The sequence below is a fragment of the Salvelinus fontinalis genome, chromosome 37 (assembly GCF_029448725.1).
Source record: "Salvelinus fontinalis isolate EN_2023a chromosome 37, ASM2944872v1, whole genome shotgun sequence".
Classification (NCBI taxonomy): Eukaryota; Metazoa; Chordata; class Actinopteri; order Salmoniformes; family Salmonidae; genus Salvelinus; species Salvelinus fontinalis.
The window spans coordinates 31,652,372-31,724,460 of record NC_074701.1 but is presented as its reverse complement, the minus strand read 5'-3'; the positions used below and the strand labels follow the sequence as shown (position 1 = coordinate 31,724,460).

The following is a 72,089-nucleotide window of genomic DNA, read 5'->3' as shown; positions in this document are numbered from 1 at the left end:
CAGAACCAGCTTGCTCTTCTCTAGGTTTATCTCTCTGTAGGTGATGGCTTTGTTATGGAAGGTTTGGGAAACGCTTCCTTTTAGGTGGTTGTAGAATTGAATGTCTCTTTTCTGGGTTTTGATAATTAGTGGGTATCAATTCTGCTCTGCATTCATTATTTGGTGTTTTTTACATTGTACAGTCGTGGCCAAAAGTTTTGAGATTGACACAATATTAATTTCCACAAAGTTTGCTGCTTCAGTGTCTTTAGACATTTTTGTCAGATGCTACTATGGAATACTGAAATACAATTACAAGCATTTCAAGTGTCAAAGGATTTTATTGACAATTACATGAAGTTGATGCAAAGAGTCAATATTTGAAGTGTTGACCCTTTATCAAGACCTCTGCAATCCGCCCTGGCATGCTGTCAAGTAACTTCTGGGCCACATACCGACTGTTGGCAGCCCATTCTTGCATAATCAATGCTTGGAGTTTGTCAGAATTTGTGGGTTTTTGTTTGTCCACCTGCCTCTTGAGGATTGACCACAAGTTCTCAATGGGATTAAGGTCTAGGGAGTTTCCTGGCCATGGACCCAAAATATCTATGTTTTGTTCCTCGAGTCACTTAGTTATCAATTTTGCCTTATGGCAAGGTGCCCCATCATGCTGGAAAAGGCATTGTTCGTCACCAAACTGTTCCTGGATGGTTGGGAGACGTTGCTCTCGGAGGATGTGTTGGTACCATTCTTTATTCATGGCTGTGTTCTTAGGCAAAATTGTGAGTGAGCCCACTACCTTGGCTGAGAAGCAACCCCACACATGAATGGTCTCAGGATGCTTTACTGTTGGCATGAAACAGGACTGATGGTAGCACTCACCTTGTCTTCTCCGGGCAAGCTTTTTTCCAGATGCCCCAAACAATCGGAAAGGGGATTCATCAGAGAAAATGACTTTACCCCAGTCTTCAGCAGTCCAATCCCTGTACCTTTTTCAGAATATCAGTCTGTCCCTGATGTTTTTCCTGGAGAGAAGTGCTGCCCTTCTTGACACCAGGCCATCCTCCAAAAGTCTTCGCCTCACTGTGCGTGCAGATGCACTCACACCTGCCTGCTGCCATTCCTGAGCAAGCTCTGTACTGGTGGTGCCCCGATCCCGCAGCTGAATCAACTTTAGGAGACGGTCCTGGCGCTTGCTGGACTTTCTTGGGCGCCCTGAAGTCTTCTTCACAACAATTGAACCGCTCTCCTTGAAGTTCTTGATGATCCGATAAATGGTTGATTTAGGTGCAATCTTACTAGCAGCAATATCCTTGCCTGTGAAGCCCTTTTTGTGCAAAGCAATGATGATGGCACATGTTTCCTTGCCGGTTAACCATGGTTGACAGAGGAAGAACAATGATTCCAAGCACCAGCCTCCTTTTGAAGCTTCCAGTCTGTTATTCGAACTCAATCAGCATGACATAGTGATCTCCAGCCTTGTCCTCGTCAACACTCACACCTGTGTTAACAAGAGAATCACTGACATGATGTCAGCTGGTCCTTTTGTGGCAGGGCTGAAAATGCAGTGGAAATGTTTTTGGGGGATTCAGTTCATTTCCATGGCAAAGAGTTTGAAATTAACTTTGAAATTAATTGCAATTCATCTGATCACTCTTCATAACATTCTGGAATATATGCAAATTTCCATCATACAAACTGAGTTAGGAGACTTGGTGGAAATTAATATTTGTGTCATTCTCATAACTTTTGGCCACGACTGTACACTGAGGATATTTTTGCAGAATTCTGCATGGAGTCTCAATTTGGTATTTGTCCCATTTTGTGAATTCTAAGTTTGTGAGCGGACCCCAGACCGCACAACCACAAAGTGCAATGGGTTCTTTAACTGATTCAAGTATTTTTAGTCAGATCTTAATTGGGATGTAAAATTTGATGTTCCTTTTGATGGCGTAGAAGGCACTTCTTGCCTTGTCTCTCTGATCGTTACCTGTGGCGCTGATGTTTAGGCCGAGGTTGGTATAGTTTTTTGTGTGCTCTAGGCCAACGATGTCTAGATGGAATTTGTGGTCCTGGCAACTGAACTTTTTTTGGAACACCATTATTTTTGTCTTTACTGTCTTTACTTTACAGGGCCCAGGTCTTCCAGAATCTGTGTAGAAGATCTGAGTGCTGCTGTAGGCATTCATTGTTCTCCCTTGGTTGGAGACAGAAGCAGCAGATTATCAGCAAACAGTAGACATTTGACTTCAGATTCTAGTAGGGTGAGGCCAAGTGCTGCAGATTGTTCTAGTGCCCTCACCAATTTGTTGATATATACAGTGCATTCGGAAAGTATTCAGACCCCTTCACTTTTTTCACATTTTGTTACGTTACAGTTTTATTCTAAAATGGATTAAATCGTTTTTCCCCCCTCATCAATCTACACACAATACCTCATAATGACAAAGCAAACAGGTATTTAGAATTTAGATTTTTTGGTACTTTTTACCCCCTTTTTCTCCCCAATTTTGTGATATACGTTTGGTAGTTAGTCTTGTCCCATCGCTGCAACTCCCATATGGACTCGGGAGATGCGAATGTTGAGAGCCATGCATCCATCCGAAACACAAACCTACCAAGCCGCACTGCTTCTTGACACACTGCTCGCTTAACCCGTACATCTGTCAACCGAAGTCAGCATGCATGCGCCCGGCACGCCACAAGGAGTCGCTAGAGTGCGATGGGACAAGGACATCCCGGCCTGCCAAACCCTCCCCTAACCCGGACGACGCTGTGCCAATTGTGCGCCGCCTCATGCGTCTCCCGGTTGTGGCGGGCTGCGACACAGCCCGGGATCAAACCTGTAGTGACGCCTCTACACTGCGATGAAGTGCTGTAGACCGCTGCGCCACTCGGGAGGAGGTTTTTAGAAATTATAGCACATTTCTTAAAAAAAAAAAATGGAAGTATCACATTAACATATTTATTCAATATTTTGTTATTGCACCTTTGGCAGCGATTACACACTCAAGTCTTCTTGGGTATAACGCTACAAGCTTAGCACACCTGTATTTGGGGAGTTTCTCCAATTCTTCTCTGCAGATCCTCTCAAGTTCTGTTAGGTTGGATGGGGAGTGTTGCTGCACAGCTATTTTCAGGCCTCTCCAGAGATGTTCGATTGGGTTCAAGTCTGGGCTCTGGCTGGGCCACTCAAGAACATTCAGAGAATTGTCCCGATGCCACCCCTGCATTGTCTTGGCTGTGTGCTTAGGGTCATTGTCCTGTTGGAAGGTGAACCTTCTGCCCAGTCTGAGGTCCTGAGCTCTTTGGAGCAGGTTTTAAATCAAGGATCTCTGTACTTTGCGACATTCATCTTGCCCTCAATCCTGACTAGTCTTCCTGTCCCTGATACTGAAAAACATCCCCATCACTTTGATGCTGTCACCACCATCCTTCACCGTAGGGATGGTGCCAGGTTTACTCCAGATGTGATGCTTGGCATTCAGGCCAAAGAGTTCAATCTTGGTTTCATCAGACCAGAGAATCTTGTTTCTTTGAGTCTTTGTGCCTTTTGGCAAACTCCAAGCGGGCTGTCATGTGCCTTTTACTGAGGAGTAGCTTCCATCTGGCCACTCTACCATAAAGGCCTGTGTGTTGGAGTGCTGCAGAGATGGTTGTCCTTCTGGAAGGTTCTCCCATCTGCAGAGAAAGTCTGGAACTCTGTCAGAGTGAACATCTTGTCACGTCCTGACCATAGTGCTTATGTGTTTTGCTTGTTTTAGTGTTGGTCAGGTCACGTGAACTGGGTGGGCATTCTATGTTGTGTGTCTAGTTTGTCTGTTTCTGTGTTCAGCCTAATATGGTTCTCAATCAGAGGCAGCTGTCAATCGTTGTCCCTGATTGAGAATCATATATTGTTTTGTGTTGGGGATTGTGGGTGGTTGTCTTCTGTCTGTGTTCTGCACCAGATAGGACTGTTTCGGTTTTCACATTTCTTGTTTTGTTGTTTGTAGTGTTCTAATATATTCTTTATTAAATCATGTTGAACACTAGCCGCGCTGCATTTTGGTCCTCTCCTTCACCCCAGGAAGAAAGCCGTTACACATCGGGTTTTTGGGCACCTTCCTGACCATGGCCCTTCTCCCAGGAAGTGTCTTGGTGGTTCCAAAACTATTTCCATTTAAGAATGATGGAGGCCACTGTGTTTTTTGGGACCTTCAATGCTGCAGACATTTGTTGGTATCCTTCCCCAGATCTGTGCCTCGACACAATCCTGTCTCGGAGCTCTACGGACAATTCCTTCTACTTCATGGCTTGGTTTTTGCCAAGCACTGTCAACTGTGTGATCTTAAATAGACAGGTGTGTGCCTTTCCAAAAAATGTCCAATCAATCAAATTTACCACAGGTGGACTCCATTCAAGTTGTAGAAACATCTCAAGGATGATCAATGGAAACAGGATGCATTTGAGACCAATTTTGATTCTGATAGCAAAGGGTCTGAATAGTTAAGTAAATAAGGTATTTCTGTTTTTAAATTATTCATAAATTAGCAACATTTTCTAAAAACCTGTTTTCACTTTGTCATTATGGGGTATTGTGTGTAGATTGATGAGGTTAATTTTTTAAAATCCAATTTAGAATAAGGCTGTAACATAACAAAATGTGGAAAAAGTCAAGGGATCTGAATACTTTCTGAAGGCACTGTACATAACACATAATGGATATGCAGGAGTTAATTGTATTTAATACTTTTATTGTTCAACAGCTGCAGAATCCAGCATATAACTTATGATGCCTACCACAATGTGAGGAATGTAACATTCCTTTGATTGATTCTTACTGGAAACCCCATTGGAAACAATGCCCTAAACTCACTGCATCTCCTTCAAAAGCTTGTTCTTGTCAATACTGGTCTTCTCTCTATTGAGGACCTGCATACAAACCATTTAACCAAGCTGCAGGAGTTGAATGTCGGGATTAACAATCTCCTCTCCATGTCTATCCCATCCTAAGTCATCAACTTCACAGACTTTAGGATACTGGACCTGCAGGCTAATAACATATCCGTTATACAAGTCCGTCACATAGCTGTCTTAAGGCAAATTAGGAACAACATCACAATTCTACTCAACAGAAATCCTGTATTACATATAGAGCCAGGAGCATTTCAGAACATTAACCTACACGAGCTGCATCTACGAGATGCATTTCCTTCAGGTAATGTGAGCACAGCTGGCCTCAAAGCACTTGCTGGTCTCTCTGTGGGGAAGCTGGTCATTGGCGACTACAGGGATTCTCATGTTATTGGAATTCATTCTTTGTATGGGCTCTGCTTGATAAACTGAGGAAATATACTACTATCGATAAGAGAGGACAATTGGATCCAACCCAGTATTTCGCTGCATGACAAACGCTACAAAAATCACCCATTCGTGAATGATGTTAAATTCAGACGAATCAAAGAGCTTGTTCTTACACAGCAAATCTAGTCTGCAGCTTTCCCATACAAAATCCTTAGAGAGACTGACAATAAAAGAAAACTCATACCCTATACTCTTTAATGATGCGTTTGAAGACATGCCTCTCCTCCAATATGTGGATCTGAGCAACAACCAAATCGTCATGGAAGGCTACTGCAAACGGAGTTCCGGGGACTTCCACGCCTACGCCACCTCAATATGAGCACCAGCACCAACATCCAGATAGAAACAATGGAATTCCAGGGATTGGAGAGTCTTGAGGTGTTGGATTTCCATCACACAAAGCTGACTGGTTTGGAATTTGGAACCATGAAATACCTCTCATGTCTTCAGTACCTGGATATCTCCAATACAAGCACCATCTTCTCAAACCCCATGTCCTTACTGGGACTTTACAACCTTAAAGTCCTCAAAATATCTGGCAATAGTTTCCATGGGGATTTGTAAGACGTGCGTGACTGGCTGCGGGGAAGTCAGGCGCAGGAGAGCAGAACTGGGTAATAACCGGAGCAGTTTAATATGCAAAACCAACGGCAGCCAGAAAAAAATAACCCGTCGCGAACCAGTCAGAGTGCACAAGCACTTTACAACAAACAATTTCACACACAGATATGGGGGGAACAGAGGGTTAAATACACGACAAGTAATGAGGGAATGTAAACCAGATGTGGGAAAACAAGACAAAACAAATGGAAAAAGAAAGGTGGATCGGCGATGGCTAGAAGACCGGTGACGTCGACCGCCGAATGCCGCCCGAACAAGGAGAGGAACCGACTTCAGTGGAAGTTGTGACAGTACCCCCCCTTGACGAGCGGCTCCAGCAGCGCACCGACACCGGCATCGGGAACGACCCGGACGGCGAGGTGCAGGGCGATCCGGACGGAGACGGTGGAACTATGTAGACAGCTACGAAAATACAGAGGAAACTCTTTCGGTAGATAGTGTGGTCTACAGCTTATCACGAGATATTCTACCTCATGCGAGCAAAACTTTGAGAAATGCATAGGCCCCCACCCCGTGTCTTACCAGAGGCTGCTTTGTCTTGCCGATAAAGTGTATAACCCGCCAGCTGTATGTTCTTAATGTCATCGTTCATCCACGACTCGGTGAAACATAAGATATTACAGTTTTTAATTTTACATTTACATTTAAGTCATTTAGCAGACGCTCTTATCCAGAGCGACTTACAAATTGGTGCATTCACCTTATGACATCCACGTTGGTTAATGTCACGTTGGTAGGATATGCGTGCTTTCAGTTCGTCCCATTTATTTATTTATATTTATTTTCCAGCGATTGAACGTTAGCTAGCAGAATGGAAGGCAAGGGCAAATTAGTCACATCCCAGTTCTGATGTCCAGAAGCTCTTTTCGGTCATAAGAGACGGTATCAGCAACATTATGTACAAAACAAGTTACGAACAACGTAAGAAAAATAATAATAATAATATGATTGGTTTAGAGCCGATAAGACGGCAGCCCTACCCTCCGGTGCCATCATCATGCATGTGCGTTACTGCTGCGTTTTGCTGAGGGGCTACAAGATCTCCCACCAGCAGGATTGCCTTTACGATGTCTTTGTGATCTACTCCAGCAAGGAAGAGGCCTGGGTGATGGAGGAACTGGTGGAGAACCTTGAGAAAGGAGGCCCTCCCATTCAGCTGTGCCTCCATGAGCGGGACTTTGAAGTGGGCAAGTCCACCTCCTCCAACATCACAGACAAGGGCATCACTGGCAAGGTAATCTCTGTGGTTTTGCTCCACTTCATTGACAGTGCGTGGTGTCGCTTTGAGTTTGAAGTGGCTCAGTCCTGGTTTGTGCTAGAGGGAAAACCCAACATCATTATACTGGAGGACGTGGAGGAGGAGAGGACCAAAAGTGTTTGTGCTCCACAAATACCTGAAGAAGAACACTTACCCGAAATGGAGGGACATCTCAAAAACACAACCATAAACTGGTTCCTGTTGATGAGCTGACATTATTCTCAGAATTAGCATCTCTGTTGTCAGCTTTTTAGCATAACTATACGGCATTTAGGCATTCAAGTGGTTTTAATGAATGTAATAGTAGCCTTGAGTCATCTGAGAACTAAGTGGTAGAATATACATGTGAAATGCTGTGGAAACAAATACTGCATTGGTTTAAAAATAAATCTAGAAAAAAATCTAGAAAATAGATGGTGTTATAAAAACAGAAACTGAAGAAATTATACCCAAGCACATTCGACAAATTCATAAGATAATGTCACCTTAAAAATTGAAGTTTTCAGTTTCAGGCTGTTTGTACAGTTTAACATGTTTAGAGGAGTTTCCACCAACAGTTTGAGATGTATTTCCCAAGGGCATTTTTGTTGGCATTTGGGATGTCTGTGGGGTTTACCCAAAGCGGATGTTTGTGTATGGGTGGCTGTGTCCGAAGACCCACACATGCATTCTAAATAGCAGGCAATTTGGGCATGCAAAAAAATAGTCTAGCCGGGATACAGCTTTTCTCAAAATTGACTTTTCGTAGCAGGGTTAGAAGAACTCACGCAGTGGATTTTGAGAATGAACATAGCAGGTTAAGATAATTAGGTTAAGGCTAAAAGGGTTAGGGTTAGCTAAAACGCACAAAAAAACAACAGCTTTCAGTGTCAAATTTGACAAAAGCTGTATTCCATCTAGACATGACCTTGTTTGACATTAGCTGATAATCAGCTGAGGGGACAAGCTGTACCAAAATGAACGAATGGTGGGCCGTGAATCAATGTAGGCTAATTGAGCATTAGATTATGCATTTTCATTAGCATGAGACTGTTATGCTGATATTTGTTGCATTCGTTTTTACTGAACATTATGTTCTAAATAGTAATAGAAGTACGACGAGTGCACAGTAGGTAAGTAGCAAGGCATATTTAGGACGCAAACAATGTCTTTTGTTATCACGTTACACAGTCATGTCCTTTTGATTTAGGCACAAACTGTCACGCTTCTACTAAAGTTGAACCCAGAAGCAGACCAGGACAAGGAGAGTAAGACAAAGGTGAGTATTTATTTACAAGTTTGAATGTAGTGATAGAAAAATCCAAGTGACGGAGCGGGCAGCGGAGGTGAGTTAATGGGATTGAATAGGCAAATCCAATGAAGTAACTGAAGTCTCCGACGACCAGGTAGGGATGAGATGAGTGTTCCGGGTGAATGACTGTAGACAGAAAAAACAGAGGTGAGGTCAATACAAGCAAGACGAACAAAACAAACTCTATCAAACTGGAGGCTGATACACTGGCACAACAGACTGTTCATGGCTAACGATCAGGCAGGGAATGAATGTCAGGTCAGAGCTTATGAAGTGGAGGGATGATGATCAGGACCAGGTGTGCAGATAGCTGATGGGATACAGGTGCAGGTACTCAGAGATACAGGGTGCGTTCCAGAACACCGGAAAAAACACTCCAGGACAGAACACAGGCAAAAACAAACTCAGGAAGCGGGATTCGTGACACAAACACTCGGACAGCAGTGAACAGATGAACAATTTCAGAATAAAGGGATGTTTTGATCTCAAATTGTGTTTGCAAGAATGAAAGCATGCATCTGAATACAAGTTGAACACGAAACTTCACTCTTATAAAAACAGGTGCAATCTAGAACCTAAAAGGGTTCTTTGGCTGTCCCTATAGGAGAACCCGTTGAAGAACCCTTTTTGGTTCCAGGTTCAACCCTATTGGTTCCAGGTAGAACTATTTTGGGTTCCATGTAGAACTCTTTCCACAGAGGGTTCTACGTGAAACCCAAAAGGGTTCTACCTGGAATCAAAATGGGTTATCCTATGGGGACAGCCGAAGAACCCTTTTTCTAAGAGAGTAGATCAGTTTCCTATCATTTGTAAATTGTAATTGGGCAATGAATAATTGCCAGATTATCTCAGTATATGGAACTTGGGCTTCTTAATTTGCAAACAGTCAAAGGAAGTTATTTCTAGGTGTTTATAAAAGTAAGCTGGCCAACTTCTTGATCCTGCTTTGTAAAATACCACCTTGCTTTAGTGTCTATCTTGTGGTTGAATCTGGTGTAAATTCCTCAGTGCTCATCTGTCTTTTTGTCAAAGACAGAACCTTTGCAGTGTGGTGTAGTGTAGTGCCAAACCTCCCTAGTCTTTAAACGTCCTAACAGGAGGACTGGTTTAACCCAGAGACCAGACTTCATTAGATGTTCTCTTGAACACATACACTCCAGTCACACAGTTTCACTGAAACCAACCGTCAACATCTCTGTCTGTAGATCTCACTTTTACCAATGGATCCCATCTCATACACACGTGAACATTCTTCACCTGCTGACCTCACCTAATTTACCAGTGGATCTTACCTCATTTACCTGTGGAAACTCAACTTTATATTTTTACATGTGGGTCTCACTTTTACCTGTTAACTTCATCTTTAGACCTCACTTTTAACCTCTGACACCACCTTTAAATTAGCACCATCTCATCTACCTGAGGACCTCACCTTTAGTCCTACCTGTGGCTCTGACTACTACTTGTCCCAGGAGAGATGTCGCATAATGCCAGCACCTTGGATCTGGACGTTACCACCAAGTACAGTATGTTGGAAGGGAAGGCCCAATGGCGCTCCACTACCCTGCGTTCCCAGGCTCAGCCCAAAGCCTCCAAGCCAGGCGATGCTCTGCAGTGGTGGAAAAGGTACCCAATTGTCATACTTGAGTAAAAGTAAAAATACCTTAATAGAAAATGAATCAAGTAAAAGTGAAAGTCACTCTGTTAAATACTACTTGAGTAAAAGTCTAAAAGTATTTGGTTTTAAATATACTTAAGTATCAAAAGTAAAATAATAAATAATTAAATATTTTTATAACAGATAGCCAGGCGCAAACTCCAACACTCATACATCATTTACAAATGCCAGATCATAGGCAGTAGGGATGACCATGGATGTTCTCTTGATAAGTGCATGAATTGGACCATTGTCCTGTCCTGCTAAGCATTCAAAATGTAACGAGTACCTTTGGGTGTCAGGATAAATGTATGGGGCAAAAAGTACATTATTTCCTTAAGGAATGTAGTGAAGTAAAAGTTGTAAAAATTGTAAAGTAGTACTTTAAAGTATTTTTACTTAAGTACTTTACACCGCTGACATTCTGTGTGACTTCTGCACCATGCAGAAACAGAAGGTTTGAAATTGTTTAATCTTAACATTGTTTGGTTAATTTTTGGGGGTTCTATATTGTAAAGTGTTTTGGGGTCCTGGAAGAGTATTATATAAAACCTGTGTTTTCTTTCTCTTCTGAAGGCTGTGAAGTCCTGTCTGCTGTGCCAGGTCTCCTACTGTGAGACATACGTCAGGCCTCCTACTGTGAGGCATACGTCAGGCCCCCACTGTGAGACATGTGCCTGGCCTCCCACTGTGAGACATGTGCCTGGCCTCCCACTGTGAGACATGTGCCTGGCCTCCCACTGTGAGACATACGTCAGGCCTCCTACTGTGAGGCATACGTCAGGCCCCCACTGTAAGACATGTGCCTGGCCTCCCACTGTGAGACATGTGCCTGGCCTCCCACTGTGAGACATGTGCCTGGCCTCCCACTGTGAGACATGTGCCTGGCCTCCCACTGTGAGACATGTGCCTGGCCTCCCACTGTGAGACATGTGCCTGGCCTCCCACTGTGAGACATGAGCCTGGCCTCCCACTGTGAGACATGAGCCTGGCCTCCCACTGTGAGACATGTGCCTGGCCTCCCACTGTGAGACATGTGCCTGGCCTCCCACTGTGAGACATGTGCCTGGCCTCCCACTGTGAGACATGTGCCTGGCCTCCCACTGTGAGACATGTGCCTGGCCTCCCACTGTGAGACATGAGCCTGGCCTCCCACTGTGAGACATGAGCCTGGCCTCCCACTGGCCTCCCACACATTTACATCATTTAGCAGATGCTCTTATCCAGAGCAACTTACATGAACAGTTAGGGTTAAGTGCTTTGCTCAAGGGCACATTGACAGATGAGGGAGAAGATATGTGCCCAGCACGAAAAGCTGCTGGAGGTGTTCTGCCCCACCGACTAGACCTCACAAGCACCACAACACTGTGCTGGCTGGCACCGAGAGGATTGAGAAACAACTAAATTAGTTTTGGTAACACCGTGTTCTAGTCTACCTGTATAAAAGGCTAGACAGATATTCTAGCACCGGGGCGTCCTCCGTTGGAACAGCTGTCTGAAGCTAGCCTTTTATACACTCCCTAATTATCCTTTCATATAGCCTTTATAACAGCTACATAAGACATTATGACATCCATCATAGGTCTGGTTCATATGTTGATGTTCCTAAAACATTGTGTAAACGTTGTCCCCTACGGAAACAGCTGGGGTCCACCCTAGTGAAGTCTCAGCAGAGGATTGATCAGTGAGTGAAGAAGTGGACAGACCTTTGCCAGGCTGTGGAGTCAGTCAAGGTGGGTTCTTAAAAATCCAAGACAAAAAAAAGACGAGACTTCCAGAAATATGAGTCGTTTTAACCCGTTTTCTATTCAAATAACAGTGTCCATTTACATTTGTGCCCTGTCTCCTGTAACAGCAAACACTCATGTTCATTTGGAGGAAATAATGCTCCCATTGGCAGGATGGGTGAAACTGGCATTGAAACCAGTGTGTCAGATATATTCTGTGTATCTGCAGAACAGGTTAGGTGAATACCATCTAATAGTTCAATCGAGCACAGGCTTAACTGAATGAACAACAAAGACGGAATGCAATATGACATTTTATTAAACCGTTTTGGGAATGACCTAGTCTGATGATGCCCAGATGTGATGGCAGGTAGCCCTGCTGGCATCAGGGCTGCTGGCATCAAAACCCCACATTGTTGGTCTCATTCAGTAGTTTTTACCTGATAAAGTAGAATCCTGTAGTAGAATTATTTTAAAAGTATCATTCATATTCCTAAAACATACATTGAGAATGATAACGTTACTGTTGCTGCTTCCTGTTGTCGTGGCTTTTTGCTTTATGGCCGAGTGTCAAAAGACTGGTTTTAGATGCCCAAATTCATGATCAATATGCTGAAATAAATTACGATATTTTGAAGACCAATAAATAAAAGATACTCCCTACACACACGTCACACTTATGTTCAGATTATTTGTATTTTGCTAAATTAGTACCTTCTAAACTGGACATGCACCAATATTTACAAAGCGGTCACTGTTCTACTGTAATCAATAGAATCACAATTGAATCACTCACATCAATATTGTATTGAAATCAATGGAAGTGGGACAATAAACGTGGCGACATGTACCGTTTGCGCTCTTCTAACAGACAACAAACCTACATGTCTGTCGATATATGATCACCTGTCGTTGCCATTTATCAATTTATATATCTGTGAGAAAATGATTTCGGTAGATGGCCAATACGGAAAAGGAAACAAAACACCGTTTGACTGGATAATTTAAACGAATCACCACCTCACATCGATTTGTAACTAGCCACAGGGGTTGGTTTTCATTTTAATTATAGTTTAACCCTCAAATCCATGAATTCATGTGAGTCCAGATGCTTTGATGGGCGGAGCGGCCGAATTTATTCAACCCACGGTGTTTTCAACATGATAGTTACGTTCTTCAGTCCCACTAACGACTGGCGCGTATGACAAAAACACTTGTACTAAACGAAAGATTATGATCTGTTTTAAACAATAGATTTTGGGAGATCGGGATGACTATTGTAAGAAATTGTATTAGATATTGGTAACTTGTTTTAACAACTTCTCAACATTACCTATAAGTTGACACAACATACACACCCCCTCTTTCTCTTGGACATATGCTGGACACATAGGACATATACACGGCACCCACAATTCCCCTCCCCCATGACAATCACACAGACACACCCAACCCATGGTTGGACCTCAGGACAAAGAACTCTCAGGAACCAATGGAACGTGGACACCAGGCCTGATCAGGACTACCCAAGACCCAGATCGACCAATCGGAAGGCCGGACTCGCAGATCTACCTACTTTGCTTGTTGTCTATATAGTACTGAACAATTCTGGAAACTCCCTCTTTTCCGGACGATTCACTAGGAGTCAAACTGAAAGAGCCTTGCTGCAAGATTTTACTAAGATATCTTTACATGTAATTAAACGGCCTTATTATAAAATTATCCACCTCGTCCTATTGTCTCCTCTTGTTCTCCTGTCAACAGTAAACGTTTTATTAACACTATAAGCGTTAATGCTAAAATCACCAATCGGAGGTAAAAACGATGTGTATTTCCTGTAATTCACGTGTGGTGAAAACGTTAATCTGTGTAATGTAGTAACACGTTCTGTCCACGATAGGGAAATTACCGTAATATAACGTAGTAATTCAATATTTTCTATATGATAATAAATGTAACACACACATTTTCACAACAATGACATATATTTCTTCAGGTTTGTGGCTTCGATTCCCATAGAAAAAAAGTATGAAGACGTATGCACTCACTACTGTAAATTGCGCTGGTTTAAAGCGTCTGCTAAAAATCTAACATGTAGATCGTCCATTGGATCTGTGCAGCAGGCAAAAAATGTTACTTCCCTATGTAGAGGGTAAATAGGTGAATGACATTCTGCATATGGCTAATAAAAGGAGAATATGATGATATTGTAACGACCCTGGGTTTATAACCGCGGAAATCGACTGCCGCACGAGCATGCTTTTGCGGCAGTCGATAGCGCGCCGGACCTCGTGCTCGAAGGTCGAGGGTTCGAGACCTGCTCCCTGCTGTTTCATCACAATACGTTTGTATTCATTCCCACTATTTCCGTAGAATAGGAATCAAAGTAAATTATGTTATGCTTACTGGATGAAGTAATGTAAACTACTACTAGATAATCTGCCTCTTTAGCTAATCCGGTTTGGTACCTGGATGGGAGACCAGATGCTGCTGGAAGTGGTGTTGGAGGGACAGTAGGAGGAAAAAATATCCCAATGCTCCATTGGGGACATTGCCCTGTGTAGGGTGCCGTCTTTCGGATGGGACGTTAAACAGGGGGACTGAATCTCTGTGGTCACTAAAGATCCCATGGCACTTATCGTAAGAGTAGGAGTATTAACCCTGGTGTCCTGGTTAAATTCCCAATCTGACCCTCATGGCCACCTGATCCTCCACAGCTTTCAATTGGCTCATTCATCCCCCCTCTTCTCCCCTGTAACTATTCCCCAGGTCGTTGCTGTAAATGAGAATGTGTTCTCAGTCAAGTTACCTGGTAAAATAAAAAAAATATGAACACATGAAGGTGTTGCTACTCCCAGTGGTGGAAAAACACAGAACATTTATGATTAAACAAACATTGACAACTAATCATGTGTCAAAATAAGAGAACTGGAACTTGTATTACAGTCATTATTCCTATAGGCAACTAAAAGGAAGCAACAGCATAATTACACTGCATATTACACTGGTAGTTCCTCTGATGTAGGGCCTTGTTTGGTCTATCTGGTTGAAACCTCCTGGCGTAAAGGTTAAGTGTTGGATTGACAGTCTCAGGGTCCTGTGTTCATGTCCTGTTCGGGGCTACTTCCCCCTGAATATGCAACGACCCTCCCACTCTGTTTGCCAAATTCTTTCTCTCTGCTCTTGTTTTCCTGGGCTCTGTTGCGTGCATAGATGGTGATAATGAAGGGTGTTGAATGGTGCCAAAGCAAACAAACAAGCCACAAAATGCCACAGACAAAATCCAACAGTGTGTCTGCGTGGAGTCTCCTCAATATATGGGGGAACGGTGTATTTATCCCCAGGACACACCTGGGCTCGGGTGTGTCCCGGGGATAAATACACCTTTCCCCCATTCATCGAGGAGACTCTCCACACAGACACACTTGAATTTTGGCTGTGGCATTTTGTGGCTTGTTTGTTTGGCACCTATATGTGACGGGCTGACCTTGACCAAACTACTCTGAGTGCTCAGGTGTGATGAGGTCACATGCCAGACTAGGAAAGGACAGGGGTTTCAGATAATATTTTTCAAAGCACTCATACTGCTTTATGATATATGGTGGTTGGATTGGTGGATGGTCAGACTCGTATTCAATTAACGCAACTAATTCAATTCTCTTCAATCCCAGCCCCTGTGTGAGGAGGGTTTGTCAAGGAGTCACTGCTACTGGGAGGTAGACTGGAGGGGAACAGATACAGACATCACCATCACCTACCAAAGCATCAACCGCAAGGGCAACAGCATGCAGCCTGGGGTGGAATGACAAGTCTTGGAGCCTGTACTGCTCTGAGGACAAATACTCCTTTGTGCACAAGAACCAAAGCACAGATATAGCCAAGCCCAGGATGTCAAGGGGAGGAGTGTATGTGGACCAGAAAAATGGGTCTCTGGCATTTTACAGTGTATCTGATCGCTTGAACTCCCTCACAAAGTACAGACCACTTTCATAGAGCATCTCTACCCTGCCTTCAGTCAGTGGTGTAAATATAATTGAAAGTACTACTTAAGTCGTTTTTGGGGGTATCTGTACTTTACTATTTATATTTTGGACAACTTTTACTTCACTACATTCCTAAATAAATAATGTACTTTTTACTCCATACATTTTCCCTGACACGCAAAAGTACTTGTTACATTTTGAATGCTTAGGACAGGAAAATGGTCAAATTCACACACGTATCAAAAGAATATCCCTGGTCATCCCTACTGCCTCAGATCTGGCATTTGTAAATTATGTCTGAGTGTTGGATACATAAGTATATTTTAGCAATTACATTTACTTTTGATACTTAACTTTATTTAAAACCAAATACTTTGCTTTTTCTCAAGTAGTATTTTACTGAGTAACTTTCACTTTTACTTGAGTCATTTTCTATTATGGTATCTTTACGTGGATACTTTTTCCACCTCTGCCTTCAGTGTGTGGGGCTTTAGTGGGAACAGCTGAAGGGAGGTGTTGAACCAGTGATCCTACGGTTTCAGAGAAATCTCACTAAATCTGTGCCATAAAGGTCCAAACTTCTTGTAGTTGTATGCTTACATACAGGGAGGTTAAACAAGCATATTGTATGAATTTTAAAATTATTGATGCTCATTATTATTTATTGCCTTACCTCCTTACGCCATTTGCACACACTGTAAATATACATTTTCTATTGTGTTATTGACTGCACGTTTGTTTATTCCATGTGTAACTCTGTTGTTTGTGTTGCACTGCTTTGCTTTATCTTGGCCAGGTGACAGTTGTTAATGAGAACTTGTTATCAACTGGCCTACCTGGTTAAATAAAGGTGAAATAAAAAAATAATAAAGTGTGGATATTTGGTTAATGCTGTCACTACAATATATGAATTACATTGTAATAATTACAGAGAGATATAATGTTGTTTTATTATGAAAAAACATGTTTTTGATTAGAGGAAAATACTAATAAAATGTTGCGAAAGCTTTGAGATGAGTGATGGGTCGGAATGTACTCTGACAGTTTTGTGACACAATTACAAATTAGTGTTGCAATGGAGTTGCAATGACAATGTTCTCTAACTGTCCGTTCTTGTAAATGTATCACAAATAAAATGAAATAGCTTTTGAATCTAAGAAAGAACTGTATTGACGTTATACTAAAAACACACTTAAATGCAAGGTTCAATTTACAGCCAAGCACCAGTTTTTCATTAATAATTTAGGAGGTTTCGAAGCACTAGGTGGCAGTATAAATACATTCAATCTTGCCCTGCTGACACCAATGCATTTACATTGCGTTGGAGTCATCGGATCTTCATTTTGATTAACTGAAGGGAATTGATCGTTTTGGAAACCTTGAATGGAAGTATATCAAACACAAGTGATGATGAGTTCGATATCACTCAAAGCATGCACGGACCAACTGTCAAGTGTCTTCACTGACATTTTCAACCTCTCCCTGGCCGAGTCTGTAATACCTACATGTTTCAAGCAGACCACCATAGTCCCTGTGCCCAAGGAAGCGAAGGTAACCTGCCTAAATGATTACCGCCCCGTGGCACTCTCGTCGGTAGCCATGAAGTGCTTTGAAAGGCTGGTCATGGCTCATGTCAACAGCATCCTCCCGGACACCCTAGACCCACTCCAATTTGCATACCGCCCCAACAGATGACACAATCTCAATCGCACTCCACACCGCCCTTTCTCACCTGGACAAAAGGAACACCTATGTAAGAATGCTGTTCATCGACTTCAGCTCAGCGTTCAACACCATAGTGCCCACGAAGCTCATCACTAAGCTAAGGACTCTGGGACTAAACACCTCCCTCTGCAACTGGATCCTGTACTTCCTGACGAGCCAACCCCAGGTGGTAAGAGTAGGCAACAATACGTCAGGACAAGAACCTCTCCCTCAATGTGAGCAAGACAAAGGAGCTGATCGTGGACTACAGGAAAAGGCGGGCTGAACAGGCCCCCATTAACATCAACGGGGCTGTAGTGGAGCGGGTCGAGAGTTTCAAGTTCCTTGGTGTCCACATCACCAACGAACTATCATGGTCAAAACATACCAAGACAGTCATGAAGAGGGCACGACAAAGCCTTTTCGCCCTCAGGAGATTGAAAATATTTGTCATGGGTCCCCAGATCCTCAAAAGGTTCTACAGCTGCACCATCAAGAGCATCCTGACCGGTTGCATCACCGCCTGGTATGGCAACTGCTCGACATCTGACCGTAAGGCGAGGGTAGTGCGAACGGCCCAGTACATCACTGGGGCCAAGCTTCCTGTCATCCAGGACCTCTATACCAGGTGGTGTCAGAGGAAAGCCCGTAGAATTGTCAGACTCCAGTCACCCAAGTTATAGACTGTTTTCTTTTCTACCGCACAGCAAGCGGTACCGGAACGCCAAGTCTAGGACCAAAAGGCTCCTCAACAGCTTCTACCCCAAAGCCATTAGACTGCTGAACAATTCATAAAATCGCCACCAGACAATTTACATTATTGATCCCCCCTTGTACACTGCTGCTAGTCACTCATAGTCACTTCGCCCCCACCTACATGTACAGATTACCCAAACTAGCCTGTACACTGACTCGGTACCAGTGCCCCTTGTATATAGCCTCATTATTGTTATTCCTTGTTACTTTTTCATATTACTTTCTACTTTAGCCTACTTGGTAAATATTTTATTCTTCTTGAACTGCACTGTTGGTTAAGGGCTTGTAAGTAAGCATTTCACTGTAATGTTTACACTTGTTGTATTTAGCTCATGTGACAAATAAAGTTTGATTGATTCCGTTCCAGCCATTACTATGAACCTGCCCTCCCCAATGAAGGTGCCACCAACCTCGTGGTTTGAAATAGTCATGAAGATGGATGAATGAGTGCTGAAATTGTTTCTGTATGGATTTTGATATAATGTATATGACGCAATCGTGTACCTTCTAAGCTATGTTTATTTCATGCCACCTATTTTGTTTGACAATAAGTTCTACTTTCCAGGCAGACTATTGAGATGCACCATGGTGTCAAAAATATACCACAAGACATGCGTGCCGAAAACGAATATTGGGATGTAGGCCTTGTTAATACACTGAGTAACAGACTGTTGTCAACAGTGTGACCTAAATTCACAGAATAATGAGGATAACCATTTTTCTTAAAACAGGAACAAACAAACAAACAAAGCATTAGTCAAACAAACAAATCAGAGCTAAACTGCAGGCTCGAACATCGATGCATGTGGGGGGGCGAGAAATCTAATAGGTTCGCTTGATTTAGTTCACCCGACCGTCGGTGAGCGGAGTTCGTCATTTGTGTCCATTGGATATTCAGTCGTTTTCTGCACCACTTGTCCAACCGGGCGAGATAAATTGAACGTACCCAGTCTCCCCCGATGGGGGAGGAGTTGCGCTCAACAGCTGGCAAGCCTGCTTTGATGATTTTTGACAAAGCTACCTCCCCACGGAGATACACGAAACACCGTCGGTTCCCTCAGAAAAGACACACACTAATTGTCCAATTCAAAGAAGAAAAACGAACAAGGGGGACTTCACTGTCAAAATATTCAAAACGAATGTATACTGACCCGTTGGTATTTTTCGTGAGAAACACAGGAGAGATTTGGCTCGTTTAAAGATGCCTTTTTGACAGAGCTGTTGCAGCTATAGGCGCTCGAGACGAGTGAGGTGAAACGAAAGTTGGGAGCAAAAAACGAATCTTTCCAAAAGGGAAACGGTAAGATGCTGAGAATCTATCTTATCTGTATTTCCTGTAACAATTGGCTAGAGTTGATAGGCAATTTAGCATCAAACCGCTAACTGAATAATTAATATATTGCTGCGAAAGTGTCGAAAAAGTAATCTTGTGTGTTTACACTGTAAACCAGTTGACTATAGTCACCCATACCTAACTCATCTGTCCAGATTTCATAATAGCCAATAGTGACAACACGGTGATGTTGAGTAGCCTATCTTCTTCCTCTTTCCAGACTGGACACGTCGCCTCTCCACTCACTCCCTTTCCTCGCCTTCAAGTCACAAACACGTCGGCTGAGATGCGGCTGCCAGTTACCTGGAGTTAAATGCTAGTCCATGAGAGGAGAGTGCGAGTTTGGCCAAGGACGAGGAGAAAGAAGAAGAGGGCTATTTCCTGAAACAGAGGGACCGAGGGACAGAGCAGGGAGAGGACATGTCTCTTTGGGTCATACTACCTGTTAGTCTGCCTTCCTTGACCATCACTGGAATATGGGTTGTGTGAGTGTTTCTGCTTTTTGTTGATCTTTTAAGCCAACTCAAAATAGTCCATTGTTGTTTGGTCCTTTGGCCAAAGGCACAACATGTCTGGCACAGAATCTCAAACAGTCAGTGGCCAACTGTCATACAACATCAAAATACCATGATAAAGCAATCCACAACCATAGTTTTATATAGATTTTTTTTATACCTGACATTTCATGGCAGGATTGGACAGTATCAAGTCATGCAAACCAACTGTGCCAACCACCACCACCGCTCTGGTCATAGAACCTGGCTGCATAGCTGCTGTGCATTCCAGGGCTCCATGGTCATATGAGTAGATTAGTTCTCTCCCCAGGCCCGCATGTGGCCTTAGATCACTACTGTCTATTATAGCTTGGGCTGTGATTCATCTCTCTCTCTCAAAATAGCAGGTTCAGGTAGACTGTAGGCCTATTGCTACAGGCCTCCCTATTCAATCCTTTATTAGGTCTAGGTCTATGTGAAGTCACTTGGGGTTGAGTCCTTAGATGAGTGTCCAGGGGTGACATTTGTCCTGCTCGAGTAGGGCTTGGAGGGAATGAAGTTTCAAGTTGTCACTTCACAGGTACAGTGAAATGCCTTTCTTGCAAGCTCTTTCCTGTAATCAATATCAGTAGTACTATAAAGTAGAACAAAAACATATGAGAAATATAAATAAAAACACAAGAAAAGTAAGCTATATACAGGGTCTGCTCCAGAGTCGGCAGCTATATACAGGGTCTGCTCCAGAGTCGGCAGCTATATACAGGTTCTGCTCCAGAGTCGGCAGCTATATACAGGTTCTGCTCCAGAGTCGGCAGCTATATACAGGTTCTGCTCCAGAGTCGGCAGCTATATACAGGTTCTGCTCCAGAGTCGGCAGCTATATACAGGTTCTGCTCCAGAGTCGGCAGCTATATACAGGTTCTGCTCCAGAGTCGGCAGCTATATACAGGTTCTGCTCCAGAGTCGGCAGCTATATACAGGGTCTGCTCCAGAGTCGGCAGCTATATACAGGGTCTGCTCCAGAGTCGGCAGCTATATACAGGGTCTGCTCCAGAGTCGGCAGCTATATACAGGGTCTGCTCCAGAGTCGGCAGCTATATACAGGGTCTGCTCCAGAGTCGGCAGCTATATACAGGGTCTGCTCCAGAGTCGGCAGCTATATACAGGGTCTGCTCCAGAGTCGGCAGCTATATACAGGGTCTGCTCCAGAGTCGGCAGCTATATACAGGGTCTGCTCCAGAGTCGGCAGCTATATACAGGGTCTGCTCCAGAGTCGGCAGCTATATACAGGGTCTGCTCCAGAGTCGGCAGCTATATACAGGGTCTGCTCCAGAGTCGGCAGCTGCAGTGTTAGGGCTTTGTATAGGGGTAAGAATATGTATAGGGGTAAGAAGACTAGGCATAAGGATATGTGATAAACAACAGAGTAGACACATTAGAAAAAGAAAAGACGTAATGAGGGTGGATGGAGAGACAGAAAAAGAGTGAGGAAGGAGGGACACTGAGGGAGGAGGGGGCGTTGGCTGCTGTGTTGCCGCCAGATTCCTCTCACCTATTTCCTTCCTGTCCAGTGGGACTCACAAGGGCACCCTGTCTCCCAGAGCAGTCAAGGGTCCCTTTCCTTGAGCAGCGTAATGTGAAAGGGCACGCTTTGTTATGTAACCCCCCCCCCCCCCCCCCCCTTAGGATAAGTACTGGACCGATGGGATAGTGCTTATTCAGGGATTTCACACGGCAACCCACACCCACATACAAACACTGTACCCTGTTCTGCGCCATGAAATAGCTACTGAGAACTAGACATTAACTTTATAGTACAGTCCACTCAAAGCTAGCCAGCTTCTTACATAGATTCTTCCATCAACCTTTCTGTTTGCAAATGTTTTTTTTCTATTGAAAAAGCTGCATGTAAATTGGCAATTCAGTGCAGAGGCCTTTTTCCATGCTCTTCTCAATGAGGAAAACTAAATATAAAATTGACCTTTTAGGTGTAACCTGCACAGATAGTCAGCCATTAAGCTCCTCTCTGTTTTCTTTCAGTGGATGACATCTTGGATGCTGATTTGATTACAGAACAACAAATGATCGCAGCACTTTCTCCGATGACATTTCATCTTCATTTAATTTATCATGGGGCAGTAAGAGTTTTTAGATTCAACAGTCTATCTACATTTCTGTTTAGTGTGTAGTTAGTTGTCCATGATGAAACTGTTAGAAATAACCATGATAATTATTTTGTGGTGTTCCAGAATGTACAGATTCTAGAAGTTTCCATGGTAATTGAATATAATGGCACCGGAGGGAATGGCGGCTGTTTTACGGGCTTCAGACCAATTGTGCTATTTTGTTTGTCTTTTTGCGCTGATCTTAACTTTTTCCTACATAATGTTTCCGCCATTGTTTCAAATGACCGAAAAGAGCTTCTGGACATCAGAACAGCTATCACTAACCTCGATTTGGACGACGACTTCTACTTCAATGTGTCAGAGTTCGAAAGACACATTGATTATCGTGGACCAGGCCCAAATCCCCGACACTCCAAATAAAGAGGAGGAGGAGGCGGTGCTATAGAGGCCGGCGTGCGGGATACCTGGCGAGACTTATTGCCTCTACCCTCCGTTCTATTGGCGGACGTGCAATCACTGGAGAATAAACTGGATGAGCTCTGTCAAGACTATCCTATCAACGTGATCTGAACTGTAATATCCTATGTTTTTCTGAGTCGTGGCTGAACAAGGACATGGTTAATATAAATCTAGCTGTTTTTTCTATACGTCGGCAGGACAGAGCGGTTGTGTCTGGGAAGCTCAGAGAAGGGTGTGTGAGTCTGTTAACAACTGATGTGTGATCTCTAATATTAAGGAAGTCTCGAAGTTCTGCTCGCCTGAGTTCGAATACCTCACGATAAGCTGTAGACCACACCATTTACCAAGAGACTTTTCATCTATATTTTTCAAAGCTGTCTGTTTACCACCACAAACCGATGCGGGCACTAAGACCACACTCAACAAGCTGTATAGGGCCATAAGCAAACAAAAAAATGCTTACCCAGAGGCGGCTCTTAATGGTCGGTGACTAATGCAGGAAAACTGAAATCTGTTTTTACCTTATTTCTACCAGCATGTGACACCAGTGACATCACCTAGATTACCTTTACTCCACACACAGAGACACATACAAAGCTCTCCCTTGCCCTCCATTTGGCAAATCTGACCATAACTCCTGATTCCTGCTTACAAGCAAAAACTCAAACAGGAAGAGAACAAGAGGAACCCAGTTTTGTAACCGTCGGTGTGTAGTTGTGCGCTGCCAAATACAGAAGGTTAACCCATCTTATAAACTAATTGAGTTGTTTAATATACCTAGTACTCAATACGGGAGTGGTCCGATGAAGCGGATGCTTAGCTACATCATTGTTTCGCTAGCACAGACTGGAATATGTTGAGGAGTTTACCACATCAGTCACCAGCCAAATTAAAAAGTGCATTGAAGACGTTGTCCCCACAGGGACCGTACGTACATTTCCCAACCAGAAGCCATTGTTTACAGGCAACATTCGCACTGAGCTATGGCTAGAGATGCTGCTTTCAAGGATCGGGACACTAATCCAAAAGCTTATAAGAAATCCTGCTACATCCTCCGACAAACCAAACGGGCAACACATTAATACAAGCCCAAGATCGAATCCTATTACACCGGCGCTGACGCTAGTCTATGTGGCAGGGCTTGTAAACTATCAGGGATTACAATGGAAAACCCAGCCGCGAACTGTCCAGTGACAAGCCTACCATACAAGGTAAATACCTTCTATGCACACTTCGAGGCTAGTAACACTGAACTATGCATGAGAGTTGATGTAAGGCCTTTTTAAACAGGTTAACTTTCACAAGGCCTTGGGCCTCCCAAGTGGCGCAGCAGTCTAAGGCACTGCATCGCAGAGCTAGCGGCGTCATTACAGATCAGGTTTGGATACCGGACTGTGTCGCAGCCGGGCCACGACCGGGAGACCCATGAGGCGGCGCACAATTGGCCCAACGTCATCCGGGTTAGGGGAGGGTTTGGCCGGCCGGGATATCCTTGTCCCATCGCGCTCTAGCGACTCCTGTGGCAGGTGTCCCATCCCACCTCCTGTGGCGGGTGTCCCATCGCACTCTAGCGACTCCAGTCACCAGGTGTACAGTGTTTCCTCTGACACACTGGTGCGGCTGGCTTCCTGGTTTTGCAAGCAGTGTGTGAAGAAGCAGTGCGGCTTGGCGGGTTCGTGTTTCGAGAGACACATGGCTCTCGACCTTCGCCTCTTCCTAGTTCGTATGGGTGTTGCAGCAATGGGACAAGACTGTAACTACCAATTTGGATATCACGAAAAGGAGTAACAATGTTAAAACATTTCCCAAGACCTTTAACCTTGGGTAGGGGGCAGTATTTTTACGTCCAGATGAAAGCGTGCCCAAAGTAAACTGCCTGTTACTCAGGCCCAGAAGCTAGGATATGCATATAATTGGTATATTTGGATAGAAAACATTAACGTTTCTAAAACTGTTAAAATTTGTCTGTGAGTATAACAGAACTGATATGGCAGGTGAAACCCCGAGGACAAACCATTCCCCCCCCCCCCCCCCCCCCCCCCAAAAAAGACAATTTCAGGCTACCACTATTTAATGGCTATCACTTTTATTATAAGGCCAAGTCCTCCCAGATTGCAGTTCCTATGGCTTCCACTAGATGTCAAGTCTTTTAGAAAGAGTTTCAGGCTGGTTTTTGGAAAAATGAGCCAGAAATTGAAGTTTTTCTAGGTGGCTCCCATTTTGGCTGTAGTGTTTCCAAGCACGTGGAAGAGAGCGCGTTCTTTGGTATTTTTCGCCGGTAAAGACTAACGTTTCTCCGTCTTAAATTTTATCGTTTATTTACGTATTAGGGTACCTAAGGTTTGATTGTAAACGTTGTTTGACTTGTTTGGAAAAGTTTTAGGGAAACTGGGTGGATTATTGACTGACGCGCACCAGCTAAACTGAGTTTATGGATATAAAGAAGGACATTATCGAACAAAAGGACCATTTGTGATATAACTGGGACATTTGAGTGCCAACAGAATTTCATCATCAAAGGTAAGGAATTTTTTATCGCTATTTCTGACTTTCGTGTCGCACCTGTCTGGTTGAAATATGTTTTTCATGTGTTTGTATGCGGGGCGCTGTCCTCAGATAATCGCATGGTGTGCTTTCGCCGTAAAGTCTTTTTGAGATCTGAAATCTGACACAGCGGCTGGATTAACAAGAAGTTAAGCTTTATTTTGATGTATTACACTTGGGATTTTCTGAAAGTTAAATATTTATAATACTGTAATTTGAATTCCGCGCTCTGCAATTTCACCGGATGTTGGCCAGGTGGGACGCTACCGACGCTACCATGAGAAGTTAAACAGTTACACATTCACCGCAGGTCCAGATGGATTACTTGGCCGTGTACTCGGAGCATGCGCTGACCAGCTGGCAAGTATCTTCACTGACATTTTCAACCTCTCCCTGACCCAGTCTGTAATACCTACATGTTTCAAGCAGACCACTATAGTCCCTGTGCCCAAGAACACCAAGGTAACCTGTCTAAATGATTATCGCCCCGTAGCACTCACATCTGTAGCCATGAAATGCTTTGAAAGGCTGGTCATGGCTCACATCAACACCATCACTCCAATTCTCATACCTCCCCAACAGATCCACAGATGACGGAATCTCTATTGCACTCCACAATGCCCTTTCACAACAACCCTTCTCTCAACGTCAGCAAGACAAAGGACCTGATCGTGGACTACAGGAAACGGAGGGCCTAGCTCGCCCCCATTCACAACAGGGCTCTTGTGGAGCAGGTCGAGAGCGTCAAGTTCCTCAGGGATTTAGAGAAATTGCCCTTAGGCTCTAACCAAACCACACTTGGTGTTATTTTAACTTCAAGATATCCATGAGTTCACAAAAGAGTTTGAGGAAAGTGGAAAACTGGTTGAAAACAGTTAGTCAGCCCAGCGAGACAGGACTGTTCAGGTTGAGTGAATGTGATTGTGTTTCAATCAATCAAGTTTATTTTATATAGCCCTTCGTACATCAGCTAATATCTCAGTGCTGTACAGAGACCCAGCCTAAAACCCCAAACAGCTAGAATGCAGGTGTAGAAGCACGGTGGCTAGGAAAAACTCCCTAGAAAGGCCAAAACCTAGGAAGAAACCTAGAGAGGAACCAGGCTATGAGGGGTGGCCAGTCCTCTTCTGGCTGTGCCGGGTGGAGATTATAACAGAACTATGCCAAGATGTTCAAAAATGTTCATAAGTGACAAGCATGGTCAAATAATAATCATGAATAATTTTCAGTTGGCTTTTCATAGCCGATCATTAAGAGTTGAAAAACAACAGGTCTGGGACAGGTGGCGGTTCCATAACCGCAGGCAGAACAGCTGAAACCGGAACAGCAGCAAGGCCAGGCGGACTGGGGACAGCAAGGAGCCACCACGCCCGGCAGTCCCGACGTATGGTCCCAGGGCTCAGGTCCTCCGAGAGAAAGAAAGAGAGAAGGAGAAAATTAGAGAGAGCCAAGATTTTCAAAATGTTCATAAATGACAAGCATGGTCAAATAATAATCAGGAATAAATCTGTTGGCTTTTCATAGCCGATCATTAAGAGTTGAAAACAGCAGGTCTGGGACAGGTAGGGGTTCCGTAACCGCAGGCAGAACAGTTGAAACTGGAATAGCAGCAAGGCCAGGCGGACTGGGGGCAGCAGGGAGTCGTCATGCCCGGTAGTCCTGACGTATGGTCCTAGGGCTCAGGTTCTCAGAGAGAAAGAAAGAGAGAACGAGAGAATTAGAGAAAGCATACTTAAATTCACACAGGACACTGGATAAGACAGGAGAAGTACTCCAGGTATAACCAACTGACCCTAGCCCCCCGACACAAACTACTGCAGCATAAATACTGGAGGCTGAGACAGGAGCGGTCAGGAGACACTGTGGCCCCATCCGAAGATACCCCCGGACAGGGCCAAATAGGAAGGATATAACCCCACCCACTTTGCCAAAGCACAGCCCCCGCACCACTGGAGGGATATCTTCAACCACCAACTTATAATCCTGAGACAAGGCCTGTCCTCTTTGTTTTATAAACCCTTCTGCTACAGTGTCTTGCGAAAGTATTCACCCTCCTTGGCATTTTTCCTATTTTGTTGCCTTACAATCTGGAATTACAGATTGTAGCAAAGGGAGTGAATACATATGCACGCACCACTTTTCAGTTTCAAATTTATAGAATTTTTGTAAATAAGTAATAAGTAATTTTTTTTCACTTCACTAATTTGAACTATTTTGTCTGTCCATTACATGAAATCCAAATAAAAATCTATTTAAATTACAGGTTGCAATGCAACAAAATAGGGAAAACGCCAAGGCACTGTACCTGAGAGGCCCATGCAGGCGGAGGACACTCAGGAGTCTTTTACTACCTGTGTGTGTGGAAGAGAGCTGTGGTATTCTGGGTCTGTGTGTGTGCCTCCCATGTTTTGTCTGCCTTTCACACCTACCTGTCCAAGTTCATCTTGGTGTGTGTGAATGGCAGCGTTGCATACACAAGCTGACTCTTGTATTGTTGAGAAGTCCCTGTTACTGGGCTTGTGCTTTGATGCTCTTCCCCTCTCGCTCTCTTTCTCCCCCTCTTTCTCTCCATATTTCCCTATCTGTTGTCTCTCTCTCTGGCCTAGTGATGGTTATTCATGGTTGCCATGGCATCAGATGGCAGAGTTTGTGTTTACCAAATGTAATTTATTTTGGGGTTCAGGTGGTGTGTGTGCAAATGTTATGTCATGATGCCCCTAGTAGGGAGATATCACTATTTTCTCCTTTTTGACGTTATGTAGGTTTTTGACCATATTTTATGTTTTTAAATAATGAAGTTCGAAATCTGACCCCTGAGCATTGTCAGATGTATGCGCACAGGAGGTCAAACTGTGGGTGTTTCTCAATATGCATACTCCACACTCTCATGCTCCGAGTGCATTCTCTGAGGACATTCTCTTGAGTGCGTTCTTGTGAGGACGAAGAACACATGACATTTGAGAAGCACACCCCCCCCCCACTGTATTACCTCACGCTGCCCCTCCCATTCAGTGAATCTTCTTTCAGTCACAAAAATGGCAACAATAGAGACGAAACCAGATATACACAAAGCTAACATTTTACTTAACTATCAGGGAGCTATATGTGAATCACAGATATTTAGCTAACGAGATAGTTTAACAGGCAAAAATGACCTAAAACTAATGCTATGCAAGGTAGATGTTAATTAGTGGGTAGCTAACTGCCAATTCTATGTGGCTAGCTACAGTTGAAGTTGGAAGTTTACATACACCTTAGCCAAATACACTTCAACTCAGTTTCACAATTCCTGACATTTAATCCCAGTAAAAATTCCCTGTTTTAGGTCAGTTAGGATCACCACTATTTTAAGAATGTGAAATGTCAGAATAGAGAATTATTTATTTCAGCTTTTATTTATTTCATCACATTCCCAGTGGGTCAGAAGTTTACATACACTCAATTAGTATTTGGTAGCATTGCCTTTAAATTGTTTAACTTGGGTCAAACATTTCGTGTAGCATCTCACAATAAGTTAGGTGAATTTTGGTCCATTCCTCCTACCAGAGCTGATGTAACTGAGTCAGGTTTGTAGGCCTCTTTGCTCACACCTGCTTTTTCAGTTCTGCCCACAAATGTTCTATAGGATTGAGGTCAGGGCTTTGTGATGGCCACTCCAATACCTTGATTTTGTTGTCCTTAAGCCATTTTGCCACAACTTTGGCAGTATGCTTGGGGGTCATTGTCCATTTGGAAGACCCATTTGCGACCAAGCTTTAACTTCCTGACTGACGTCTTGAGATGTTGCTTCAATATATCCACACAATTTCCCCCCCTCATGATGCCATCTATTTTGTGAAGTGCACCAGTCCCTCCTGCAGCAAAGCACCCCCACAACATGATGCTGCCACCCCCGTGCTTCATGGTTGGGATGGTGTTCTTCGGCTTGCAAACATAACGATGGTCATTTGGGCCAAACAGTTCTATTTGTTTCATCAGACCAGAGGACATTTCTCCAAAAAATACGATCTTTGTCCCCATTGTGCAGTTGCAAACCGTAGCCTGGCTTTTTTTATGGCTGTTTTGGAGCAGTGGCTTCTTCCTTACTGAGCGGCCTTTCAGGTTATGTTGATATAAGACTCGTTTTACTGTGGATATAGATACTTTTGTACCTGTTTCCTCCAGCATCTTCACAAGGACCTTTGCTGTTGTTCTGGGATTGATTTGCACTTTTCGCAGCAAAGTACGTTCATCTCTAGGAGACAGAACACGTCTCCTTCCTGAGCGGTATGACGGCTGCGTGGTCCCATGGTGTTTATACTTGCGTACTATTATTTGTACAGATGAACGTGGTACCTTCAGGCGTTTGGAAATTGCTCCCAAGGATGAAACAGACTTGTGGGGGTCTACAATTTTTTTTCTGAGGACATGGCTGATTTCTTTTGATTTTACATTTACATTTACATTTAAGTCATTTAGCAGACATTTTCCCACGATGTCAAGCAAAGAGGCACTGAGTTTGAAGGTAGGCCTTGAAATACATCCACAGGTACACCTCCAATAGGCTAATTGACCTCATTTGAGTCAGAAGCTTGTAAAGCCATGACGTCATTTTCTGGAATTTTCCAAGCTGTTTAAAGGCAGTCAACTTAGTGTATGTAAACTTCTGACCCACTGGAATTGCGATAGTGAAATAATCAGTCTGTAAACAATTGTTGGAAAAATTACTTGTGTCATGTGTAACAGTATAACTTTAGTCATCCCCTCGCCCGACACCGGCGCGAACCAGGGACCCTCTGCACACATCAACTACTGACACCCACGAAGCGTCGTTACCCATCGCTCCACAAAGGCCACGGCCTCGCCCCACTTTCAACCTCCTTTTCCGCAGCAACCAGTGATCCGGGTCAACAGCATCAATGTAACAGTATAACTTTAAACCGTCCCCTCGCCCCGACACGTGCGCGAACCAGGGACCTTCTGCACACATCAACAACGGTCACCCACGAAGCGTCGTTACCCATCGCTCCACAAAGGCCACGGCCCTTGCAGAGCAAGGGTCCAACACTACATCTAGGTTTCAAAGCAAGTGACGTAACTGATTGAAACGCTACTAGAGCGTACCCGCTAACTAGCTAGCCATTTCACATCCGTTACACATGCACAAAGTAGATGTCCTAACCGACTTGCCAAACTATAGTTTGTTGACAAGAAATTTGTGGTGTGGTTGAAAAACGGGTTGTAATGACTCCAACCTAAGTGTATGTAAACTTCCGACATCAACTGTAGGTAACAGTAGTAGCTAGCCAGTTAACTCTAGCCCTATTGATTTACAATGGGCTTGCGGTCTACGTACACTACAGTGGGTTTTGTAGGCAGGTAAACATGCAATCCTCAAATGTTTTCTTGCCTAACATCATTATTTGGAAACGGTATATTGATGATATTTTTGTTCTATGGAGGGGTGATGCAAAACTGCTCCAGGCGTTCCATGCTTTTCTTAACTCCTGTTCTACGCATCTGAGATTTACTGTGCAATCTGATACACGTCAAATCAGTTCTTGATCTTCTGATTAGAGGTCGACCGATTATGATTTTAACGCCGATACTGATTTATTGGAGGACCAAAAAAAGCTGATACCGATTAATCGGCCTATTTATTTATATATATTTGTAATAATGACAATAACAATACTGAATGAACAATGAACACTTATAACCTTATATAATACATCAGTAAAATCAATTTAGCCTCAAATAAATAAACATGTTCAATTTAGTTTAAATGATGCAAAAAGTGTTGGAGAAGAAAGTAAAAGTGCAATATGTGCCATGTAAAAAAGCTAACGTTTAAGTTCCTTGCTCAGAACATGAGAACATATGAAAACTGGTGGTTCCTTTAAACATGAGTCTTCAATATTCCCAGGTAAGATGTTTTAGGTTCAATTCAACTAAATTGAATATAGGACTATTTCTCTATACCATTTGTATTTCATATACCTTTGACTATTGGATGTTATAATAGGTACTTTAGTATTTCCAGCCTAATCTCAGGAGACGATAGGCTTGAAGTCATAAACAGCGCAATACTTGAAGCATTGTGAATAGCTGCTGGCAAACGCAGGAAAGTGCTGTTTGAATGAATGCTTACGAGCCTGCTGCTGCTTACCACCGCTCAGACTGTTCCATCAAATCATAGACTTAATTATAATATAATAACACACATACGAGTCTTAGTTTCCGGATTTGACCATATTAATGACCTATCATTTCGAAAACAAAACTTTTATTCTTTCAGTGAAATACAGAACCGTTCTGTATTTTATCTAACGGGTGGCATCCATAAGTCTAAATATTGCTGTTACATTGCACAACCTTCAATGTAATGTCATTATTATGTAAAATTCTGGCGTATTAGTTTGCAATGAGCCAGGCGGCCCAAACTGTTGCATATACCCTGACTCTACGTGCAATGAACACAAGAGAAGTGGCACAATTTCCCTAGTTAATTATGCCTGCTGACAATTTATTTTAACTAAATATGCAGCTTTAAAAATATATACTTCTGTGTATTGAGTTTAAGAAAGACATCAATGTTTATGGTTAGGTACATTCGTGCAACGATTGTGCTTTTTTCGCAAATGCGCTTTTGTTAAATCATCCCCCGTTTGGTGAAGTTGGCTGTCTTTGTTAGGAAGAAATGGTCTTCGCACAGTTCGCAACGAGCCAGGCGGCCCAAACTGCTGCATATAACGCTACCCTGACTCTGTTGCACAGAACGCAAGTTAAGTGACACAATTTCCCTAGTTAAAAGAAATTCATGTTAGCAGGCAATATTAACTAAATATGCAGGTTTATAAATATGTACTTGTGTATTGATTTTAAGAGACTTTGATGTTTATGGTTAGGTACACATTGGTGCAACGACAGTGCTTTTTTTCACAGGTGTGCTTGTTAACTTCTCTGGAATATGTGGGACGCACCTCAACAACAGCTAGTGAAATTGCAGGGCGCCAAATTCAAAACAGAAATCTCATAATTAAAATTCCTCAAACATACAAGTATTATACACTATTTTAAAGATAAACTTCTTGTTAATCCAGCCACAGTGTCGGATTTCAAAAAGGCTTTACGGCGAAAGCACACCTTTCGTTTATGTTAAGTCAGCGCCTAGCCACAGAAAAACACAGCCATTTTCCAAAGAAGGAGAGGTGTCACAAAAGACAGAAATAGCGTTAAAATTAATCACTAACCTTTGATCTTCACCGGATGGCAATCCCAGGACTCCATGTTAGACAAATGTGTGTTTTGTTCGATAAAGTTTGAAATTGGTGCGTTACGTTCAGAAATGCATTGTCTCAAACAAACATCCGGTGAAAGTGCAGAGGGCCACACCAAATTCCAGAAATACTCATCATAAACATTGATGAAAGATACAAGTGTTAAACACACAATTTAAAGATACACTTCTCCTTAATGCAACCGCTGTGTCAGATTTCAAATACGTTTCACGGTAAAAGCACACCATGCAATTATGTTAGGTCAGCGCCTAGACACAGAAAAACATACAGCCATTTTCCAACCGAGGAGAGGTGTCAACTCAGAAATAGCATTATAAATATTCACTTACCTTTGATCTTCATCGGAATGCACTCCCGGGAATCCCAGTTCCACAATAAATGTTCGATTAAGTCCATCATTTATGTCCAAATACCTCCTTTTTAGTCGCACGTTTAGTGCAGTAATCCAAATGCACAACGCGCGAGCACTAAGTCTAGACAAAGACAAAAAAGTTACATTACAGTTCATAGAAACATGTCAAACGATTGATTATATACATCTTTAGGATGTTTTTATCATTAATATTCCAACCGGACAATTCCTTTGTCTTTAAAAATGAAAGGGAATGCAGCTCGCTCTCACGGCTGCGCGTGAGACTTCGCTCATGGCATTCTGCCAGACACCTGGTTCAAACAGCTCTTATTCGCTCCCCCTTCATAGTAGAAGCCTGAAACAAGGTTCTAAAGACTTGACATCTAGTGGAAGCCTTAGGAAGTGCAATCTGACCCCATTTACACTGTGTATTGGATAGGCAAAGACTTGAAAACCTACAAACCTCAGATTTCCCACTTCCTGGTTGAAATTCTCAGATTTTTGCCTGCCATATGAGTTGTTATACTCAGACATCATTCAAACAGTTTTAGAAACTTCAAAGTGTTTTCTATCAAAATCTACTAATAATATGCATATTCTAGCTTCTGGGCCTGAGTAGCAGGCAGTTTACTCTGGGCACCTTATTCATCCAAGCTACTCAATACTGTCACCCAGTCCCAAAGAAGTTAAATTGCCCATTTGGCGAAGTAGGCTGTGATTCAATGATAAATTAACATGCAACGCAGGACAAGCTAGATAAACTAGTAATATCATCAACCAAATCAAATCAAATTTTATTAGTCACATACACATGGTTAGCAGATGTTAATGCGAGTGTAGCGAAATGCTTGTGCTTCTAGTTCCGACAATGCAGTAATAACAACAAGTAATCTAACCTAACAATTCCACAACTACTACCTTATACACGCAAGTGTAAAGGGATAAAGAATATGTACATAAAGATATATGAATGAGTGATGGTACAGAACGGCATAGGCAAGATGCAGTACATGGTATAGAGTACGGTATATACCTATGAGATGAGTACTGTAGGGTATGTAAACATAAAGTGGCATAGTATAAAGTGGCTAGTGGTCCATGTATTACATAAGATGGCAAGATGCAGTAGATGATATAGAGTACAGTATATACATAAGAGATGTGTAATGTAGGGTATGTAAACATTATATTAGGTGGCATTGTTTAAAGTGGCTGGTGGTACGTTTTTACATAATTTCCATCAATTCCCATTTTTAAAGTGGCTGGAGTTGAGTCAGTATGTTGGCAGCGGCCGCTAAATGTTAGTGGTGGCTGTTTAACAGTCTGATGGCCTTGAGATAGAAGCTGTTTTTCAGTCTCTCGGTCCCTGCATTGATGCACCTGTACTGACCTCGCCTTCTGGATGATAGCGGGGTGAACAGGCAGTGGCTTGGGGGGTTGTTGTCCTTGATGATCTTTATGGCCTTCCTGTGACATCGGGTGGTGTAGGTGTCCTGGAGGGCAGGTAGTTTGCCCCGGGTGATGTGTTCTGCAGACCTCACTACCCTCTGGAGAGCCTTACGGTTGTGGGCGGAGCAGTTGCCGTACCAGGCGGTGATACAGCCCGACAGGATGCTCTCGATTGTGCATCTGTAGAAGTTTGTGAGTGCTTTTGGTGACAAGCCGAATTTCTTCAGCCTCCTGAGGTTGAAGAGGCGCTGCTGCGCCTTCTTCACAACGCTGTCTGTGTGGGTGGACCAATTCAGTTTGTCCGTGATGTGTACACCGAGGAACTTAAAACTTTCCACCTTCTCCACTACTGACCCGTCGATGTGGATAGGGGGGTGCTCCCTCTGCTGTTTCCTGAAGTCCACAATCATCTCCTTTGTTTTGTTGACGTTGAGTGTGAGGTTATTTTCCTGACACCACACTCCGAGGGCCCTCACCTCCTCCCTGTAGGCCGTCTCGTCGTTGTTGGTAATCAAGCCTACCACTGTAGTGTCGTCCGCAAACTTGATGATTGAGTTGGAGGCGTGCATGGCCACGCAGTCGTGGGTGAACAGGGAGTACAGGAGAGGGCTCAGAACGCACCCTTGTGGGGCCCCAATGTTGAGGATCAGCGGGGTGGAGATGTTGTTACCTACCCTCACCACCTGGGGGCGGCCCGTCAGGAAGTCCAGGACCCAGTTGCACAGGGCGGGGTCGAGACCCAGGGTACATCTGTAGTTAACTAGTGATTTATGTTAAGCTTGATTGTTTTTTATAAGATACATTTAATGCTAGCTAGTACCTTACCTTGGCTCCTTGCTGCACTCGCATAACAGGTATTCAGCCTGCCACAGTCTCCTTGCGGAGTGCAATGTAATTGGCCATTATCGGTGTCCAAAAATGCCGATTTTACCGATTTGTAAAGGCAGCCTTCCTCCTCTTCGTCCGAAGAGGAGGTGTAGCAGGGATCGGACCAAGACGCAGCGTAGCTCGTGTTCAACATGACTTCAATAAACAAGACGAAACTGTGAACACTTACAACTAACAAAATAAAATAACAAACGTGGCAAACCGAAACAGCCCTATCTGGTGCAGTGAAAACACAGAGACAGGAAACAACCACCCACAAAATCCCAACACAAAACAAGCCACCTATATATGATTCCCAATCAGAGACAACACAAAACATCTGCCTCTGATTGAGAACCATATTAGGTCAAACATAGAAACAGACAAACTAGACACACAACATAGAATGCCCACCCAGCTCACGTCCTGACCAACACTAAAACAAGCAAAACACACAAGAACTATGGTCAGAACGTGACACCGATTTTGTTATGGAAACTTGAAATCAGCCATTCTGATTAATCGGTCGACCTCTACTTCTGATCCTGTGTAAAGAAAAAGTTCTATACGCTGATCTTTACAGGAAACCTACTGATCGTAACAGTTTGAGGGCTGATAGTTGTCACTCACTTCCCTTGAAAAACAGTTTGCCCTACAGCCAATTCTACAGCCAAGAAATATGACTGAGAAAGAAAATTCAAGGAGAGGGGGTACAAAAATGGTCAGATTTAATACTGCTATTGAGAAAATTAAAAAACAAAACGCGAAATTACCTTTTTCAAGGTCAGTCTTGCAAAAAGAAGCGTTCTTGCGTTCTAACTACCCGCTATTCAAAGTGCTCTGAACAAATTAAGGGAATCGTTCACAAACTTTGGCACATTCTACGATCCGATGATAGTATCGGTAATATGTTTATTTTGGACCTTCCCTTGGTCTAATTCTCGCGGGGCAGAAATCTCAGATCAATTGGTAAACTCTGATTTTACCACCCCAAGATATCCCTGCACAACGTCTATTTGCGGCCCTACTGGATGGAAACTACAAGTGTAATGGCTGTGCTCAATGCAATGGCACTTATAAATGTAGATCCTTCAAACACCCCAAACAGGGAAACCGATCTCAATCAATGGTGTTATCACATGCTCCACTAAGGCAGTTATTAATTTTATAACTTGTCCTTGTGGTAAAAATGATGTGATTAAAACAAAACGCGAATTAAAAGTACGAATCTCGGAGCGTCGTAGCACCATTAGGTGCAAAAACTCGACTTACCCAGTTGCGGCACACTTTTGTGAAGAAAACCAAATTTTGTCGATTTTGTCTCTATGTTATATTGGCATCGAACATGTCACCCTCCCTAGGAAAGGGGGTGACCTCTACAATTTATTGTTAAAACGAGATGCTGCCTGGATCTTTAATTTAAAGACTCTTGCTCCCTTCAGTCTCAACGTAGACTTTGATCTGAAGCCATTCTTGTGATTATTGTGATTGTGCCATTGTAAATGTTTGTAGGCTTATGTAGCCAAATTGTATCTATGATCTTACGCTATCCATTTGTTTTTTGTATGCTATTTTAATATATGAGAATTAACCAATGATTAGACACATGTCTTTTGACACTATATAAACGAGTCACCCTGCAGTGTTTATTATTATACCCTGATGAAGACAGCTTATTAGGTTATTCAATTATTGCACTTGAGCTCCTAAAGTGTGAGTGTGAGGCTCTCCTTTATTTTTTTAGTGTTCTACTCCGCGAGCCAGCACCTCGCCTAAATAGGTGTGCGTTTCTTTCGCCTCTAAAACATGCTAAAATTAACATTTAATTAATCAATTCATACTATCATGAAATATTGTATTCAAGAAACATATGAGATGTGAATAGGCAACATTTAATTCCAAAGTCTGAGTTTATTTTCTCTCCCTTCAGTTCAAATAATGTCTATAATTGATTTCATGAAATGTTGCGTAATTTTTACGTGATTGCGTCATATTCTGTGCATACTTTCCGTTGAAGCTTTCTTCGATGCACGCTTCAAAATATGTACAAACAGAGTACGCATCTGAGAAGTGCCCTCCCATACATTGATTTGGACTCATAATCCGACCTTCCCGTGCTCGGAGCACCGTAGTATGCATTTTGAGAAAGACCCTGTGTGTTTGTGACAGCCTACACGGATGTCTGTCCATCTACTGCATGGTGTTGTGCTTAGTCATTTTTCAATGACAATTACCCTTTATCAGAGTTTTGATTTTGTTGGGTGCATTATATTCTGGTGCGCAAGTTATTTTCTCTCTCCTCTCTCTCCACTCTCTTTCACTCCTTCTCTCCGCTCTCTTTACCCCTTCTCTCACCCCTCTCATCTCTCCGGTCAGTGCCCCTCTGAGTGGGAGACCAAGCTGAATCAACCTGTTTCTGGGTTAGAACACACTGACCAGACTGGTCCTCCAGGAGTACACCCAGATTTCCTGATATTAGTCCAGTCCAATGACCGATTTTTAGTCCAATTCAAGCAAACCAGAGTATCGATTGGAATTAGAAGACACTTTGTGGTGATTTTGATCAGTCAGAATTGCTAGCTGATTTGTTATCAGGTGACCTGTAGACAGGACTATCAGGCAAGACTATCAGGCAAGTAGACAGGACTATCTCAGTGACAGGTTGTTGTGTGGTCTTATTGCTTGGTTTATTTGTTGTAACAGTGCAATGACAGCATAGATGGAGAGCATAGCCTACATTGAGAGAGCATACAACCAGTGCCAAACTTTAAACTACATTGGATGTGATTTCCCCCCCCCCCCCCCCCCCCCGCTAGAGCATTCACACATAATGGTCATGTTTCGTATAACCTACATTTTACTTCTCTTCTATTGTGTGAACCTCTTCCCTGTGGTTGGAAACCTTAGTCTTTCACCCCCTGTTCTCCCCGGTTCAACCACAAAACCAACAGTGATGGTTATTGTTCCTGTTCCCTCTGTTTGTTCATGACTCACTGGTTCCGACTGTATTTCTCTTTTTACTGTTTCTAAGAATAGAGGCCACTGGGAAAATGAGTATTAAACATGTTAGATATCAACTATTCCCTGACTCACTTTTGCCATTCCAAGTTATATGAATGGCTGTGAGTTCATAAGCCTCATGCTTCAAGTAGTTAAATGTTCAAGTTACGTGGTCCAGATTGAAGACCATGGTTAGTTGATGAGGTGTGTTGCATCCTGTCTTTGTATTATCCTAACCATTACTCCTTTACCTGATCAATGTTGTCTATATTAGTGTCTATATTATGCGTAGGCTAACCCTTTTCTTTGCCTGTCACAGGTACGTCATGGCCCTGTACAACCAGCACGTCTGCCCTGTGGATAACTGGTACGTAGCTAAATCATTCATGTTAATAGCTGTTTTTTTTGGTGTTTTTTAAACTAGGCAAGTCAGTTAAGAACAAGTTCTTATTTACAATGACGGCCTAGGAACAGTGGGTAACAGTGGGTAACTGCCTTGTTCAGGGGCAGAACGACAGATTTTTACCTTGTCAGCTTGTGGATTTGATCTCGCAACCTTTGGGTTACTAGCCCAACGCTCTAACCACTAGGCTACTTGACGCCCCTCTAGGCTAGCTGTATAGTTTATTAATGTTAATAACTAGTTATCAACCACTTGTATCACTGCTACATAGCATGAAACCTATACATGGTATAATACTTGCCTGCATACGTCAAACCACTCACAACAAGGAGTCTCTTTTGGCTCTCCTGCTCTAACTCACTCATCTCTGTATCAGCTATGATAAGCTGCCTGTAATCATGATACATTTTTTGTAAGAAAATACTAAAATCACCAGGAATTTGTTTAATTTAGGAAACCTGTTTCTGAGCAAAAAAAAGATGTGGTCGTGTCTCAATTTAATCAAGGTATTCAAACTCTTTTTGGAGTTAGTTGTGGGCAATTTGCAATGCAAAAATTATTATAATTATGTTCCGGCCCCCCGACTATCTGTTCCGACAAGAACCGGCCCGCAGCTGAATTTAGTTGCCTACCCCTGCCATGCTGAGTGTGTGTGGGGTTGTCAAAACACTTTTTTAATGCCACTTACAGACTAGTATTTCCATAATAGGGCTGTTGCATTAGTGAAACTTAGTCTTCTATTATGCACTACTAGACTGTTTCAAGTTACAAGGGCTGCTTGACATGATTTTTAAAACCTTGTCCTCATCAAAGCATCCCTCTCTTCCCTGTGTGTGTGTGTGTGTGTGTGTGTGTGTGTGTTTGTACACGCGCACAGGTTATATAACCAGTCGTGTGACAAGGAGCTGTACCTACAGAGTGGACCAACGTTGTGCTGTACTCTAGACAATGTTCCACTCATCAGGTCAGTCTGATCTTTCTCTCTCTCTACCAATTTCAATATAAGGGGCTTTATTGGCATGGAGAACATATGTTTACCTTGCCAAAGCAAGTGAAATAGATAATAAACAAAAGTGAAATAAACAATAAAAAATTAACAGTAAACATTACACTTACAAAAGTTCCAAAAGAATAAAGACATTTCAAATGTCATATGTCTATATACAGTGTTGTAATGATGTACAAAAGGGTAAAAATAATAAACATAAATATAGGTTGTATTTACAATGTTTTTTGTTCTTCGCTGGTTTCCTTTTTCTTGTGGCAACAGGTCACATCTTGCTGCTGTGATGGCACACTGTAGCATTTCACACAATAGATATGGGAGTTTATCAAGATTGGAATTGGTCTGCGTAATCTGAGGGACATATGTCCCTAATATGGTCATACGTTTGGCCGGAGGTCAGGAAGTGCAGCCCAGTTTCCCCCTCATTTTGTGGGCAGTGTGCATATAGCCTGTCTTCTCTTGCGAGCCAGGTCTGCCTTCTGCAGCCTTTCTCAATACCAAGGCTATGTTCACTGAGTCTGTACATAAGTCAAAGATTTCCTTCATTTTGGGTCAGTCACAGTGATCAGATATTCTGCCACTGTGTACTCTCTGTTTTGGGCCAAATAGCATTCTATTTTGCTCTGTTTTTTTGGTTAATTCTTTCCAACGTGTCAAGTAATTACCTTTTTGTTTTCTCATTTAAGATGTTTTATTTCACTTTTATTTAACCAGTTAGGTTAGTTGAGAACAAGTTCTCATTTACAACTGCGACCTGACCAAGATAAAGCAAAGCACTGCGACACAAACAACACAGAGACACCTAGGTAGTCTCTGTGTTGCAGACACCTAGGTAGTTGTCCACATATTCTAAGTCAGAAACGTCCAGAGTAGTGATGCGTGTGCGGGCAGCAAACGGTTGAAAAGCATGCATTAGGTTTTACTAGCGTTTAAAGAGCAGTTGGAGGCCACGGATGGAGTGTTGTATGGCATTGAAGCTCGTTTGGAGATTAGTTAGGTGTCCAAAGAAGGGCCAGATGATTTGGTTGGTTATGTTTCACTATATTGGATCACTCCAATATATTGGTATCACTCCACAGCGGAGGGATACATCCGAGGTGAGGATTTAGATTTACTCCCCTGTACACCAGTGTCTCGGCTGGGGTCCACCGCCATATATAGACCACATGGCTGCGACACACACTTTCATTTTCTCGGCGGTACAAACTTTCTGAAGTGTGCTTGGTAAGTCACTGGTAAGTGTAATATCTTGCGTGGAAGTATACTCACTGGCTATTTGCAGCCTGTGTCTTATGCCCGTGGTTTGTCGTGCTTGTGTTTGGTTAGCGTTACACTATGACTCTGTGTGCATCCTTTAATATATTGGTGGCTCTTGCTGCCACAAACTGTATTTACCTTACACAACTTGTCTACTGGCTTGTTCTGTGTGTGTTGTGAATTGCTTAACATGCTGTCTCTGCTAATTACCCTACAAGGTTTTTCCCCCCTGTTTTTCCAAATTTTTTTTGCAGAGGTACTGTAATTTATCCCTCACCGGGTTCCTATTCCTCCAAGCGGGTCACGACATAAGCTCTCCCAGGGTGTCGGACCCCTGCTCTGTGGCCTTGATGGCTTGGCTGAGCTTATAGCTTCCCTTTGTGACAGGTGTGATGGTGGCATCCCCCCTGGAGATCTGCATACCTTATGTATGCGCTGCCTGGGTTTGAGCCACGTGGAGAGGGCGGTGGAGCACCCTACTGGATGCCTGTTTTGTGTGGTGTTCTCAGAACGCCTAAAACTTGCGCAATTGGAGGCCATGCGGGAGTGGGTCGGCCAGGCTTGGGCTCAGGCTGGGGACGAGCTCCCTCCCTCTACTGGGCCCAGTACCCCTCCCAGGAAGTGTGGCCGGAGCCACCGCAGGCAGAGCCCATCTGCTGTCATTCCTGGACGAGGGCAGGAGTCGGACTGCTGGGATCATCTTGAACGAGAGGGCGGGCGCATGCCCTGCGTCAGAAGGTTGATAGCTTCGATGGCAACAACAGCTGTTCCCTGTTGGCCAGTGATAGGCTGTTCCTGGGGGATGATGCTGGCACTGTTCACCACCGTGAGCGGGGCTGACAGGCCATCAGAAGCTGGCGGTGGGGCTTCATCGCCCCCAGCGGCTCGAGGCTATGAGGGGCTTACTCACTTGGGTAGCCATTGCAGTGGACATAAAACTGGTGGACAGTGATGACTCTCCATCTGTCCCCATGTCTGCTGAGTTCCGCGAGGCCTTGCAGGAGAGCTGGGCCTCTGCCAGGGGGCGCTTCTGACTCACATCAGAGACTGGACCATGGAGTTATGTGGCGGGCGCAGAGTCACTCGGCCTCCGGGATTACCCGACCATGGACACCATGATAGCTGCCATGGTCCTCCCGGACCAGGAGATTATAGGGCAGAACCTGCGACTGAAGCCAGGACCACCAGAGTCTTTGATGCGGACTTGAAAGCCACATATGGGTCCCTCTGCTCTCTTGGCCACCTTAGCAACGCGGCCATGCTGCTGCAGGCCTACCTGCAGACTCTGTTGCCCCGGCTGCAGGGGGGCACAGAGGAGCTCCTCCGGGAAGCGGTGGAGATGTCTCGCCTGCTTTCCCTGCTCCAGAGTTGTGGCCCGCTCCAACGGATGGGCCATGGCGCAGGTGGTTACCTCCTAGCGCCATCTCTGGCTGGCCCAATCCCGTCTGCCAGCTGCTCTCCAGAGCACATTTGTCACTCTCCTCATCACCCCAGGGCTGACCTTTGGCACAGTGGTTAATGACATTCTGGAGCATACCGATAATGTTCGGGGGACCTGGAGACCCTGAGACGGTTCATGCCACCTCCTCAGGCCCCGGGTCCAAGGCAGACGTACCATCGCCACCCACCTGCACCCGAACAACGGTGGGGTTCCTCCTGCCCCATCGCCTCATGCAGAGGAATGACAGCAGGGAGGGGCACAGCGTGCGGTTGAACAACCTGTCAACAGCCATAGGGACGTGCCTCTGGGACCAAGGAGTTTGAGGCGCCAAAGAAAAGGCGGGCCCCGGAAGGACCCCTGACGCACCCCTCCCCGGCCTCGGCCGCTTCTCCTGGTCTCAGAGGGCAAAGTGGGAGGAGTGTGTGGAGTCCCCGTGGGTGTTGTCCACAATGCTCGAGGGGTACCCAACTCCAATTACGTTGCCGGCCCCCATCCTTCAGGGGCCTTCGTGTCACCACAGTGGCCGACCCCCTGAAGAAAACCCTGCGGCTGGAGATCTCCTCAATCCTGGACAAGGGTGCCATCCGCAGGATCGAGAGTTCAGAACTTCTAGGTGGGTTCTACTCCACTTATTTTGTGGTCCCAAAAAGAAACTGAGGGTTTCGACTGATTTTGGACCTCTGCAAACTCAATGGGTACGGTACAGAGGTTCCACATGCTGTCTCCAGGCTGCGTATTGTAGGCTGTGTCCAGGGACCAGTGGTTTGTGACACTGGACCTGAGGGATGCATATTTTCATGTTCCTGTTCACCCAGCTCATTCGCAGTACCTCCGATTCGCTTAAGGGGGGTCATATGAATTCATGGTTCTTCCCTTCGGCCTCTCCTTGGCACCCCGCACTTTCACAAAGTGCATGGACACTGTCCTGGCACCTCTAACATCCCGAGGGTTGTTGATCCTCAATTACCTGGGCGATTGGCTGACTTGTGCCCCAACCAGGACCCAGGTCCTGTCAGACAGAGACATGTTCCTGATCCACATTACTGTAAACGACAGGTGGCCTTCATTGGCATGGAACTGGACTCATGAGAGCACGCCTGCCCACCAGAAGGGTTCAGGCGATCTTATCTTGCCCCGACCACTTTCGGCAGGGGCGGATGGTATCTGTCCTAACCTGCCAATGCCTGTTGGGCTTGCTGATGGCGGCCTTGTTGTTGATTTTCCCTGGGCCTGCTCCATCTCTGGCCTCTTCAACGGTGGTTCAACTCCCACCGGCTGCACCCGAAGCACCACCGCCAGCTGTGGGTGACCGCACAGTGCCTATGGGCATTGTTGAGGTGGTGCTGTCACTCCTTTCTCTCAGGTGGGGTGGAGATGCTGAGGATGTGCCGCCGGAAGTTGGTCAGCACAGACGCCTCCCAGATCGGCTGGCGGGTGTGACCAAGGGCAGGTTGGCCAGCGGCTGTTGGTTACTCCCTTGGAGCGGCAGGCACATCAATAGACTAGAGCTTTGAGCTGTACTATTGGCCCTGCAGTCGTTCCTCCCACAACTGAAGGGAAGACATGTCCTGGTGAGAATAGACAACACCACAGTGGTGGCTTACATCAACCATTGGGGTGGACTGAGGTCGCATCAACTCCATCTTATGGCACGGGAGCTCCTTCTCTGGGCTCAGAGACGTATAGCATCTCTACGCGCAGCACACGTGCCCGGCATCCTGAATGTGGCAGCGGATATGCTCTCGAGGGAGGGCCTGCCACCTTGAGACTGGAGCCTACATCCCCAGGTGGTGCAGCACCTGTGGGACAAGTTCGGGAGGTTGCAGGTGGACCTCTTTGCCTCCCTGGACAATGCGCTCTGCCCCTTGTGGAGCCACCATGGCCTCTGGGCTTGGATGCTCTGGCTCACGATTGGCCCGGGCTGAAGCTTTACGCATTTCCCCCTTTTCCCCTGATCCAGGCTGTGCTGGACAGGACCAGGTTGGCAGAGCATCGGCTGCTTCTGGTTGCCCCATACTGGCCCAGACCACCCTGGTTTAGCCTTCTCCTTTCGCTGTTGTCTGGGACACCTTGGTAACTTCCCCTGAGACCGGACCTGCAGTCTCAGGCCGGGGAACTCTGTGGCACCCGAGGCCGCACCGCCTCAGTCTATGGGCTTGGCCACTGAACGGCACCAATGGTCCATGTTAGGACTACAGGAGGGTGTAATGAACACCATGCAGAACGCAATGGCGCCCCGGCTACAACCGTGACATACCAGTTGCACTGGTGGTTGTTCTGCTCATGATGCACTGGTATTGAGGTTGTGCCTGAGTCATGCGGGGTGCAGTATGTCCTCCAATACCTGCAGTCTCACTTGGATGAGGGCTTGACAGCCTCTACACTGAGAGGGTATTTGGCTGCTATATCTGCCTGCCATGTGGGGTGGATGGACAGGCCAGTGGGGCGCCATCCCTTGGTCTCCAGGTTTATGAAGGGGGTTTGTCTCCTGCGTCTAGCTAGGACCCGCTCCATGGCAAGCTGGGATGTGGTCTTTGGCAAAGCTGCCTTTCGAAACGTTGGATTCTACCTCCCTGAAACACCTCTCAGTGAAGGTGGCTTTCTTGGTAGCGATTACTTCCATGAAGAGGGTGGGTGAGTTCCATGCTCTTTCAGTAAGTTCTGAGTGCTACCGGATGTTTATTTGTTTGTTTGACAGAGCCCCAGGACCAGCTTGCTTAGGGGGCTCTTCTCCAGGTCCAGCTCTCTGTAGGGGATGACTTTGTTTTGGAAGGTTTGGGAATTGCTTCCTTTTAGGTGGTTGTAGAATTAATGCAGAGTCTCAATTTTGTGAATTCTTGGATGGTGTGCGGATCCCAGACCTCACAACCATAAAGAGCAATGGGTTCTTTAACTGATTCAAGTATTTTTAGCTCTAAGGCAATGGTGTCTAGATGGAATTTGTATTCGTATTCCTGGGAACTGGGCCTTTTTTGGAACACGTTTTTTTTTGTCTTACTGAGATTTACTGTCATAGCCCAGATCTGACAGAATCTGTGCAGAACATCTATGTGTTACTGTAGGCCCTACTTGGTTGGGAACAGAAGCACCAGATCATCAGCAAACAGACATTTGACTTCAAATTCTAGTAGGTTGAGGCCTGGTGCTGCAGACTGTTCTAGTGCCCTCTCCAATTCGTTGATATATATATGTTGAAGAGGGTTGGGCTTAAGCTGCATCCCTGTCACCCCCCGGCCCTGTGGGGATTTTTTTTTTTTAAATGTTGCCAATTTTAACCGCACACTTGTTTGTATACGTGGATTTTATGTCATATGTTTTTCCCCCAACGCCAGTTTCCATCAATTTGTATAGCAGGCCCTTGTGCCAAATTGAGTCAAGCTTGCTTGTTTGGTAATTCGTGTGCATGGTGAATACATACGTGGTCTGTCGTACGGTAATTTGGTAAAAAGCCAATTTGGCATTTGCTCAGTACATTGTTTTCACTGAAGAAATGTACAAGTCTGCTGTTAATGATCATGCAGAGGATTTTCCCAAGGTTGCTGTTGACGCATATCCCACGGTAGTTATTGGGGTCAAATTTGTCTCCACTTTTGTGGATTGGGGTGATCAGTCCTTGGTTCCAAATATTGGGGAATATGCCAGAGCTGAGGATGAGGTTAGAGTATAGCCAATTTGAATTTGTGGTCTGTATATTTTATGATTTCATTTAGGATACCATCAACTCCACAGGCCTTTTTGAGTTGGAGTGTTGTATTTTGTCCTGTAGTTCATTCAATATCATTGGAGAATCCAGTGGGTTTTAGTAGTATTTAATAGTTGATTCTAAGATTTGTATTTGATCATGTACACTAGCATTCAAAAGTTTGGGGTCATTTTAATTGATCATAAATACAGTGTAGACATTGTTAATGTTGTAAATGACTATGGTAGCTGGAAACGGCAGATTTATTTAAATGTTTTATGGAATATCAATAGGCGTGCAGAGGCCCATTATCAGCAACTATCACTCCTGTGTTCCAATGGCACGTTGTTAGCTAATCCAAGTTTATAATTTGTTGTTCTGTGAAGGGAGTAGTACACAGCATTGTACGAGATCTTCCGTTTCTTAGCAATTTCTCTCATTGAATAGCCTTCATTTCTCAGAACAAGAATAGACTGACGAGTTTCAGAAGAAAGTTCTTTGTTTCTGGCCATTTTAAGTCTGTAATCAAACCTACAAATGCTGATGCTCCAGATACTCAACTAGTCTAAAGAAGCCCAGTTTTATGTTTCTTTAAAATCAGCACAATAGTTTTCAGCTGTGCTAACATAATTGCAAAAGGGTTTTCTAATGATCAGTTAGCCTTTTAAAATGAAACTTGGATTAGCTAACACAACGTGCCATTGGAACACAGGAGTGATGGTTGCTGATAGTGGGCCTCTGTACTCATATGTAGATATTCCATAAAAAAATCTGCCATTTATAGCTACAATAGTCATTTACAACATTAACAATGTCTACACTATATTTCTGATCAATTTTATGTTAACGGACAAAAAATGTGCCTTTCAAAAACAAGGACATTTCTAAGTGACTCCAAACCTTTGAATGGTAGTCTGTTTTTGCTGTATTCTTCTGTTATATAGCTCTCTACCCCTCTCTTTCTCGCTTTCACGTCACCACCCCTTTCTCTTTCCTTTCCTCATTCTTTCTCCCTCTGTCTCCTCCTTTTCTCTTTGTATCACTGTCACTATCTTCCTCTGTCGCTCCGTCTCTCTCGGTTCCGGTGTGTGTGTCTGCGTATGCGTGTGTGATTCCTGTTTCTTAAAATAACTGACGGCTCAGATTTTGGTGTACGTGGAACACACACACACACACACACACACACACACACACACACACACACACACACACACACACTAAAAAGCGCACACACAGGAATTCCCCAGAAAAGAGGAGTCAGTTTTCCGAGGGGGGTTGAGATAATTAAGAGACGTGTGCTTTGTTTAGCCTCTCCCATCCCCAGAGCCTTCAACTTCAGAGAACCGTTAAGGAATGTAAATATATGGCTTCTATAGAAGTTGTGACCAAATATATATTATATGGTATTGAAAAAGCTTACAGGATAACTGGCTCCTACCTCGAAGTTGCAATTACTGTTTCATGGTTCTATAATCGACCTGTGAATGAGAGAAAGGGTCGGGTGTGTGCGCTTGCTTGCTTTTTAGTGTTTGTCTCTGAGACAGTGGCGAGGTCCAGTCAGCTGAGAGGGCTTGGTCTTAACAGGAGACAGGACCAGGCAGACAGGTACAAGCTCGCAGGCAGGTATTATGACTGATTGCCTCACCCCTACAATAGCTGGTTTTCACCTTTCTAGGAAGGTTCGGAGAGCAGGTGAAAGGCTAGAACAGTAGGTAAAAGGTAAAATGCTATGTTGTAGCAGAGAAGGACACTCAGACCTTTTCTCAATTGGAGCTGCTTGATTCCTCCCATCCTTTCCTCCATCCTCTCCTGGCCTCTTTTGGAAAAAGGTCAAAGGTATTTGAGGAGACGAGGCGAGGAAACAAACAAATTACTCTCCTTGTTTCATCAAGTGTTTACATACAGTGCCTTTGTAAATTATTCAGACCCCTTGACCTTTTCCACATTTCGTTACAACCTTATTCTAAAATGTATTAAATAAAACATTTTCCTCAGAAATCTACACACATTACCCCATAATGACAAAGCAAAAACATTCTTAAATGGAAGTAGTTTGGAATCACCAAGACTCTTCCTAGAGTTGGCCGCCCGGCCAAACTAAGCAATTGAGGGAGAAGGGCCTTGGTCAGGGAGGTGACCAAGAACTGATGGTCACTCTGACAGAGCTCATGAGTTCCTTTCTGGAGATGGGAGAACATTTCAGAAGGACAACTATCTCTACAGCACTCCACCAATCAGGCCTTTATGGTAGAGTGGCCAGAGGGAAGCCACTCTTCAGTAAAAGGCACATGACAGCCTGCTCGGAGTTTGCCAAAAGGCACCTAAAGTCACTGACTGTGAGAAACAAGATTATCTGGTCTGATGAAACCAAGATTGAACTCTTTGGCCTGAATGCCAAGTGTCACGTCTGGATGAAACCTGGCACTATCCCTACGGTAATGCATGGTGGTGGGAGAATCAGGCTGTGGGGATGTTTTTCAGAGCCAGGGACTGGGAGACTAGTCAGGATTGAGGGCATTATGAATGGAGCAAAGTACAGAGAGATCCTTGATGAAAACCTGCTCCAGAGCGCTCAGGACCACAGACTGGGGTGAAGGTTCACCTTCCAACAAGACAACAACCTTAAGCACACAGCCAAGACAACGCAGGAGTGGCTTCTGGACAAGTCTCTGAATGTCCTTGATTGTCCCAGCCAGAGCCTGGACATGAACCCGATTTGAATATCTTTGGAGAGACCTGAAAATAGCTGTGCAGCAATGCTCCACATCCAACCTGACAGAGCTTGAGTGGATCTGCAAAGAAGAATGGGAGAAACTCCCCAAATACAGGTGTGCCAAGCTTGTAGCGTCATACCCAAGAAGACTTGAAGCACCTTGGCTGCAATTCTTTAATAAAGTACTGAGTAAAGGGTCTGAATACATTTCAGTTACATTTTTTTTTAAATTTGCAAAAATGTCTAAACCTGTTTTTGCTTTGTCATTATGGGGTGTTGTGTGTAGATTGAGGGGAAAGTCAAGGGGTCTGATTTTTATATTTTCATTTGACCTTTATTTAACTAGGCAAGTCAGTTAAGAACTAATTGTTATTTACAATGACGGCCTACACCAGCGAAACCCGGACGACACTGGGCCAATTGTGCGCCGCCCTATGGGACTCCCAATCACGGCCGGTTGTGATACAGCCTGGATTCGAACCAGGGTATCTCTAGTGACGCCTCTAGCACTGAGTTGCATTGCCTTAGACCGCCGCGCCACTCGGGAGACCTGTCCGAAGGCACTGTAGATGGAATTGCAAAATACATCAAATGTAGTGTAACATTTTTTAACTAGATGTGGCTGTCATTTTATAGACAAAGGGATAAATAAGTAGCGTATCATTTTTAAATGTCTGCATGCTTTTCCCCTCAGAGAAAAAAATAGCTGACTTCAAAATTCTTCAACGGTAGGATACACCTGAGAATCCTCCGCCAGAGCATGCAATCAAGGAGATGAGCGAACTCCTTTGTTCACCTGTTAACAAATTGACACTCCAACATATGTCGACCACTTATCCGTTTCCGGGTCACAGATGAGAGGAGGACGGAGGAGTTGAGGAGAGGACAGACTTTTACCCAATTGAGAAAAGGCTGACACACAGAGACACTGTCTGATTTTTTTTTTGCCCGTGATCTAATTGGTCTTTTGAACTGCGTTGTTGTCCTGTTTCCTTCTACAGTAAATGTGGGACTCTTCCTCCAGAAAGCTGCTTCTTCAGCCTCATCTGCAGCGCTGGATCCTTCATGGGTGAGTCTCTGTCTACACACATGAACTGATCTGGGTTGTCGGGATTAATCAATTAACTTCTCTGGGATATGTGGGACGCTAACGTCCCACTTGGCCAAAAGCCAGAAAAAATGCAGCGCGTCAAATATATTACTATAAAAAGCAATCTTTCATGAAATAACACATGAAAGACACCAAATTAAAGCTACACATGTTGTGAATCCAGCCAACATGTCTGATTTCAAAAAGGATTTACGGCGAAAGCACACCAAACGATTATGTTAGGTCAGTACATAGCCACAGAAAAACACAGCCATTTTCCCAGCCAAAGATAGGAGTCACAAAAAGCAGAAATAGAGAAAATGAATCACTAACCTTCGATGATCTTCATCAGATGACACTCATAGGTCATCATGTTACACAATACATGTATGTTTTGTTCGATAATTTGCATATTTATATCCAAAATTCTTAGTTTACATTGGCGCCATGTTCAGAAATGCCTTCAAAATATCCAGAGAAATTGCAGAGAGCCACATCTAATAACAGAAATACTCATCATACACTTTGATGAAAGATACATGTTTTACATAGAATTAAAGATACACTTGTTCTTAATGCAACCGCTGTGTCAGATTTCAAAAAAACATTACGGAAAAAGCACACCATGCAATAATCTGAGACGGCGCTCAGATATAAACAACATTTCTCCGCCATGGAGTCAACAGAAATACGAAATTACATCATAAATATTCCCTTATCTTTGATCTTCATCAGAATGCACTCCCAGGAATCCTACTTCCACAATAACTTGTTGTTTTGTTGATAATGTCCATTATTTATGTCCAAATAGCTACTTTTGCTAGCACGTTTAGTACACATGTCCAAACACTCGCGCAGATCCAGGCGAACATCAGACAAAAACTTCAAAAAGTTATATTACAGGTCGAATAAACTGGTCAAACTAAGTAGAGAATCAATCCTCAGGATGTTATCATAAATATTCAGTAACGTTCCAACCGGAGAATTCCTTTGTGTCTACAGAAGTAATGGAACGCAAGACGATATCATTTGGAATGCGTGTGACCAGGAACTGGCATTTTGCCAGACCACTGACTGAAACACCTCCCATCCGACCCCACATCACAGTAGAGGCTTCATTCAACGTTCTACAGACTGTTGACATCTAGTGGAAGGCGTAGGAAGTGCAAACAGATCCATATCTTACTGGGATTTGAATAGGCGACGAGTTAAAAATCGACCAGCCTCAAAATCCAAACAGGAAATGAGAATTCTTTCTCAGGTTTTTGCCTGCCATATGAGTTCTGTTATACTCACAGACATCATTCAAACAGTTTTAGAAACTGCAGAGTGTTTTATATCCAATAGTAATAATAATATGCATATATTAGCAGAGTAGGAGGCAGTTCACTCTGGGCACGCTATTCATCCAAAGTGAAAATGCTGCCCCCTATCCTAGACAAGTTAACTCAAGTTAGCTTTTCGTAATACATTTTTTTTGTTGCTAAAAAGCATTCAAAATACACTGAAAACATCAAATACCTATTTACTATATACAATTTATACACCTAAAAACAATGCAATGTCACAAGTTGACTGAGGGGAAGAAAAAAAAAAGTGTGCTTTGTCAATGTACCTGATTTTGCTGACTGTTACTTTGGACAAAATCAAGATGTCAATATTCTTGTAATGCTATTTGTATAATCTCAAATTACAGGTCAATTTGAGCAAATTCTGAATTTGCGTTGATCATGATTAGTCACAGCAAATCCTGTGATAAACTTGATAAAATGTTGGAATTGTTTAACAGCCCTAGAACTCATACATCATGTGCACGTGTCGTGCCCTGTGTGTGTCGGCAGTTTGAGTTTAACAGCTCCAGTCAATGATTCCCAGCTGTGGCTGAGCCCACTCCATTGACACACAGCCCTGGGTATGCATGTGTCTGTGTGCCCGTGTGTTATCCACTGTGGGCCAGGGCGGCCGGACATAATGCCAAGCATCAGAGAGCCAGCTCTGCTTTGTGTCTGTGTACGACTGTGTGTTCATAGTTGTGTGTTTCCGTGTCCCTACCTTACTCTCAGGGGAGAAGAAGCTTGATGATGACCACTGCTATTTAAGGTCTGCTGGCTGGCTGTAGCAGCTTTTAAAGCCAGACTCGGTATGTCCCAAATCAAATTAGACTATTTTTCTGGTTTAAAATACAGTACCAGTCAAAAGTTTGGACACACCTACTCATACCAGAGTTTTTGTTTTTTGTACTATTTTCTATATTGTAGAATAATAGTGAAGACCTAAACTATGAAATAACACATGGAATCATGTAGTAACCACTTTTTAAAAAAACATCTAAATATAAAAATGCGTTTGAGCCAATCAGTTGTATTGTGACAAGGTAGGGTTAGCATACAGAAGATAGCCCTATTTGGTAAAAGACCAAGTCCATATTATGGCAAGAACAGCTCAGATAAGCAAAGAGAAACGACAGTCCATCACTACTTTAAGATATGAAGGTCAGTCAATCCAGAAAATTTCAATAACATTGAAAGTTTCTTCAAGTGCAGTCGCAAAAACCATCAAGCACTATGATGAAACTGGCTCTCATGAGGACTGCCACAGCAAAGGAAGACCCAGAGTTACCTCTGCTGCAGAGGACAAGTTCATTAGAGTTACCACCCTCAGAAGTGTTCAGGGTTCCATTTTAGCTTCTATGGTGTTCTCAATTTGTATGAGTGATTTGGGAAATGGGATGCAACCAGCAAAGTTGCATCTATATGCAGACGATACAGTCATATTCATGTGCTTCTCTGGTTCAGGCTGTTGAAGAGCTCCAGACGGCTTTTTAGTTACTGCAGGCCTCCCTTTATGTTCTCAAACTGGTCTTGAATCTACAAAAAACACATTTCATGAACTTTACCAGAGCTCGCTCTCAGCCAGAGAAGGTTAGCATTGTCACATCTTGTGGCTTATCCATTGAAAATGTGTCATCCTACAAATACCTTTGTATATGGTTGGATGACCAGTTGTCCTTTTAAAGTTCATATGGATACTCTTGTGAGAAAGCTTAAATTTAAATTGGGTTTTTATTTTTGGAATAAGGCTTGCTTCCCAGTTATGGCTAGAAAGAAGCTTGTTCAGGCCACTTTTCTCTCTGTCATTGATTACGGTGACTTGTTGTATATGCATGCAGCCTCTGTCTTAGAGGCTGGACTCTGTTTATCATGCATCCTTGCGCTTTTATTACAAATGCCAAGTCACTCACCCACCATTGCACCTTGTACCAAATGGTAGGTTAGACCTCACTTTATATGCGCAGAAAGCTAAATTTTTATGTGTTTATCTACAAAGCCTTTTTTGGTAAACTCCCTCTTTACCTCTGTAGTCTGGTCTCTTTCACCACCAGCAGTTATCATACCTGGTCTGCTAGGTGGTTGCTACTTAAAGCCCCCAGAACATTCACAGTTTTTGACTGCGTTCTCATCTTGTGCACCAGAGGCATGGAGTAGTCTACAATCCATGCTTCATCTAGATATGTTAGTGCCACTGAATTAATTTCAAATATTGATGGGAAACTGTTACTGAGGAGTGTAAATGCTTTGTTTTAGGCTGGATTATGTTGTATGTTTTATTTCTGGAATGTATTGATTGTTGCTGCCTTGGCCAGGTCTCCCTTGAAAAAGAGACTGGGTCTCAATGGGCTTTTCCTGGTTAAATAAAGCTTAAATAAAAAAAAAGTTAACTGCAACTCAGATTGCAGCCCAAATAAATGCTTCAGAGTTCAAGTAACAGACACATTTCAACATCAACTGTTCAGAGGAGACTGCGTGAATCAGGCCTTCATGGTCGATTTGCTGCAAAGAAACCACTACTAAAAGACGCCAATAAGAAGAAGAGACTTGCTTGGGCAAAGAAACATGATCAATGGAGATTAGACCGGTGGAAATCTGTGTGAGTCCAAATTTGAGATTTTTTGGTTCCAACTACTGAGTCTGTGAGACGCAAAGTAGGTGAACGGATGATCTCCGCATGTGTGGTTCCCACCATGAAGTATGGAGGAGGAGGTGTGATGGTATTTAGAATTCAAGGCACACCTAACCAGCATGGCTACCACAGCATTCTGCAGCGATATGCCATCCCATCTGCTTTGCGCTTAGTCCCACTATCATTTGTTTTTCAACAGGACAATGACCCAAAACACACCTCCAGGCAGTGTAGGGGCTATTTGACCAAGAAGGAGAGTGATGGAGTTCTGCATCAGATGACCTGGCCTCTACAATTACCCAACCTCAACCCAAATTAGATAGTTTGGGATGAGTTGGACCGCAGAGTGAAGAAAAAGCAGCCAACAAGTACTCAGCATATGTGGGAACTCCTTCAAGACTGTTGGAAAAGCATACCTCATGAAGCTGGTTAAAAGAATGCCAAGAGTGTGCAAAGCTGTCATCAAGGCAAAGGGTGGCTACTTTGAAGAATCTCAAATATAAAATATATTTTGATTTGGTTACTACATTATTCCATATGTGTTATTTCATATTTTTTATGTCTTCACTATTATCCTACAATGATAAAAAAAATGAAGGTTTTATGTAGTTAAAATATATATAAGTAGAGCAGCTTTGTTTACAAATTGCAGGTGACATTCCTCCAGGTAATTATAATGCATAGAATGTGGTATGATCAATAGGTCTATCTGGTCCTCTGATCCATCCACTACTACAGCAAACTTGGCAAAAAAAGAAACGTTCTCTCACTGTCAACTGCGTTAATTTTCAGCAAACTTAACGTGTAAATATTTGTATGAACATAAGATTCTACAACTGAGACATAAACTGAACAAGTTCCACAGACATGTGACTAACAGAAATGGAATAATGTGTCCCTGAACAAAGGGGGGAGGTCAAAATCAAAAGTAACAGTCAGTATCTGTTGTGGCCACCAGCTGCTTTAAGTACTGCAGTGCATCTCCTCCTTATGGACTGCACCAGATTTGCCAGTTCTTGCTGTGAGATGTTACCCCACTCTTCCACCAAGGCACCTGTAAGTCCCTGGACATTTCTGGGGTGAATCAAGTTTTTTTTTTTTTTTTTTTTTTAATGGCTCTAGCCCTCACCCTCTGATCTAACAGGTCCCAGATGTGCTCAATGGGATTGAGATCCGGGCTCTTTGCTGGCCATGGCAGAACACTGACATTCCGGTTTTGCAGGAAATCACGCACAGAACGAGTAGTGTGGCTTTGTCATGTCATGATGACCCTGCAGGAAGGGTACCACATGAGGGAGGAGGATGTCTTCCCTGTAACGCACAGCGTTGAGATTGCCTGCAATGACAACAAGCTAAGTCCGATGATGCTGTGACACACCACCCCAGACCTTGATGGACCCTCCACCTCCAAATCGATCCCGCTTTAGAGTACAGGCCTCGGTGTAACGCTCATTCCTATGACGATACACGCAAATCCGACCATCATCCCTGGTGAGACAAAACTGCGACTCGTCAGTGAAGAGCACTTTTTGCCGGTGATGTCTGGTGGGCCTACAAGCCCTCAGTCCAGCCTCTCAGCCTATTGTGGACAGTCTGAGCATTGATGGAGGGATTGTGCGTTCCTGGTGTAACTCGGACAGTTGTTGTTGCCATCCTGTACCTGTTCCGCAGGTGTGAGGTTCGGATGTACCGATCCTGTGCAGGTTTTGTAACACGTGGTCTGCCACTGTGAGGATGACCAGCTGTCCGTTCTGTCTCCCTGTAGCGCTGTCTTAGGCGTCACAGTACGGCCATTGCAATTTATTGCCCTGGCCACACCTGCAGGCCTCCTTGCAGCATGCCTAAGGCACGTTCACGCAGATGAGCAAGGTTGGCTGGCCCAGCTGTCTGATACTGACTGGAAGGGTGGCTGGCCCAGCTGTCTGATACTGACTGGAAGGGTGGCTGGCCCAGCTGTCTGATACTGACTGACTGACTGGAAGGGTGGCTGGCCCAGCTGTCTGATACTGACTGACTGACTGGAAGGGTGGCTGGCTCAGCTGTCTGATACTGACTGGAAGGGTGGCTGGCCCAGCTGTCTGATACTGACTGGAAGGGTGGCTGGCCCAGCTGTCTGATACTGACTGGAAGGGTGGCTGGCCCAGCTGTCTGATACTGACTGGAAGGGTGGCTGGCCCAGCTGTCTGATACTGACTGGAAGGGTGGCTGGCCCAGCTGTCTGATACTGACTGGAAGGGTGGCTGGCCCAGCTGTCTGATACTGACTGGAAGGGTGGCTGGCCCAGCTGTCTGATACTGACTGGAAGGGTGGCTGGCCCAGCTGTCTGATACTGACTGGAAGGGTGGCTGGCCCAGCTGTCTGATACTGACTGACTGGAAGGGTGGCTGGCCCAGCGGCCACTTGAACTCTCAGAGCACGTTATGACGTCTGGCCTGGGTTTGATTACATTGTCTTGCCTGAGTTTGTTTTGTCTCCCCGACAGTTTGGTATTTCACCATCACAAATAACGTAAATGTGACTTACTAAGATTAAAGTGGTAGTTCACCCAAAAGGGTTTTGTTTCTGTGGCACTGTTTCCACATGCTAATGTTTTAGCATTTGTTGCACAAATCCAATTCAAGTCATGGGACCCATATTGGCATTTTTCACAAATGTTCAACGATTAGTGACTCTGTGGAGCTTCGCAATCAATTTGAGATACTTTTGGATGATTTGAACAAATGCTATTATTGGTCATGTGGAATCAGTGCCAGGGAAACTAAACCAAAGCATGAGTTGCTGTCATACCCTGTCCATGGTCTGCTTACAGGGTAAGCAAGCCAATATGTCATTTTGTAATTTGGGTGAACTATCCCTTGAACATTACATATTTTAGTGGACTACTTTTGACCAGGGCCCTATGTAGGAAATAGGGTGTCATTTGGGACGTTGCCCAGGACATTTGTCCCTCCCGGAGCCTCGATAAGCACTTTCCCTCACTTAACTTAGCTCTGACTTGACCCCACAGAGAACCGAGATTGCTTAACTTAGTTCTGACGTGAGAAAACAGATAGCCAATCACTCCATATTGGGTAGAAAACGGGGAGAGGGAGCTATAGAGGGTCGTAATGAATAGGAGAAACATTGCTTTAGTTTAGATCAAAACTTCAGGGAACTGATTCTTCAGGGTGTGTAGCAGCTGAGTTTAGAGAATGTGTCATTCCATTTGATTTCATTTGTACTTTTTGACTGCAACCCTTTTGATTTGAACAAAACTTTCCATACGTATTTGCCCATGGAAGAAGTGGTCAGAAAGTGACTTTTTGGATCTGAATGGCAAAACATTCAGAAGATAGAAGTGCCCAAAGTTGACCCATTTTTGCATACCCCACCACACAATGAGACATCCATGTCTTCATCACTGGAAAATATAAACTGTGGTGTTTAATTTAAAAGCTTACAAAAGGGTTTTCAAACTATTTGATAATTTAATGGAATTATGCAATCTTTCATCATCTGAGGTGTTTGTTGTGCCCGCCATCGGTTGAGGCGCAGCATACTCTCGAATACAGAGTGGGTCTGGCTCAAACCCATGGCTCAGGTTCCCCCTCTCCTTCCTGAGTTCAGAGAGAACCAGAGCAACTCGTCGAGTAGTGGGGACAGCGGGTTAGGGAGAGGAACAGAAACAGGCACATGATGATCTGTGGTTAGGGCACGTTTACTTTAATTTGGGATTAGCTTTTGTAAATGTCCATAGCCATGTTCTTCAATGCAATGCCAGGGTCATTCATAAGGTGAATGCACCAATTTGTAAGTCGCTCTGGATAAGAGCGTCTGCTAAAAGACTTAAATGTAAATGTCATTCATTAGAGCACTCATTTCAAACATAACAAAGTTTTGCAATGCAAAATGAAAACAAGCTTTTATTTTCCTACAGGTAGTCCCTCCCTGTTTCAGTCCAGTTTTCTTCTAGCTAGTGAACCTTGTTCAGAGGTGCTACAGTATGTCCTTCCATGGTAACATGGCAGTCACTGCAGGGGCTTACTCATCAATTGCTTTAGTTAGTACACATTCTGAGTCTACCGGTCATCCCATAATAGATTCAAAAGGTAGACTCGGAGAAGGATACTGTTGCTATCGTCAACGACACTGAATGTACTGCCAGATGTTTTCAGGGGGAAATGTATATTTGATTATCAAACTTCAACATGTTTAAGCATTAAAAGCCTACGGTAGGGTCATGCACTGAAGGCTTCAATATGAAAACTGTTGTTTTTAAATAAATACACAGCTGGACCTTATTGACGAAGACTGCTAGCTAGGCAACCAGCCAGTGCACAGACCAGAAAGACACTGTAATTGAATGCAGTAAATGCCAATTAACTTTCTTTCTCCTCAGTGTTTTCTGTTGAATAGGAACCAGAACAGAGAGAGAAATAAGGCACCATTTCCCTTTCCTACTAGCCTGGAGACAAGGCTGTTTGTTTTTCCATGCTTGTAACTTACCTCACTTCTCTGAAATGACTTGGGTGCACTGAACACACATGCGCGTAGGCATCACACACACACACACACACACACACACACACACACACACACAATGAAACCCCATTTTATTTTCTTCTTACCAATGTCTGTGTGTCTTCAGCTTAATGCCCTGCGGCAGGGGAACTCTAGCTAGCTGCTTTTGTTGGTCTGTTCTTTCATAACATCACTCTGCCCCTAGGTGTATGTTTACTGCCAGAATTCCTTCTGTCCCATATTGTATGTTTAAATTATTGTCAGAACTGTGGTGCTTTTGTCTTCTCTCGGTATTTGTCCAGTCTGTGGTGCTTTTGTCTTCCCTCGGTCTTTGTCCAGACTGTGTGTGTGTGTCCTGTAGTGACGCCAGGCAGGGTTGGCACAGCAACACCCATACCAACACCTGTCTGGGCTTAGCAACAATGGTATTTCGACCCACCATTGAGGAAACCCTAACCTACCTTAAGGAGCCTGTGGTGGAGGCCCTACTTCAACAGTACTAGTCCCTCCCACCTTGGAACGGGCCCCTGTTCATTAGGGATTTAACAGATAAAAAAGACTGAAACAGTGAGGCATTATGTGGGCTTGTGCAATTAGAAAAAAACATTGTTTTCTGTTGCAAAATATATATATATTTTTTATTCTGTTGCGTGCCCTCATGAACATGACCCGGGCATCTCAGCTTGAGGTCACGACACAAGGGGCTCCTAGTTCTCTACCCACCTCCTTCTCTCCATCCCACTCTCCCTTTCCTCCTTCCCACTCTCTTGTCGTCTCTCCCTCTCACTCTCTCCCCTTCCTCCCACTCTCACTCCACTCTTCCTTCCCTCACAGCTATCTTCAATTAGGCAGGTACAATGAAGCCCACACAGAGACCAGTGTAGCATGTCGGCATTAGGGACAGTACAACCAGTCCAAACCCATTAGCAATGACCCCTCGGTCTGTACCCCTTTCCTTTTCTCTCTCTATTTCACTAGTGTAACTCCTCTGGTCTCTCCTTCACCCTTTCTTCCCTATTCTTCCTCCTCCCTTCCCTAGTATTGTCACCTCGTGAATTTCCTGGAAACCATTGAAAAAAACTCTCGCTCTCTCTCTACAGTGATGGTGATAGTATTCCTACGTTATGCCCATGTGATAGAGAAGTATCAGAACTGTGTGTTGAACACAGCGGGCCTAACCACCGGCTGGATCTGTGCTGCAGGACTCATCATGATTGGCAACTTCCAGGTACGTGCGTTCAGCAACACAACAACTGTTTCACACTCTTCATCTGTCCCTACCTCTCCTCTCCTCTGCTGCCCCAACCCTTTTCTATTCTCTCCACCTCTCCTCTCCTTCCTCTGCTGGTGCCTCTGCATTCTAGACCTGCTTCATGTTGTAGTTATGGACCACTCACATATGGGAACACACAGACCCACACACACACTATTAGGGTAGTTAGTGAGGTGTCCCACCTTAATTCCTGCCCTGTGGTTGTTTAGTTGTTCAGGACATAGTTTCTGCAAGTTTAAATATTTGGAACTTTGGCACCGTGCGAGCGACTTGGCATCAATTTGGGGTACTATAGGAGGGTTGCCGTAGAGACTAGTGGAGGAAGGGGGGTGGGTTCCTTAACATTCAGTACAGTAGGCCTTTGCCTGCAATCAGTTATGTCTGAATGACTTCCTCCCTCTTTCCCTCTCTCCGTTTATCCTAATATCTCTCTGTCTATCCCTACTCTCTACTAGGCTTGTAAAATTCAGCAAACATTCATAAAATTCACAGGTATTTCAGAGAACGGTGATTCGTAGACCGAGGATATACCTACTCGCTTTTTCCCTCCTGACTTCAGGAATCCTCCACCAGGAGTAAAAACAATATAATAAAGTTTAAAATCTACTGCTTACTCTCTGGGCGTTCAGGGCTCTGGGCGGTGTGTTTGTGGAAGGAAGTGGTGTGTGTGTGTGTGTGTGTACAGGATGTTTCTACCCTGAATGCCAGACATGGACTTTTCATAACAAAACTGGAGAGGAGACGTGTAAAGCTGACACCTTCACTACTCCCTTGATTCTCCTTAAGGCGTCTGCATACTAGATTCGGTTTGCTCCTTGCAGAACTCTACTAGGCGACGTGAACGTCTGTTACTCGCATACTCCCTTAAAAGACCTTCGCTTGAAAAACGAGAAAAAAGCGGCAATAGTACTGTTTGTCCCACTTGAGACACCGTAGCCAGTATATACGTCCTCAAAATAGTCCGAATTAATCTAAGGTAACTCAAGAAATCTGTAATTCATTTAATGTTTTTTGCAGAGGTCTTCCCTCTACCAACTCTGGTGACTCATTAAAAATAGAGGACGTTGTTACTTCCATGGGTATTTACTGTACGTCTCTGAGCTTTCTGTACTTCCTTGAAATGAACACCCACTAAATACACTAAGAGGGATATTACAGATGGTGCTGATTTTTTTTTTGATAATTAATAATAACCTTATTTGTATAGTGCTTTTCAGTACAAGTAACAGTGTTTCACACAATAAAATAATTAAATAAAACCACTTACAAAGCAACGACAGGAGGAATACAGTTTTTATTTAACCTTTATTTAACTAGGCAAGTCTGTTAAGAACAAATTCTTATTTACAATGACGGCCTACCCCGGCCAAACCCAGACGATGCTGGGCCAATTGTGTGCCGCCCTATGGGACTCCCAATCACGGCCGGATGTGATACAGCCTGGATTCGAACCAGGAACTGTAGTGACGCCTCTTCCACTGAGATGCAGTGCCTTAGACCTCTGTGCCACTCGGGGCCCGGGAGGAAGGAGAATTAATGAGAAGCATCCCAAATGTCAAACAAACTGAAGCATTCATCTTTTCAAAGAAAAACCTTCAAATCCCTAACTAACAATTAGTCGTCATGCCATGTCATGATATGACTCGGGGTGTTAATGTGAGAGCTTCCTGACAGGGGAGGTTGTTAGACATGGTTGTGTGAAGATGAATGTGAAACTCCATGTTTAGTGACTATCTCAGGAAAGCACTGAGGATTTTAAGCCTGACAACTTAGAGCCCCATGGCAGGATAACCCATGCTCAAGGAAAGATTTTTCACCTAGTCTGAAACGATAATATAACTGCTTCAGATGGGAAGCATGCGGACACCTTTAGCCTCTGTGTGTGTGTGTCAAAGCAAAAGTAAGAGCAAAGATTTTGATCACTAAAGCAAGAAACACCACAGCCTGTCGTTTCCTATGGGAACAGATGTCATAGTGGGCAGAGCCAAGCAAGGAGGTGGGCAGAGCCAAGCAAGGAGGTGGGCAGAGCCAAGCAAGGAGGTGGGCAGAGCCAAGCAAGGAGGTGGGCAGAGCCAAGCAAGGAGGTGGGCAGAGCCAAGCAAGGAGGTGGGCAGAGCCAAGCAAGGAGGTGGGCAGAGCCAAGCAAGGAGGTGGGCAGAGCCAAGCAAGGAGGTGGGCAGAGCCAAGCAAGGAGGTGGGCAGAGCCAAGCAAGGAGGTGGGCAGAGCCAAGCAAGGAGGTGGGCAGAGCCAAGCAAGGAGGTGGGCAGAGCCAAGCAAGGAGGTGGGCAGAGCCAAGCAAGGAGGTGGGCAGAGCCAAGCAAGGAGGTGGGCAGAGCCAAGCAAGGAGGTGGGCAGAGCCAAGCAAGGAGGTGGGCAGAGCCAAGCAAGGAGGTGGGCAGAGCCAAGCAAGGAGGTGGGCAGAGCCAAGCAAGGAGGTGGGCAGAGCCAAGCAAGGAGGTGGGCAGAGCCAAGCAAGGAGGTGGGCAGAGCCAAGCAAGGAGGTGGGCAGAGCCAAGCAAGGAGGTGGGCAGAGCCAAGCAAGGAGGTGGGCAGAGCCAAGCAAGGAGGTGGGCAGAGCCAAGCAAGGAGGTGGGCAGAGCCAAGCAAGGAGGTGGGCAGAGCCAAGCAAGGAGGTGGGCAGAGCCAAGCAAGGAGGTGGGCAGAGCCAAGCAAGGAGGTGGGCAGAGCCAAGCAAGGAGGTGGGCAGAGCCAAGCAAGGAGGTGGGCAGAGCCAAGCAAGGAGGTGGGCAGAGCCAAGCAAGGAGGTGGGCAGAGCCAAGCAAGGAGGTGGGCAGAGCCAAGCAAGGAGGTGGGCAGAGCCAAGCAAGGAGGTGGGCAGAGCCAAGCAAGGAGGTGGGCAGAGCCAAGCAAGGAGGTGGGCAGAGCCAAGCAAGGAGGTGGGCAGAGCCAAGCATGAGCTAGCAAGATCCTATTGGCCTGTTCTAACGTACATCTGTATATTTCCGTTAGGGAACGCCTATTCTGTGACATGGCCGTGTGCAATAAATCAATTTGACTTTGCACTCCTTCTAAACAACGCAATTTAAAAATATATATAACATTTGTCTACTCTGTTCATAACAGATTATAGTTTTGGGAACAGAAAACGCTATTGAGATCAAATGTTTCATCGATGAGAAGATTTGCAGAATGTCGGCCAAAATCCATCTAGTTCCATCTTCTCCCACTGCCTGCCAGTGGGCTTCCTCTCACCTCCATATTTGGTAGTGAGTGACAACGCCAAGCGCATGCTTCATATTTATACATCCAGTGAAATATCTGTCTCATTGTTCGATCTGTGGTAAGAGCAGGGAGTAGCATCAGTGACTCACTTCCCTCCCTTTCTCCCTCTAACCCTCCTATCTTCTGGGGTCTGTCTGCCAGCAGAGCGTTGTGAAAAACTGGGGGGAAATTTTACGGGGGGGTGGGTTTAAGTGAGTCATCACGGCACGCATGTGTGTTTGTTACAGCCAGGAGCAGACTGTGTGCACACGTGTCACAGACCCCATCTGTACCCAATCAGAGCCAGTCTCTAGAACTTTCTGTACTCAATCACCAATCAGAGCCAGTCCCCACCGCAGTAGTGTTGGATGACATTTAATTCTATTAAACTTAATTAATTCAAAAAATTTGCTGCACAAAGCAATGCAAATATATATATATATATATATATATATATATATATATATATATATATATATATATATTATACATATTATACATGTATAGCTACATAAATACATAGACATAGCATATTTAACACTCACATTAGTAGACCGATTTGAAGCAGTGAAAATACAATAGGCAGTGTTTGCAGATGGAACAGAAGCACAAACAGTACTAAGATGAAAGCCTCACAGAGAGCATCAGAAGCAACACAAACTCTAAAAGTACTAGGCTATAATAACACTTTTAGGACATCATGTTGTGTTATGCAGGGCAGGACTCTTTGACTCGGATCCTTTTAGACAGGAGAGGACCTGAAATAGATGGCCCCAGAGACACACACACACACATCAGGGGTGGATGTGAATAGTACACTTCTTTGGGTGTTCTCTCTGTGGGCGCTGGCCGGGAGAGAGACCACAGGAAAGCAGGAAAGGAGGGGATGAGGCAGGCGGGCGGAGGGAGGTGGGAAAGGCATGACTGGTAGTCAGTCTGCTTCTCTCTCCCAGAGACAACTGAAGCTTCTCTGGGCCACAGACATCTCTCTTTACACCTATTTCACCATTCCAGTTCTCCCTGTTCTGAATGATCCTACCTTCTTTCTAAGCCTATTATTTGCTCTCTCACTATTAAAACCCCCTCTTTTTTTATACGTTCTGCATCATCCTGGCACTTAACCCTAATTGCTCCTGTAAGTCACTCTGGATAAGAGCGTCTGCTAAATGACTTTAATGTCAGTGTGTTACACAGCCTCTTCACCCTGCCTCCAACAGGTAGATTGACGTCCTAGCATTTACTGCCTGCCAAAGTCAACTGCGGGCTTTGGCTGGGCGGGCAGCATTAGAAAATATGGCTAGCTGAAGGGGTTTACATTGGAAAGACTTGCAGAAAGGCTGTACTTTCCTTTCCTCAACTCTACTTGTGTCTGTGTGCGCTCTAGTGTGTGACAGCTAAATAGGAAAGTGTTGGACCAGAAGCAATAGGATTTACCTAATGGACACTGCTACCGAGGAGAGGGATGAGAGGAGGGAGAGGTGTTACTGCACTGCAAGCTGTCTTTATCTGTATGTCAACAGTAATTATATACTGTATCTGTCATCTCTGGCTGTTTGGTCTTTGATTTTATAGGAAGAGCCATAGAGAGAAATGTAATTAATTTGGTCTTTAAGGAAGAGCCTAGAAAACCTACTGTCATTTCATACTGAGTTAGTGAGGGCAATGGAAAGCTGTTTCTGTAGCCGAAGCCTTTGGTCTGATAAATTAGACCCTTGTCTTAGTTAATAATAGCTAGTCTAACTTGTCATTTTCATATGGATTGTAGTAGTTCTGGGAGAACTACCAATTGCTGAAGGTGACTTGGCACACACAGACATTTATTCTGTCGGTCCCCTTGGTCTGGTCAGTACCCTGCATTGTTTAAAGCTGCTTTGAGTGTGTGTTCTGTTATCAGGTTCCATCAGTCTGTCTTGTGCCACTGAGGCCTCTCTTGCTCGCTCCCCCTCTCTCTTGCTCGCTCCCCCTCTCTCTCGCTCGCTCCCCCTCTCTCTCGCTCGCTCCCCCTCTCTCTCGCTCGCTCCCCCTCTCTCTCGCTCGCTCGCTCCCGCTCTCGCTCGCTCGCTCCCGCTCTCTCCCCCTCTCTCTGACTCCCACTCCCTCTATCCCTGTCTCTACAGTATCTTGTTCTGTCTAAAGAATGAATAAAAGTAACAGGTGGCTCCATTGACAACACAGCAGGGTCACTGAGTTACCTGACTCAGTAGTTTCAATGACTGACTACTGCTGCCCCCTTCTGGCCAAATTGAGCCACAGCAGCACTAGAGGCTGGAACACAGGGGGCTTTTGTCTAGAATCATATGCCATCATGTGTTTCAATGTGACGTCTTCAGTGTATTCAGTATGTGCCTTGTTCAATGCCCATTGAGACAATGAAAATCAAGCCTATGCTAATAAATGCATCTCTCTCATTCTACCTTCCCTCTCGCTCAATCCCTCCCAGGTGGACAATGCTAAGATCCTCCACTATGTGGGTGCAGGGGTAGCGTTCCCCACCAGTATGCTGTTTGTGTGTCTTCAGTCGGCTCTAACCTACAGGCTGGCCAAGACTCAGGGAGAATACAGCCTGGCTCACCTACGACTGGGCATGACACTACTGGCCTTCATCACCCTGGTGCTTAGTATCCTTTACTGCAAAAGACTCAATAAGATCTGTGTTATCTTCACAACCAAGGCCCTGCGATAGACTAACGTCCTGTCCGAGGGGGGGGGGGGGGGGGGGCTTACAGGTACATCAAGCTGTCTCACGCTACAGAAACAGGAGATGAGGTGTTAAGTCAAGGCTCATACTACTTATCACAACCAGAGGGAAGATGGAGGGGGGGTGTTGGAATGTGGGAGAGAAGCGAAGGATGGGGGGGTGGAGGAGCTGGAGAGTGGGGAGGGGGGTGGAGGAGCTGGGGAGGGGGGTGGAGGAGCTGGAGAGTGGGGAGGGGGGTGGAGGAGCTGGGGAGGGGGGTGGAGGAGCTGGAGAGTGGGGAGGGGGGTGGAGGAGCTGGAGAGTGGGGAGGGGGGTGGAGGAGCTGGAGAGTGGGGAGGGGGGTGGAGGAGCTGGAGAGTGGGGAGGGGGGTGGAGGAGCTGGAGAGTGGGGAGGGGGGTGGCGGAGCTGGAGAGCGGGGAGGGGGGTGGAGGAGCTGGAGAGTGGGGAGTGGGGTGGAGAGGGGGGTGGAGAGTGGGGAGTGGGGTGGAGAGTGGGGTGGAGAGTGGGGTGGAGAGTGGGGAGGGGGGTGGGGAGGGGGGTGGAGGAGCTGGAGAGTGGGGAGGGGGTGGAGGAGCTGGAGAGTGGGGAGAGTGGGGAGGAGCTGGAGAGTGGGGAGGGGCTGGAGAGTGGGGAGGGGCTGGAGAGTGGGGAGGGGCTGGAGAGTGGGGAGGGGGGTGTCGAGGAGCTGGAGAGTGTGGGGGGGTGTCGAGGAGCTGGAGAGTGTGGGGGGGTGTCGAGGAGCTGGAGCGTGTGGGGGGGAGCTGGAGCGTGTGGGGGGGAGCTGGAGCGTGTGGGGGGGAGCTGGAGCGTGTGGGGGGGAGCTGGAGCGTGTGGGGGGGAGCTGGAGCGTGTGGGGGGGAGCTGGAGCGTGTGGGGGGGAGCTGGAGCGTGTGGGGGGGAGCTGGAGCGTGTGGGGGGGGGGGGGGCTGGAGAGTGTGGGGGGGGGGGGACTGGAGAGTGGGGGGGGGGTCGAGGAGCTGGAGAGTGTGGGGGGGGACTGGAGAGTGTGGGGGGGGGGGACTGGAGAGTGGGGGTCGAGGAGCTGGAGAGTGTGGGGGGGGGGACTGGAGAGTGTGGGGGGGGGCTGGAGAGTGGGGGGGGGGACTGGCGAGTGTGTGGGGGGGGGGGGTAGAGGAGCTGGAGAGTGGGGGGGGAGACAGGGTATGAAATAGGGAGTTGAAGGTGGATAGGAATGTTGCTGGTGTAGTCCAATATAGGATACATCCACTCCCTACAGCTATCCACTAGTGCATAGGGCCCGGGCTAGGGTTTGTTTTGGGACTTGGACATCCTCTTCTCATGTCAGTCAGTCTGTCCGTCTGTTAGTTGTGCTCCTTGACCTCCCTGCCTCTAGGTGGGTTAGTCTCTGTCACTGTTTGTAACTCTGTTAGAGCTGCTCCTTGACCTTCTTGCCTCTAGCTGGCGTGTTCTTTATCCAGGAGAGCTTCGTCCTGCAGCACGCGTCGGCCATCTTTGAGTGGGTATTCTGCATCATCATCATGCTCTTCTATGGAACCTTCGCCTTCGAGTTCACCGGCGTCACAGGAGATACTGTGATGGTGCTAGCCAGAGGGGGAGCCCTGGGGCCCAACAGGAGAGGCCACAAAGTGGAGTCCCTAGGAGGTCCCATTCCACACCCCCCTGAGTCCATGTCAATGCTGTAGTCCCTGGGAGAGAAGCCAGAGAGCTTGCCTGTACCATTATCAATCTGGGGGAGGTGGAGGGACTTCTGAGTATCCATTGCCAAAACACCACCATTGCAGGGTGTGAAGTGGACTATGCCAATGCCACGTAAGCCAGGGGGAGTGGAGTAGACAATATGGGGCAGATGGGAGTTGGTACTGTTCCCCTGTCCCAGCCTCAAAAGACAATGCTTGTGTTTGCACGTCACTAAAGGAACCAAATCCTCTCTTCCATTTCTTTCATTCCCCCTTTTTCCAGCCAAAGGAGGAGTGGTGCTTTACAGGAAGTTTTCCCTACTGCTGTCTGACGTCACTGTCGTCTGGACGCAGGTTAAGAGAGGGGGGCAGGCTACCAGACGGCCAGAGAGAGAGAGAGCGAGAGGCTATATCATGAGAAAGAGAGGCTGATGGAAAACTAGAGGAATGCATTAGAGAAAAGAGAGAGACTGCCTGTGTGGGAGAGCTAGGCCTGTGTAATGTTAGATTTGCACATGAAATCTCTTTATTTTCAGAGACCGTTTAGTGAGCAGACAGCAGACCCCCAGTGCTAGAGTCCAAACAAGGCAAAAAGCTGCCGTCATTTGTTCTTTAAAACGCACAATAACAATACCATGACACCCGGGTCTCACATAGCTCCCAATATGCCAAATGGAATATTTGGGATATTTAAAATGGTTAAGTTGACTCTCCTCACATTTGGGGAAGACTAGCTAAAACGAATGTGTTCATGACATGGATGCTTCTCTGATTAACAGTGTCTTGGTCATTGAAACCCGGGTTTAAACCTGGGAATATCTGGCTGCCAGAATGACCTTATTTTTCTACTGAAGCTATGTAAACATGCCTTATAAAGCTGGACATTGTAATGCAGACTACAAATATCATTTTTTCCCCTCATGGTTATTAGATAAACTTGAGTATATGGAAAGCCAAACCTCCAATAGTATTTTATAAATGTTGACTGTAAAGTTCAACCTAAACTTATGGATGTTGGGAGGGGAGAAGAGGACTGGAAGAATCCAACTGTAAACCAGCTAATACAAGCCAGAGCTGTGCCTGGGCTGATCGAATTAAATCACAGAAAGTCTGAAAAATAGAGAATCTATTTATAGTCAAAGAAACAATGAGTGGACACGCCTTCTCTATTTCAGAGCTCCCTTTTTTCTATTTGTCAGCCTGGGTGTCAATCTTTTTCTGCTTCAGACAGCTTGTTACCGTCCCAGACTGCGTGTTACCGTCTCAGTCAACTTGTCAGTTGTTTTGCAAGGGTACAATGTATTGTTGAACGCTGAAACTACAGAACAGTCCTACACCCGGGTTATCTTCTTGGCTTTGGCTTTCTGTTCCTTTAGCTTATCCTGGCATAGGGACAAAAGGGAACGGGATGGAGCTTCTACTTGCTGCTGTTCTTCCATAGAATGTAGAGAGACAAACCATCCGTGTCCATTCTCCTGCCTGGAACTACACTGTGCCAAACTATCCTCCTGCATTTCAGAGCTTGTGCTAAGAGATCTTATTATGCAAATCTGTCTCCACTGTTTCAAAGCTGCCACATTAGCTATGATAATGAATAATAAATTGGTGGTGCTTATATTTGTCCTATTTCATACATGTACAAGTATGTGTTAATACGCAAGTACCATGTTCTACCAACTGAGCCACACGGGACCACCATGCTCTTCTATTGCTATCAACTGGTTCAAAGTGGCCTTATCAACTGTTGGATGAGTATAAGGCCTGTGTATTCTGACTGAATGCTGTGCCAACCAATCCCCAACATGACGTTCATCATCTATCTGTATGGGGGATATTAGTGCCAGAAAATGAATTGAATTCTGATTAATTGAATCTCGGTTTTCAAGTGGCCTTTAAATGCTATTTTCTTGAAACTGTCTTAATAAATCTCACTTACCAAGTATTGACTTACTCTGCCAAAGGTTATCAAATCATATGAGAGAGCTTCAAGAAGTAGGATGATGTTTTCACCTAGATACTTATCCAGGGTCAGTTTAGCATATTTCCTCTTTAATGGTTAGGATTGGGCCAGGGTTAATGTCTACGCTGAGCATCATGGTCATTAGTCACCAAACGGAAATAAACTGTCTGAAACAGGGAGGGACTAACTGGACTACCTGTCCAATGAAAAATTCATATTTTCACGGTCAATTTTGGAACATTATAAAACATTTTCCGTTACATGTCTTAATGAATACGACCCTTGTCAATGTTCTGTTTCTCTGTTTACTGATCTACCTTCAAACTTTTGCCTCTCAGGAATCTGTTACATCACCAGCTGGCTACAATCAGTGATTCTAAACAAAACTTCACTTTTTAAAGTATATTGTGTTTTAGGGAACTTGTTTTGACCAGTGGGTTGATTTTACTTTTCAATATTGTAGTGCCATTGGCTCTGCCCGTATCTGACCTGATTGGTCATGCCATGGTTCAATTGGTTCTATGTTCTATATTGAACCATATATTTACATATGGAGCTGGTTCTATGCTTTATCAAAGAAGGTCAACACTATACTGTAGAAATAGCAGTGGTGTTTATAAGTGCTTCATTCAGACATCATCAATACGGTTGATGGATAATCGCTAAAGTTTGGTTGCGTTTTATTTTTACATCCAAAGGTCTCTCTAAGGCTCTAAGTTGGTACACGTGTACTCACACAGAGTAGAGAACATTCCTCTATCTAGCTGTTGTCCTCATTGGTATGTTCATTAAGGTCTTACCTACCTACAGATATCCAAATTAAAATAGTGCCTAGAGAACATGTATGTGCCTTTTTTATTTTGACGAAACCAAAGAAAGAGATGTTCCAGGTTAAGTGTTTGTTATAATGAGAGAAGGAAGATGTTTAATTGCCTTAAATTGTTCTACAATAAAACTGTAAAATGAATTAACCTGTATTTCATCATTCAGTGTTCTTGTCCCCCCCCCCCCCCCCCCCCCCCCCCCCATCTCTTGCACATTTCCTCCTCTGGGGATCAACAAAGTAATATCTTAACATCTTTAGTTTATTTTACTCACCCTCTCATCACCTTTCTATGAACAATTAATTGCTAGGGAAAGGAGTAAATCTAGTCAGTTATACAACTGAATGCCTTCAACTGAAATGTGTCTTTGGCATTTAACCTAACCGCTCTGAAACAGAGAGGTGCGGGGGGCTGCCATAATCAACATCCACATCTTCGGCGCCCGGGGAACAGTGGGGTTAACTGCCTTGCTCGGGCAGAACAACAGATTTTTACCTTGTCAGCTCGCCTACCTAATAATGTCAATGGAATAAAATACATGTCTTGGAAATTATACAAATAAGTTATCAAAGTTCCATATATAATATATTAAAAAGAAAGGAGGACCAATGCACTCTTCATATAATTAAGTAAAATGCCTTTATTGGTATAGCATGTTCAAAAGACCAATAAAGGCATTTTAATTAATTATATGAAGAGTGCCTCGGTCCTCCTTTCTTTTTGATGACCAATTTACCCCTTTTACCAAAGAGCACCTTCTGTCTACCAAATGTACCATTGTGTACCTTAGTAGCACTTCCCTTCCTCTTTCTACAATATAATATATTAACTTGGAACAGTGATATGTAGACACATTGCATACCAAGTTTCTGAGGAATGTGGATGTAATAAAACCAATAACACCATGCATAACAACCCAAACACATGCTCTATACACAGCTTTCTATGTTTTTAAATATTTTTTATTGTGAACAATTATTTACATTTTCAGGTTTCTACGCCAACTGTTAGGACTGTGAGTTTGAGGGTGGGGCGAGAACAGCATCTTCTAGGTAAAGAGGGGTGGGGGGGGGGGGGCAAACTTCCTTAGGACAACAAGGTTGGGACGCAGGAAGAGATGATAGCTAGATCAGTACAGCTGAATACATCACAAGGCGACAATGACTCTGGAGCAGAGGGTGAAGAAGGGCAGAAACACCCGCATTTATGTAGATAAAATGAAACCCCTCAGGATGGTTTTTAACAATGTGTAGGGAAAGCATCTGTGAGGTATTTCAAGTCCTTAATGTTTCACTAACTCGGCACTCTGGAACATTTTGGGAGACTGTTTTATACACTATTCCCCTACTAGGTCCTTAAAGGTCCAATGCAGCCCTTTTTATATATATAAAACACTGAGAAATCAAGTTTTTGACTGCATTGGGCCTTTAAAAAAAATACTGGGCCCAGTGACTCAGAGTAAGACTTATAATGTAAACAGACAAGAGTCTATACAAAATACCTCTATACGGCGAGAGAGAGATTATTACTGCTGTTCAAATAAGACTCAAGTGAATGTCTCAAATGGTTTGAGAAAATGGAAGAAAGAGGGAAATTCTGTCAACATAAAATACTTCTGTCATGTTTGTTTGGGAAGCTCAATGTTATTATCCTCAGAAAGCACCATCTCAGGCATATACAATTGTACAAATGTATAAACTTTAAGATGTCCCCAAAATAATATACCTACTGTTGGCAGCATGCACTTTGGCAATTTATTCATAGACTATTTATGCCTATAGTAAAATAATCACAACAATTAACTCACATTCAAGTCAGAATACTAAATACATCAAACCTTATCAGACATCAGAGATGAGAACAGTTCATTCAAGGTGGCAAATATTGTTTACAGCGAGATCCCAGCAGCAGCTCTACAATAGCTCTAGACTACAGATGAAGATACAAATAGCATTTAGTCAAACAGGACTGAGCAGGGGTTCATAGACACATCATAAAGTATTATAAGGCCTTAAGAACAGTTATTAAGCATCCTTATGATGCCTTAAGTGGTTATAAAGCCTTATTCTTCAAAGCTATTTCTACTGCTAGATTTGGTCAACTGTAACACACTGGTAAGAGGTACAGTATACAGCTCAAAACCTCCCTGGGATAAGAGACCTGTGTCGTCTGAC

At 44.4% G+C, this 72,089-nt stretch overlaps 1 protein-coding gene and 2 pseudogenes across 1 annotated transcript in view; 2 read left to right on the top strand and 1 right to left on the bottom strand.

Annotated features, from left to right (window-relative positions):
• The window catches only part of LOC129835995 (toll-like receptor 4), a 12,878-nt pseudogene extending 5,484 nt beyond the window's left edge, over positions 1 to 7,394 (top strand).
• An 11,867-nt stretch (positions 7,395 to 19,261) lies between these two features.
• Positions 19,262 to 70,058, top strand: LOC129836524 (transmembrane protein 150A-like; annotated as a pseudogene).
• Positions 70,059 to 71,646: 1,588 nt separating this feature from the next.
• The window catches only part of LOC129836523 (S-adenosylmethionine synthase-like), a 17,933-nt gene continuing 17,490 nt past the window's right edge, over positions 71,647 to 72,089 (bottom strand). Inside the window, exon 9 of the mRNA XM_055902821.1 lies at positions 71,647 to 72,089. This exon is cut by the window's right edge and continues 3,679 nt beyond it. The gene's annotated coding sequence lies outside the window, so the exon portion shown is untranslated.